This window comes from Gastrolobium bilobum, unplaced genomic scaffold (assembly GCF_033153095.1).
Source record: "Gastrolobium bilobum isolate Gb01-03AN ecotype WA unplaced genomic scaffold, APGP_CSIRO_Gbil_v1 utg21994, whole genome shotgun sequence".
Lineage (NCBI taxonomy): Eukaryota > Viridiplantae > Streptophyta > Magnoliopsida > Fabales > Fabaceae > Gastrolobium > Gastrolobium bilobum.
In genome coordinates this window covers 1-71,027 of record NW_026896998.1, presented here as the reverse complement: position 1 = coordinate 71,027, position 71,027 = coordinate 1, and the positions used below count along the sequence as shown (strand labels likewise).

Sequence of the window (71,027 nt, the reverse complement as noted above, 5' to 3'; positions counted from 1 at the left end):
TCGAATGCAATTGTCATCACCGATCTCATACAGCCAGAATTTCCAGAATAATCATTCGATGCTCTGTTTCCAGTGGGGCCAATGTCAAGGGCAGATGCAAGGTCAAGGGTGCGATTTGGGTTGGACGCTTCCTGCAAAAAATTTCATTGCAATAATTACAAGAACCTTGTTGAAAGGTAAATCCTAAATTCAAACAAAATATACTGCTTCAGCAATGACTACAGCTAACCTTTCCAGAATCAAGAGGAATGATGCGAAATCCAGAAGGCAGAAGGGGGGCGTCATCAGCAAAGGATGCATCAATTGGAGCAAATATAAGTTCAGCACAGGTGCCGACAGCATTCTCATCCATTCCACTGCAGAGCTATCAAAACAAATCGAATGAACTGTTAAGAAAGTAAACTACAAGCAAGGATATGATAGAAACCAAAATGGTTGCGATTGGCAAGAACAAAAAGCTGCCTCATTCTGGTAAAATACTGAGCTAAACTTTCTTAATACTAAGCTAAACTAGCAAGTTATTTGTTCTATTAAAAATTTCAAGAGAGTTGGGGATAAAATACGTTTTCCTCCTCACCATAGATCATAGAAAGAAGAAAGTGAGCACAGATCACCATTCACAATTTCATTTGCTTTCCAATATAGGAAATGTTGATAACATCACATCAACAGGATTAAGTTTAAGTAGCGCGTAAATCAGCGGTGTCAATACTAACACAAGTCAACATCAACTTCGAAACATTTCAAGCCTAGAGAGATACGAAAAGTGAAAGGAGTAGTACAACAAACAGCTTAAAGGTTTTGTTTCCATGTACCACATGAGCAAAACAAGCATATCAAGTACCATCTCTGAAGGGGAGAAGCATAGAGCCAGCAACATAAGGGAAAAAACTTACTTGCAAGAGAAAAACTTCTCTGGGCATTATTGTGTCTTCAGGAGAATGAGCAATTCCTTCCAATTTAATGACTTCCAGAAACTAGCATGTATAAGCAGAGTTAGAACCAGCACAATTATAAAATTTGTAATACTAGAATTGAATATTTAGCACCAATTTATTACCTCCTCATGCTCGATAGTGTGGGCTAGAGGAAGAATAACTTGACCCCCATAATTTCCAACCCGAGATCCTGAAAAGCTACAAGGACCAACTTTAATGGCAGCAGCTGAGTAAGCATCCATGTTGTTGTCCGCCCATTCTGATCGATGCTCCCGTAGGAACCTTAATAGAATGGCTGGAGGCACATTCTGTACAAAGAAATGACACATGGCCATAGAAAAATATAACGCCAATGTTAAAACATCAAATTAAAAATGTCTCCAGGCCATGCTTTTGTTAAGGAGAACAGCAGCACTGGAATAAGATAGAAATAATCATAACAATTAAATTAATTATTAAACAAATAAGGCAGGTTCAGCAATTGCAGATTAGAAAGATCGATGACTGATCAAACAAGTCCTCATATGTCCCCTAAACCCATTGGATAGGAGCAACTCTTTGTTAACTAGGCAATTGATAGTCAATATATTATGAATGATGATATTTGAATTACATGATTCTTTTTCAATTAAACATGACCTCAACTGCTCATACAAAAACAAGAATATTATACGAACACTACGAACTACATGTTTACAATATAATAGGAGCTTGACCTTTATCTTTGTCTAAAAAATCATTTATAGCAATAAATAGACATATTTCGTTATTAAGTATTTTACTTTATAATTTTAAGGAAATTCGGAAAAACTTGAAAGTATCCTTACCTGTAATAGCATGGAAGCTTTGGCACATAAGACTGCATTGCTGACAGATGGAAATCCATTGGCAAAGGAAAGATTAAGACCCATTAACTTGTCAGGTGATGAATTCACTAGAACTGTAACATCATCAGCACCATTGCCAATCATTGACCATCCCTCATCAGTAAACCCATTGACTGCCTCATTGAAACCCCTGCCAGGAAATAGATGTGAGATTCCAGATTTAGATGCAATGAAATTCAACAAAAATCATGCTCCAGTTTAATATATTAACCGGCTCAGTCTCTGGCCAAGTGCCCGAAGAGCTGCCGGTCGTCTACCCCACCCAGTGACATTAGACTGAGAAACTTCATGCGATATCTGCCTTAGCTGACGTAGGGCCTGCATGAAAAGGAGAAAGATGTAAAGAAGCCACAACCCTTGGTAAAACCCACAGTCTATATTTGTGCTACTCTCAAGATGAAAAATATCTTCCAATTGTATAAACTCAAATACTATAATACAAAAAATCATCAGTAATAATTACAAAAATCATACCACCATTGTTGTCTTCTGAGCCAGCACTGTTGATGATTCATACAGTGGACGCAATACTTCAGGAACACTCCATGGCTAACAATAATACAAAGAGTGCTGAAGTTATTTTTGTTAAATAAAAATATTAATGCAACAAAGTTAAATTCATATACCTCCAAATCCATATGATCAACAATGTGGATGATGGAACCACCTCCTTCACAAGGTCTTATCAAGTACCCGCTAGGCAGCGTCTCTGCTCTAACAAAGTGCTGCACAGGAGGCATGCTTGGACCATTTTGTGTATTTTTAAGAGACCGCTCACAGATCTGAAGCAGGGAAGCATTATAAGAATGATGTAGATGTACTTGCAGAGTAGGAGAACTCCACATCAACAACACCTTTATCCCATATTAGATGGGATCGGTGGTAGATGAACCAGAAAAAAAGGTATGGAAATATTGAGAAAAAAATGATAAAAATAAACTGTAAGTGTATATACATATATATATATATACATATATATATATATATGAAAAAGTGTTTGTCATTTTAAGAGAGAGATAGACACAAAATAATTTTTTTATTTAAAATTTAAATTAAAAAAAACCACCCACTTTCTCTCTCTCATGATTTCCATTTTTTGTGTCAATCTCTCTCCTAAAATGACATAACTTATGTCATTTAATGACAAATGACATAACTTATGTCATTTAAAATGACAAACACTAAACTCATATATATATAGGGAGGGTTATATTTACAAACTTTTTGTTTACAAACTACACTGTACTTCCGGAAGTACACTAGGTTACACTATTTACTTTGCAAAAATTTGTAAAAAAAGTTTGTAAACGGATCTTTCCATGTATATATATATATATATATATAAATATTATCCATACAAAAGTAGTACACAATTATAAGGAAAAATAAATTAAAATAAAATACAAATAAGGAGATATGGGGGGACAGAAAAGAATAAGAAGGTAAGAAATAAAAAATAAATAAATAGATAAATGAAATAAAAATAAAATAAAACAACATAAAAAGGAATATAGGGAAAAAAGAAAAAGAAAAACACATAAATAAATAAATAGGTAAGAGAAAAAAGATTGAAAGGAAAAATGGAATAAAAGAAAAGAAGGAAAAAAAAAAAGATGAAAAGGACAAAAAAGAGTCCGTCTACAACATAGGAATAAAAATGGGAACTATGTAATATAAAAGTAGGGCTAGGCATTGCACATAAAGAGAGGTATGTTGTTAACTACAATGCCTAGTCAAATAAAATCTTAAGAAAAGAGTTCTAGATAGTCATTTACCACTAGGCTTCCATCTTCTAGGACAGATGTGTAGCGCAACAACCAGAAGTCCCGAGCAGGTGCCAACGTGGTTGGTGCATATAGCTTATCACCAAAGAGTAAAGTACACAAATAAGAAACATAGTCTGTTAAGTTACAGAGAGTCATCATTCATACCAATTAATTAAGTTGCTTTACCTGCATATAAAGCAGCTCTATAGTTCCACCATTTGCAGTGGGCAGCACATTCAGAACATCAACAGCTCGGCAATCTCGGAACCACGAAGGCCGATCTTTGAGGATTTCTGCAACCTGGAAAGGGTACAGTTGATTATCCCATCTATAAACACAAGCAAGACAATTAGTGTAAATACAATAAATTAAGAGCACTAACCCTTGTAGGTTCTAGACCCACTAGGCCACAGGCTCTTGCGGCCACACCAGTGCAACCATGAGAAATAGCAACGATTCCAATGGAATCCGGACCAGGCTGCGCAAATCAGCAAGAATTAATGAAAAATAATAATTTAAAAAAATGTTTAGCAAGCACCCTGTAAATAGAAGACAAACCCTTATTAACAAAGAAAGCCATTAGCCATCACAAGTTGAGGTGTAAAGTTATTCAAAGATGAAGATTTTCCCGGTATTTAATCATTATGTTCATAGTACGTTCCAATGAAAGTATTGAAGAATAAAACAACCAATTGATCAACCAATATTAAGAGTTATTGGGTTACCTTCATTCCAGGCATTTGGACCCACTCAACAGCAGTCCCAGTAGCCTTTGAAAGAAACTCTGCTAAAGTCTCTTCTGCAATGGACAAAAGCCTGGGAAAAATGACACAAGATTCCATAAGGCCAAACATGCACAGCCAAGTTTTCACAGACAACAATGACAGAAAGGGACCCAACAATCACATCCCCACTAACCCTGCAGGACTTGCATCCCTTGGAGGATGCTGGGTTGTCAAACTGCGCTGACCACTAGTCACGGCTGACTCACAGCTTGTGTCTTTGGTTGCAAGCGTATTCTGCAGAGAATTCACCATTCTAACTCAATTCTAACGCGTTCAGTAATGAACAAAGGGAAGAACAATTGCACCCCTAAATTACTAAAAAAGCATTAAAAAAAGAAAACTTTTAAGATTGTAAATCAGGAAACTTTTAGAAAAGGACACAGTTGAATACAAAATTCCCAAATTAACCAAGTTGAAAGAGTAGAAACACATGAGCAAAATTCATACATTTTGGGTATGTTGACGAAAGTAGCCATTTTCGTACACCAATTGAGACACCTGCTTCTGCAACCTATCATTCTCCTCCATCAGCAACTTGTTCATGGCTGTCAGCTTCCTATTTACAGCTTGCAACCGCGAAGCCTCTTTTCTCTGCTTCTCTCTACATCTGAATTAGCAACAAACACAATCCACGGGCATCATCATTAAAAAAGCATAACACCAAAAACTAGAATGAACACTTTCTGTTGTATTAATCTAGCAGTTCCCCCATCAAGTACTCGTCCATGACCATGAGCAACAAACAATCAGTATAGGGTAAACAAGAATGCAGATAATTAAATCATAAAAGTATAGCAATTTGGTTGTGCAGCCAATTGTACCTTCTGTTCTGGAACCAAACTTTGATTTGCTTTGGCTCAATGTTTGAGAGTATTGGGCACTCGCGAATAAGCTGCTGGCGGCGAATGGAACTGGGTTTGGGGCAGTCATGATAAAGCCTCTCAAGGGCTTCAACCTGCTCAGGTGTGTAACGGACATACTTGCCATTATCCAATCCTGCTTTACCATCCTTGCAGGACATTGCCATATCTAACAACTACCTCAAAATTCAAACACCCCACCAACCAACCAACCAACCAAACGTTTGAACAACAACAACAACAAGTGACTTCTACCACAACTTCAATTGCTCTTTAACAGCAAGCAACCATTAGCAGATTCCTCTGCCTAGTGAGTCAGGAAGAGTTTGCAGCGAAAACTGTGAGGCAAATGAGAGAGCTGAAGTGGCACGCAGTTTATCTTTGTTTCCTCAGCAAGAGACAGCCACTAACACGAGAATACGATAAAAATCTTTCGAGATCAGAGCCTTTGAAGCAACCTCATGCTAACAACAGCAACGATCTGACTCCCACAAACAAACAACACCTCACCTACAACATGGGGAAAAAAAAAAACAATTTCCTAAAAAAAGGGTCAAAAAACAAAAAAAAAAAACTATAACCACCCGGAAAAGTTGTACACCCGAATCGATTCTATTATCAGAAATAGCATAACCCGAACCTTGCAGAGTTGTCCCTCAGGGACTCAGAGCGAGCCAAAACGACACCGCTTTAACGATCTTCATCCACTGGAAGGTACCACTTGTGCTAATCTATTTGAATTGTTGCTGATCTTTGGACCATACTTTTCAAGCTATCAAACAAACGCCATTGAGAGAGCAAAACAGAACAAAAATAGGCAGGGCAAAGATCAAAGAAGCATTTTTACTTATTTTTGTTTTTTTGCAGCTGATAGGGGAATCTCTGGCACTGTGAAATTGCTCTGAGAACTGTGATGGTGAATACTTCTCTCTCTCTCTTTTTTCTTTTTTTTTTTAATCTTTTGCTTTGGGAATCAAACAAAAAAAATAAAGGGGGAAAGAAAAGAGAGGAAACCCTAACACAGCTGGAAGAGAAAGAGAGGGCAGTGGAGCATCATGTTCAGGCTTTTGCTTTTTGGAGGTGTTGTTGCCTTGTTGGTTGGTTGGTTCCTCAATTTCTCAATTTCTATGTGTCGTCTTCTCATATTTGCTCTGTTGTGAGTGTTTTCATTGGTTCTTTCACTTTCGGTTCAAAATGGAGCACCCTCTTTTTCTTATTTATATATTATATTAATTTTTCAAATTGCACTGAACTACACATTGTATGGACCAAACTACCCCTTTTCCCGCGGTGTGGCTGCTCTTCTTTTCTTTTTCTTTTTTTCTTTTTTGAAAATTATTCCCTCGGTAATTCTACAAGTTCCCTGTGTATTAATCCAGAGTTCATAATACTTCAAAATTAAGATTTTAAATTTCTCATAAAAATAATACTAAAATGTATCAAACATATATTTTTACTCTTATTTATTCAATTTTTATGTGTGAACTAAATTACTATCATATTTTCTTGTTCGGCTGCTCTTCTCACACTTCAGCTTTTGAAAGCCCCCAAAGCCCATGGTCCCGCCGCTCCCCATATCATTATCTGCGTAATGTCATAATTACCCTTGCCCCCTCTCCTTCAATTACTTGCTTGCTTCTTTAATTAAGGGATTTTAAAAAAAATATTACTTCGTGCCAGTTCTTCTCAGATCTGTTTATTAATAAAAAGATAATGGTGTTATGTGTATTCCAGGTTGCAGTATCATCCGTACTATTTTCAATTAAAACTTTTGTTTAACAGCTTGTCAATTTTTTCAGAGATTTTATTGGTGCTAGATTATAATAACTTGTTTTGTGTTTTTGGTTTTGTTGTGACGATTCTAATTGTAATTTTCAATAATTACACAGATAAATTATTTAACAAATAAAAAAAATCATACCTTTTACTTACAGTTCATGCATTTTGTGTTTGGTTTCAAAAGTTTAGTTTCATATTAAGATACAAACAAATAAAAATAAAGAAAATGGATTAACAGAAAGCTACAAATTTTTACTTGATAGATTTTTAGGTATCACTAAAAGGCGTTTAATGCGTTCACAGTGTGTAGAGTAAGATAAGATCTAATCTTAAATTTTTTTTTATACAGTAATCTTAAAATATTTTACTTCTTGTATAAAGATGAAATGTGTCAATATTAATGTGTTTATATGTTCTAATAAAATTCATAATTAATTTTTTTTTAACTTCACTCATCTAAATTTATAATGTTTCAATACGAACGTATTTAAGCATGTTTTAACAAAATTCATGAGCGTATTTTTAACTTCATTCATCTATTTCTAACCGTAACATTTTACACTTAACATATATCTAAATAATAATAATTCCTGGCATATATTTCATGAGATGAATCATTTGAAATATATGAATCATAAAAATTATAACATCAAAATATTCAAATATTTGATGGTTTAAGTATGGTAGTGAATAATTGTTCATTTCTCTATTGAAGGTAAAAAAAATTCAAAGAAGTGTTATTTTATTCAATTTGGGAAGCAAACAAGGGCAATATTGTGAAGTAGAAAGCATAAACGGAAAAATGGAAGGATAGTGTAATCAGTGGTAATAATGGTAATGGCAGAAAGAATAAAAAGAAAGAAGTTGAAGGGTATTAATAGAAGATAATGGAAGGGTAGGATGTAATATTGCGATCAGAATCTTAAAATACACAAAAGCATGGGTAAGGAGGTTTTGTGTGGGAGTGGGTCACACAGGACACCATCATGACCTTTTTGCATGCGTCTTCATTTTTTTATATATTTATAAATATTATTATGTATCTGAGAAAAATAATTAAATTTGAATTAATAACAGCAGGAGAGAGAATATGATGATGGCATGGCAGTGCATACATGCTATAATACCAAATACCGTATCGGTGCATGACATGAGTCATGACTCTGACTGACACGACATGTGACATTGGACGGGATGGTAGGGGTCTACTACTCTACAGTGAGAAGCAATGGACCTTATCGTTGTATGTGTCGCTCCAAAAATATAAACATACCTCTTCTTCGCTTCTTCCATAAATGATATAATCTCGTCGTGGCCACGATTGATTTGTGTTTTCAAAATCAGTTTTTAATTTTTAAAAATAATAAAATAAAAAATCTTGTTTGAAAATCTGTTTTCATGCATCCTGTATTAAAAATCGTGTCTGTTTTTGAGTTTTGGAAATAGAAAAAGCAAAACAAGTTTTACATGTTTTTCAAAGTTGTTTTGTGGTTTTTAGTTTTGTACGGTGGCAATTTGATAAATAAAGGGATTCATTAGTGATATTTTTGTAATTAAATTGATTTTTTTTTATTTTTAATTATTTTGCGGTGACATTTTTATAAATTTGAGAATTCATTAATAACATTTTTATAAATAATTACATCTTTTTTATAACTTTTAAACTAACCATATTCAAACAAGTTTTATTGTTTTTTTACTCTCAAAATCAGTTTTCAAACTTCGTTCTTAAAACAGTTTTTAAAAATAAATAAACAAAAAACAGATTCAAACACATGATTCTCTATTTCTCTTCTTTCATAAATTGTACAATTCTATTATTATGCTAAATTTCATTTTCCCCTTTTGGACTTTTATATTTCGTACAATAATTTTAGAGTTTAATTTAAATATAATATTATTTATATTATATTTTTAAAGAAAATCACATTTTTTTAATGATCAAACCATACATAATCCGATAATAATATACAAAATTTATACTAATATTATATTAAAATTAATTCTATGAATTTGTATTAATAATTCCTTTAATAAAAAATTTAATTGTATAATATTTTTATTCCAAAAAATGTTATACCTAAAATCTTATTTAATAATCACAATTAATTTTTACAAAAATATGTACTGAGCGAATACAGTTTGCATTTGGTTTCAGTGGTCCAACAATGTTGATATTGGTGCTAGATGTTATTTTGGATAAGAAACATGGACAAAAATTTCAATGTACCAGAATTATCGAATTTGTCGTTTATTTTATTAAAAAGAGAAAAAAAAATTCTTTTTACCCATATTTTTATTTTTCTTTAAATAAAAATAATTAATAAAAGGAAACACCAAATTCAATGGTTTCGAAATTTTCTAGTAAACTTGACCAATGTTAAAGGTCAATTCACCATCTTATTATAGAATAAATTGTGATTTTACAATATTCTCGCCATACCTACATATTCAAACATTTTATTATAAGATCACCTCATCTCATATACTTATGCGTGTGATATGAGATGATCCTCATAAAGGGGACCTTTCGCCTCTTTGACATGGCACTCCAGAAGTTTTCCTTCTCTTTTCACTCCCTGGTCGGAACCCTGCCTACACTCATCTTTTCCGTTGCTTCACCATGCTCCTTGGTGAACTTTGGTACATTTAGGCATCCTCGTGGACTTCATTCCTTTCCTTAGGTTGCACATTAGGAATAACGCTTTAATGCTACTGTTGCACCTAGATTCAGTGCATCTTACTAATGAAAGCATTACACATCAGAGGAGAGAGAAAACATTTTGCAGAAGACAAACAACTTTGACTGATGTGTAATGTTCTCATTAGTAAGATGCACTGAATTTTAGGTGTAACAATAGCACCAAAGATTTATTCGCTCATCAGAGCTCTGGTAACGCCTTCTTAGTGGTCCTCGCGTTGGCTTAATAACACATTGTATTATATAGGAAGGAAATGCTCACGTGGGAAAAAAAAAAATATGACAGGTTCATGTGAGAAAATCACAATCATATAAAGGTAAATCGATGATTGTGATTTTGTAATTATCTATTTTAATATTTTTTTACTCTCTTCTTTTATTATCATGGATCCACCTTTATATAACCATGATTCTTCAGATAACTATATGATTTTTTTTTTAACCTAAAAGCATCCTGATGTAGAAAAGAAGCAGCATTGGGTAAAAGTGGTTCAAAGGATTCAAATATCTCTCCAAGAGATTCGATGGTGTGTCTAGAAGTTGAAGCCACGAAGCTTAATTAATGTGTATGGCAGCTGCATGATGAGTGGGTGTCCAATCTCTTGAGATATTTGGGCTCTAGTAAACTCCTTCTATCAAATATGAAGTTTAAAATTATGCTGAGTCTAACACCCTCTATTCCATTTTGCCTTCAATCTCATAATGTACGAAAACATTAAGGGTGTGCATGACAACTTTCTCGAAATCAATTTTTTTTTAATTTCTGTTCTCGAAACAGAAATGGATAGGAAACTCGTTTGGTAAAATCGGTTTATTTTTTTGTTCCCGGGATAAACCGGTTTAATTTTTGGGCTGGGAAATAGAAAAAAGAATCAAAAAAATTCTGTTTTTTTTGTTCCCGAGCACAAAATGAGAAAACACTTAACCCTTTCAATCACTTTTCGTATCGTACCACTAGTGTCGTCGTCACCACCACCACAACTACCGCCGCCGCCGCCACCACCACCACCGCCACCACCATCACCACTACCGCCATCAACCACCACCACCATCATCGCAACCACTACCGTCACCGCCACCATCGCCATAACACGCCACTGTCACCACCCTCATCGCCATCACTACCACCACCACGTCACCAATCACCACTACTATTTTCGCAGCCACTGCTGTCACCACCACCGTCGTCGTTGCCGCCTCCACTAACCACCACCACCATCGTCACAGCCCTTACCGTCACCACCACCACCATCGCCACCATTACACCACCCCCGCCACTACCATCACCACGTTATTGCCACCACTACCACCACTGTCACCTACCACCACCGCCACTGTCACCACCACCACCATGATGCCTTCACAACCACCACCACCATGTCACTGCTACCATTGTTGCCGCCACCAACCACCATACCCACTACCATTGTCGCAACCACTGTCGTCACCTCCACCACCACCATCCCCACCACTACCACCGCCTCCGCCACCATTACCACCTCCATCGTCGCATCCACTGCCGTCACAACCACCACCATTATCTTCACCACATCACTGCCACCACCTCTACCGTACCTCCGTCGCTGCCACTACCACAACCATACCATGTGGAAAGGAAAGTGATGATTTGGATTTTTTTTTATATTTAATAGGAATTATTTTTTATTATATTATTTGTTGTGTTATCAAACACAATTCTCATTCTCAGAATAAAAATAGAACATGTTATCAAACACATCTTTTTTCTCAAAAACTGTTCCATGACACAGAAATAGAAAAGAATTAGGGAATAGAATGATTGTAATGCACACCCTAAATGTTATATGAATTATTTACAAAAAAAAAAATGTTATATGAATTTATAAACTATATTAATAACATTATATAATTTAAAAATAAACTTAACAGCATAAATATTGTTTAAAATTATTATCTCAATATATAGTATATTTCTTGGTAAGAAAAATTAAATAAATGAAAAGCAATTATTGGAAGGCGTCGAGGGCGCTGACATTGTTCTCACGCCGGGGTTCATATCCGTCCATTTCGTCACATATTTTGACCAAATGAATGAAGGATCTGTGCTACATACTGTTGCAATCATACGTCATCTATTCTACTTTTCATTTTATTCTTTATTAAATTAACCATTGGTCTATGCCCACTACGGCTAAAGAAAATTGGACAGGAAAAGCCAACCTAATAAAAAAATATAACTTTTGTTTTAAAAAAATTGACGGAGAAAGTCAAACTTCAATACGAGATGTTTAATTTTTGTTTTGTCAAATATTTTTTAATTAATAATATAACTTGTTTATTTTGTCTTTCCTTAAAATTATTAATTTTAAGTAGCTTTTTTTTAAAAAAAATTGATTCAAAGCAACACTAACAAGAATCATATAGTAATATACACATTTGGGGGAAAAAATTAATAAGTTTTTATATAATTGATTATGTAGATTATGGTATTTGTACCATTTCTTTTTACTTTCCCAATTATAAAACTAAATATAAACCATCAATGTTAAAGTAACTATTATAATTTAAGTGACATTTTGAATTATGTCAATATTCTTTTCATTTATTTGTTATTTAAAAGATCATCAACCAAGAAAATTAAGTGAAATATTTAATTTATAAATAAAAAAATATAAAAGTTATACTTATAACCTCTTTTCCCATACAATCTCTTATAACTATTTTTATGGTTATTAGATCAAAATCAAATTAACGGTTATCACTTAATGTTATTTTATAACCGTTGATTTGATTTTGATCCAACAACCATAAAAGTGATTATAAGAGAAAATAAATTGTAAATATAACCTCTCTCTAAAAATAATTATTGCTATCTAATTAAAATGAGAAATAAAAATGTAACTAATTAACTCTTTGAATGATAGTTCAATACGTATAAAATAAAGGTTATGAGAAAATAGTTATGCTATAGTTTACTAATTAATATAAATAAGAGATAATGAAATTTATGAAATACTAAGTTAGATTATTTAAGGACCTTAATTTTTATGAGTAAATACAACAAAAATATAAAATATTAAATTATGAGGTCTAAAGTTTTGGGGCCTCCGCTAAGGACTTTATGAATTCTACCCTTGAGTAATTGGCACAGTTCATGCCTCATGCGATATACATGTGATTGGCCTAACAATGCTTTAGTAGTTTACATAAATCTAATTAGGTTGAGTTCAATCAAACAACAAACCAAACAGCTAAACACAGCCCTATCTAGGGGTAGCCAGCCACACCCATCGCATCTTTAATCAAAAGGTGATGACAACTATACGGTAGAGAATGAAAAATTTGCAAATTCCATCCACGGGTGAGAAGAAAACCATTATCTGGGTCCTATTGTAATTTGCTTTTGCTCTCTTCCCAGTTTTCTCTTGGTATCTGGACGAAATGAAGTACCAAAAGTTCCTATTTTCTTTCCTCTCATCTTCTCTCAAACCGAACTGAAGCTTAATGTCCAAAAGAAAAAGGTTAAATGAACAAAAAAATAGAGCTTCTGTATTGGGCTTTCCTGGATCCTGATTCCTGAATGCATAATTTGATTGTTGATTCCAACTTGCAAATCACTATACTACAAAGATACTTACCGTGGGTCACACTTATGCTTTGCCCCTTCATCAGGGTAAAAAATGAGAGAAAAGGAAAGAAAGTGAAGGAAAAAGGGAGAGATATCAGAAAGAAATGTGATGACTTTATTCAAAATGATCATGTACAGCATGTGTGTGTGTGTGTACAGACTTCAGGGCACAGCTAACCACGATCCAACACGCTTAATTTCATTAACCAACGCCAAAACTAATTCTGCTGTCCTTTCAATCCCACAAATATAGAGGTGAAGGATTCAACTGAGTTTGGACCTCTATATGAAACTGAGAAACAGAGATAGTCTTTGTAAGGACATGGGCAACTTGGTCATGAGATGGAATATAATAATGAACGGCAATCTGCTTAGCCACAACTTATTCTCTACCAATTGAGATCAAGCTCAAAGTTCTTGGTCCGATAGGGTTAGCAGCAAATAGTACAGCAGGTTGTCACAGTACACAATAGAAGGAGAAGAAACAAAAGCTGCAATTCCCCTTAGCAGAGATTTGATCTAGTCAATTCAGTAACAACCGCAGCTAGGCTTCGGTATCTACTTCATGGGAGTTCAAAAGACCGAGTAAATTTTAGTATTCTTATAGTATATACTCCAGTCCACTACCTAAATTAATATACATAGACTCAATTTACATTAAAAATGAAGATGTGTGGTAAAGTTGAGTGATGTGTTCCTAATTTAAATTGGTGAAGTACGCAATACAAAAAATACTGAAAATCTATATCCCAAAACACATGGTTGGAACCAAGAAATACACAGACGTGAGAAGCCTATGGTTGACCTCCTATCATCAATATCAGATCCCTAATTAGCATCACAAATCCCATATAGGAAGATTTGCCCAGGCGAAGTCCTTGGGGCAATATGCCGCAAAGATACCTCATGATTCGCCTAACACCCTATTTGACTGCGAGAACAGGAAAGAAAGGCCACCCATTGGCAACACTTCAAAGACACAGCTGTTGTGGACAGTGGTCCATGGACTCAACTCCGTGTGAAGTAGGATATCAGTTGCGGACCGTAAACAGGATGAAGGTGGCTGGTAAGGTTAGTTTAGCTGTAAGTGCTGCATTTTGGACGTATCTAAAATGATATGATTTAGTTGTTTAATAAGTGTTTTGTGGTTCTATTCTCTGGAGGTCACCAATGCTTTGGAGATGTTGCTGTGCAGTGCCCACGACAGAGAGGTAACAGACAAGAAGAACTGGACAGGCAAAATCTTTTAAGAGAGTAAGAATGAGTCCATAACAGGCAATGGACTAAAATGTAAATAATCATAAGGTCTGAACTTTCAACTGACAATGTCATGATGATCCAAATAAGATTAAAATCACTTCTTACTCCATCCAAACAAAAAGAACATTTCATAGTCTAAGGTAGCCAATCAATTGCCATAAATTGAATTTACAACAACAGAGAAAGCCAATAAAGATTGAACAACAAGGAAACTGCAAATTCCAGACGCTAAGGAAACCAAAACCAACACGAGGAGTAATCACAAACAGAGTGTGTGCGTGTCTCTATAATAAATCCCAAACCACAAAGATCATGAGGCAATCAACATGCTAAAAAGGGTTAAACAAAAAATAAAAACATAGTTAATTAATTTTCATCTGAAATTCAACACCAGCACAATCACATATTGAAATTATGGAAAGCAAAACAAAATAAATTCCATTTAATAATCCGAAGCTCTATTATTGCAGAAATTGAAATTGAAATTGAAATTGAAATTAAAATTAAAATCTCCTGGGAGGGGCAGAGCGACCAAATGTAAACTGCTGCTGGACAGGGACAGGGTCGACCTGGACGATTCCTGGGATATCGGACATTCCGAGGGCGGCGAGCATGTCGAGTGTCTCCTTGTCGACCTCGACATGGTCGGTCTTGATGGCTGATTCATCGGGGACGAAGTCCATGCGGCGCTCACGCTCCTCCTCTTGGAGCTTGAGGGAGATGCCACGCACTGGTCCCTTCTGGATCCTTTTCATCAAGTGGGTAGAGAAACCTGCGATCTTGTTGCGAAGCCTCTTCGAGGGTATGAGAGCAACCTCCTCGAGGATCTTCTTGTTGGTGTGGAAGTCCAGCGTCATACGAGAGTAGTACCTCTCTATCACTTGCCTTGACGACTTCTTCACCGTCTTCGTGCGAACCCTTCCCATTCTTCCAACTCCAACTGCTACTGTGAGACGAGGAAAGGAGAAAAGGAGATACAAGCAAGCAAGCAAACTCTCACCTTGAGGGAAGGGAAGAAGCGGCTAGGGTTTTCTTGTACCTCTCCAAATGGGCTTATATAAATAAATAAATACTTTATTTTTTACAAAACACTATGAATACTTTTTTTTTATTTTTAATTCTTAATTAGTGGGATTTGTTTTTTTAATTTTGATAGATAATTCTTAAAAAAAGGTATAACTATACCAAGTCACACCTTTTCTAGCCATGAATGAGGTAAAGATCATGCCTACATTAAACATGAGTGAACCTCTTATTTAAGCGTGTTCTTGCAGAGGAGTTCGTGCTTTTTTTAGGCATAAGTAAGTGGTCACATTTTGGAGGGTGATTGAGTGCAATGTTATTTGGTTATTTTTAAAAAGAATAGAATTCAAAAAGAATTCAAGTATCGTTCTCTATAAAAATGGAAAATTTAATTTCTTTCGGTTATTTTTTCTTATTTTTTTAAATGTGAATGTAATGGCTTTTTCAAGGAAAATTATATTTTCTAAAATGCAAACTAAAGTAAGAATAGTAAGAACAAGTTTAAATGAGTTTATAATCAAGATTAAAAATCTAGAATTTTGATTTCAATGACTTTCTCTTATAAAATGCATGCGTGCGTTTTAACTGCTGTAGCATCTAACTTGATGGAATCTAACTTTTTGTAGAACTTAACTAAACTTTCTCAAATTCAGTTCTAAAATGATTCAAATTAATCTCTTAATCTTAAATTAGTTCATTGATGACTTATAATCAAATTCTTTCCGAGATTATTCCTAACCTTAAAATCTTGAATTAATGAAATGCATAAACTCAATTTTCCAATATAAGTTCATGCAAGAATCTTTAAGCCCATTTCCATGAACTCAAACCAAATAATTTTCACTAATCAAACATCAAGAACATGCATTGCAATTTGAATCAGTTAATGGGTACTTGTCATTTTCATCAGAATTCTAAATAAAGGATTTAGCAATGCATGTTGAAGATTAAAGCTAAAATGAAATCTGAAATGACAGTAAACATGATATTCATTCACAAAGAAATGAAATAGTAAAAAGTTGAAGGTACAGACCAATATGGTTCTTCACAAATTCAGATTGTAAAATTACGAGAAACTAAAGTATGATGCTACGGATCCAAAAGGCTTGCATGCAGAAATCTCCTCTTGAATCCCTTCAAGAATGAGGTCCTGCACTCATGTATCTCCAAGAAAAACTCAAAGAAAACTAAAGCGCTCCAAGTATGAAAACCAGAATTACAACGAAAAACTAAGTTCTTTTTTTCAACGAAAATCTTCTCCCCTTTTAAAGTATGAGTTCCACTCCTTTTATTACAAAACAGAGACTTGTACTTAAGCCAAAGCTTCAAATTTTTGCTATCCATCAGATCAAAAGAGGCATCCAATGGTCCTCACTTTGCCATCTCATCTCATCTTTCTTCTTTTATCAGCCATGTGTCCTTTTCTGCATTACAATGTGAAAAATATTAGTGAAAAGTCAAAATTCTTTTTTTTTTTACTTCTTTTTACCATCTTAGGCTTACTCCTTTAAGTTTGGCCCACTTTTATGTGCATTCTGACACCATTCAGCTCATAAAACATAAGAAACTTACCACTAAATTATGTAGAAATTAAGACTAACAAGCAATATATTCGTAAATTAGTTTAAAATAATTATGTTTTCGTAATTTTTATTAAAATAATGATATTTTTTTCCCTACAAACTAATGTTTGGATATTTGCTTTTAAAAAATAAATCAAAAAAATAAAAATAAAACCCTGCTATTTTTTTAAACTAAAATTTATAGCTTCTAAAAAAGATGAAAGTTAAAAAAAATTCAAAAATCAAATTTACCAAAACCCCAATTATCTCACATCCCATGTTGTGATTGCCGCTGCCACTAGTGTTGCACCGACACAAGATAAGGAATACGACATGATATTCTGACACGTTAATTCTAAAAAATGTTAGATTTTAACATGTTAACACATATTTTGATATTAAATAATATTTTTAATTTATCTAATGTATATTATATTTAATGTTCAATCATTTAATAAAAATAAAGCCAAACTTATAATACTTATCAATTTTACAAAAAAATATAAAATATCTCAAATATTTATATTAAACTCAATAAAATTGATAATGTAATCTAACGAATCTAATAGTTTTAACTAAAAACTCCAGGACCACTCTGCATATATCAATCGAAGCTTGTTGTGAAAGATAAATATATAAAAAAAGCTTACATAAATGTAATATTATAGGCTTTTCAAAGAGTCCCATTCATGTTCTGCTAGCCAAGGATGACCAAGAGAATAGAAGCTCTATGGATTTTTACACTAGAATACTGAATTATAGTACTTAGAATTTCTGTAATGCTTGGCTCAAAGCACTGCTCTTCTTGTTGTTTATAGCACTATGTGGAAACACTAGAATAGAGAATAGAGTCTCTTCTTGTTGGCTCAAAGCACTGCTCTATGTGGCAGGAAAAACCTAGTGATTTAGTCAAGCTTGCCAATCAAATGAGACTTGGAAAGCGTGTTTGCCCTTCAGAGAGGACAAGGACACCTTCAGAGATTGCTCACGAAGAAAGAGAGCATTCAGGAACGTTCGGTAGAGAAAAAAAATTTATGTGGGAATCGTAATTTCTAAAAATATGATGGGAAAGTAAGTTTTCTAAAAATGTTATCAAAAAATTATTTGATAGATAAAAATATTTCCGAGAATTAGATTATTCTTATGTTTGATTGATTATAAAATATTAATAAGAATATTAACGGAAGTTACAAAATTAACCTTCGTTTTTTTTAATATTCAACCTCCTTTTTTGTCTTCATCGTTCACTTATCAAGTCTCTCTTTCTCTGATTTTCAATATCGTTTTTTTATGTTTCATCGTCCATTTGCCCTCAGCTCTCTTTCCAATCGTAGTCAGCGGTCATCTCTTTGCACGGTGGTTGTGAGTTTCAACTCGCTCTCTCTCTCTCCCGGTCGGTCAACACACAGACGAAACGTAAAGCAAATGTGGACTCACTGTCGTACTGGAAATCAGATTGGAGGTGTAATCTGCCACCATTCGTTGGTAAGCGATGTGAACATTTTCATGGTCAACTAAAACTTGTTATTTGCTTTGAGTTTTTCCATGTTTCTTATTTTGTTTTCGTTTTACCTTTGTTGTGGCCAAGAGTCCATTATCCTTCTGAGTAATCAGTGAATAGTAATTTATGAATACTAATTCAATTAATAATTCCTTTATAATTAGTAATTAATATAATTATTAATGAGTTGTAATTTAATTAGTAATAATTAAATTTAATATATAGTGATTATTAATTAATTATTAAGTCAGAACCCAATGTTGCACGCTATAATTTATGTTTTGTTGTTATATATATTTTTTTAAAAGAGCGGGTAATATTGGTAGAGATCTTTACCTCGATTAGGTCCTCCTCGCACTCTTCTTTTCTTCCTCTTGATTTATTCTCTTAATATGTTCCTATAAGAATAGCTGAGGGAACAAACAAAATAGTGTATATTGCTAAAAAAATTCCCTTCTTGTTCTTTATGCAAAGTCAGAATCCAATGGAAAACACTACCAAGCAGTGGTGGCGTAGCCACATCCAAGCCAGCAGGTGACTTGGCACCTGTTTGTTTTTTTATATTTATTTATTATATAATTAATTAAGGTAAAAATTATAATTTAGCATCTTCTAAGTATAAATGAAGAAGGATATACTTATCACCAAAAAAATTTACAACTTTTACAACAAATCATCTAAATGCAAACAAATAATAAGGAACATGTATAGTATGGTTATTTTTGTGTTTTGTCTTTTTATTTTTATTTTTTATCATGTATATATTTTGTTTCTACTTTATTTTAATCAGTTATATTATTTATTCTTACTCCTATTATTTTAAAAAAGAAAGACTTCTAAACTTAATCACAAAAATGATTAGTTGACCTATTGGGTGTTTATAACATGAGTGAAATTCATGCCCCCTTTATTTTATTAACAATTTTTTTTTTGTGGTGTTAGTTATTGATTTTATTTCTTTTGAAAAAATTGAGTGTTATTTTACGTTTACCTTTTAAAAAAAATATATATTTTAATATAGAGCTACAGTTGCTATTAATAATGGAATTGAATTGTTTATTGATGTTATTTGTATTTTTTTTATTTTGGTAATCGATGTTATTTGTATTTTATTTCACAATAAAAATGTGAATTTTGATTATTAATTAGTAGAAACTGTTAAAGAGAAAAATCAATAAAGATATATGTATATATATGGAGTATGAAAATTTCTTATACATATTCATTAACAACTTCTTCTTTTTTTGTATTTTTAAATTTTTTAAAATATCTAAACACTAATTAAATGATTTATGTGGATTCAATATCATTTAAATGATTTTAGACATTTGTACGATTATTCCATGTTTCCTTTTAATTGTGAAGTTTGTTGTCCCTCTATGTTAATGTTCTTCACAGGTCACGACTAGGGGTATAAATGGGCCAAGTTAAGCCAAACTTTGGCTTTGATAGCCTAAGTCTATGTAAAATATTTGAAACCTATACTGACCTATTAGCCTATTAAATACTTGATTTATGGCCTGCCATATTATAAAAAACTAAAAAAACCGAATAGGACTTGTAAGACCTACCAAGTTGCAAACTAAAGTTTGTAGGCCCAAATCAAATTAAAATATAAATTAAAAATTTTATTCACAAAGACCACATGAAATCAATTTTCATTAACATCACATGAAATAAGCTTTCATTAACATCACATGAAATAATGTTATCAAAGATCACATGAAAATGTGTATAAAAATCATATGAAAATTTCATATATATATATATATATATAATTTGTACTTTCTTTACTAATTTTATTTTATATTATATTCTAAATTTTAAATAAATAACTATTATTTGTTAAAATAACATCGATCTTAATACTTTGAAAGTAAAAAATTTTCCTAATAGATTTGTGTAATTATGAAAGTTTTTCAATAATTTGATATGTCAAATTTTTTGGTCTAGCTAGTATTAAATCCTGGTTCCGCCACTGCTACCAAGCGAAGCCGAGGAGCCCCAAAGACAAGCCGGTGGCGCCCAAAGACGAGCAACCGGCTCCACCGACCCGTCCGAAATTAAAGATACCTGATCTTTGGGCACCTCCAAACCAAAATCTGCCCCAGAAATCTCCGAACCAAAATCGGCCCCAGACAAAGAAGCAGAGCTGCCGTCACTGGTTCAGCCACTGTTGTGTCTCTCCGTTGCCGCAGTGGAAATGGAGGAACGAATGGATGAGCTCTATGAAAGAGTATTGGCTATGGAGAAGAAGAACCCGTAAGTGGGGTTTCCCAATGAGTTTTTTTTTTGTCCTGTTGACTTGGGACTATAATCTTCTTTCATTTTTTTTTTTTTCTTTTTCGATTTCCGTTGACTCTTTGGGAAATAATTTTAGAATTCTTTGTGGTTGAGTTCTTGGTTTTGTAAGTCTTTGTTTACATTAATCTTGCAGTAATTTTGACTTGTATTCTTCCGGTTAGTTAATGCTTGTGGTTCCGGTTTAATTGATTGGGACTTGTAATTCTTTTAATGCCTATAATTGATGTAGTAATGACAATTATTCACATTCTCAATATATGCAATTTGCCAAGTGGTTTCCACTGTGATGATGACCTTGCTCCTTTTCATCTTTATATTTGTGTAATTTGTAACTTAGGTTAAAGATATTTGGACCTAGCTGAAGATGCTTTTTTTTTTAATACAAGAAGATGCTTCTTTAGCTGCTGCTGTTGAGGTATGACCTAGCCTAGCATTTTTTCTTTAAAAAAAAAAAAAAAAATGACCCAGCGGAAGATTTTTCACTTGTACATTTGCCTGAAAAAATTTAGCAGCATTTGCCTTTGAGCTTTTTAGTTGCTACTGCGAGGTTTTTGTAGTTTGGGCCATTGCTCGCTACATTAACCTCAAGTACTTTTAACATTATAGGTCCATAAATTTCAATCACAATTTCAGCCCACATAAGAAATTTTTCATCGATGAAGTTTACGATAACTATATGGTATGTGGTACCGTGTGAAATGTGGTGTACCACATAGTTTGACACTCTGGTAAGTTTCGATAATATAGTATTTGAAATTTCATTATATATGAAAAAATTGATGAATGTTTTACCAAATTGATATAATAAAAATTAAAAATTGATACCGAATAAATTTCACTGGAGTAGATAAAAAAATTTCAATTTAAAAAAAAAAAAGACCTGCCTGCACGCCGGCATCCTTTTAAGTCAAAAGTCATTTATCACAAAATTCCAAAATTCAATCAATGTTTTATTAACACAATATATATGGAAAAAGCTTATTGATATTATATGATTAAAGAATGTTATATGCAGCTAACCTTTTCTTGAATTGAAAGGATTGCCCTGTCTTACCTTGGGTGATAATTTACTCTAGAAATTAAAAAAAAAAATAGTACAGAGATAAATTTATTCGCATTTTATAAAGTAATATTTTGCATTACAAATTTCAAAAAATGATATATAATTAAAAAGTTAGTATGAGTATACATTGTGGGGGTAGCTAATCAGATTCCCCTTTAAAAATATTGAAACACGACTACGTTTAAAACTAACGAGTTATGTAACCAAAATTGTTTGTTCATATTTATTTAGGGTTTTATTAATCTCATGTTAAAGGAGATAAATTATCTCATGTCATAGAGATAAACTTGTGGGCTCCACCACCTGAAAAATAAAAAAATAAAAAGGTGGCACAGTTATCGAATGGTGTGTAGGAGAGAAATTTACCACATGTAGCATAATACTAGTTTTTCCCATTTATTTAACTGTTAAATCTACTCACGCAATGGCTGTTAAATTAGAAAAAAAAGCATGCATACTGATCTGGATAAAATATAGGCCCATTAGAGGATTACATGATCCAATCCAAGATCGAATTTGAAAAAAATCCAAACTATCTGGATGATTATGAAACAAATTTTAGGATTTTCAACAAATGGAAAACTGATCTGATCCAAGATCGGATTTGAAAAAAATCCAAACTGAATGGATGATTACATGATCAAACCGATCTAATCCAGACCGCGAATACCCCTAAAGTTAATCCCTCATTTGTTCCACCACACTCCAAGGGAGGATGATTCTTTGATATGGTATGTTAAAAATGAACTGTTATGTGATGCATGTATATGTATGAATATTTGTGAGTCACACAAGATGGCTTTCCTTGTATGGGGCACGCCTTTCTTGTACGTTGCATGAGACGGCTTTCCTCATGGCTCGTACAGCATAAGACAACTTTCATTGTGCAGGGTATGTTTATTGTGTGTAGTATAAGACGACTTTACTTATGCTTGGTATGTTGCAAGGAGGCTTTTCCTTGCTAATGCGTACTTGTTATGTTCTCTGGCCAATATGATTCATTATTGCACACTTGCATGATAACATATTTTGATGCATATATTATTTTATATTGTGATTATACCTAAAGTGAACTTAGGGGGTGGAGAAGCCCTCCAATGACCCCTAGTTTACTGAGATGATTATTTCACCCCGCGTTATGAGGATTACATTTCAAGTGCAAATACTGATGGTATCAGAGCATCATGTGGCAGGAGGCCAGGATGGAGTCTATTTGTATGGCATAAGACTATAGATGCTTGTTGATGTATATATATATATATATATATATATATATATATATATATATATATTGAACATGATGACATGTATTTTGAGCTAGAGCATAGAGAGTGTCTATGCATATGTGGCATAAACTCTTGTACATTTGTTAGAAGAACATATATAGGGTTTATATGTTGTAAATATTTGAATGTCATGGTGCATTGTTGTAATCATGTAAATAATTAGGTTGGACTAGTTTGTAGTTTAATTGAGTATGGAAATTTTATAACTGTAAATTAGGCACCTTTTTCATCGATGAAGTTTACGATCACTATATGCTATGTGGCACCGTTTGAAATGTGGTGTACGACACACTTTGACACTCTCATAAGTTCCGATAATATAATATTTGAAATTTCATTACATATGAAAAAATTGATGAATGTTTTACCAAATTGATATAATAAAAATTAAAAATTGATACTGAATAAATCTCACTGAAGTATATAAGAAATTTTCAATTAAAAAAAAAGGACCTACCTGCATGCCTGCATTCAAAAGTCATTTATCACAAAATTCCAAAATTCAATCAATGTTTTATTAACACAATATATATGGAAACAGCTTATTGATATTATATGATTAAAGAATGTTATATGCACTCTTGCGTAAAATTGGCAAGTGCACCGATCGTACCAAGTAATAAAATGATGAGTAGAGATCGTCTTCACGAGGATTGAGGCACCGAAATTATTTTAACTATTCTTTTCTTGTTGGATGAATAAAAGTGTTTTTGAGAATGTTTGTGATTGTAAAAATTGAGAACTATTCAAATGATCAAACCAAATGGATGATTATATGATCAAACCGAAGGGATTGGATCGGATGATTTTTGTTTATAAAATCGATCCAATCCAGACCGCGAACATCCCTAATAACAAGGGACTCCACCACTACTTGTGGGCCCCACATTTTGTGTTTCTATGACAAAATGTATCCACTTAGTTATAAATCCATATAATAAATACTAAAAGTTTAAATTAAGCTGCTTGTTAAATTTAAATTAAAAATGAATTGAATTGTGGAGCTTTGAATATCAAAAGTTAAACTCAAAATCGAAAAAAAAAAAAAAGAAGAAGCGAAAAAGGGGAATTAGGGTTTCGAAATGAAATACTAACGAAATGAAAAAGTTAAATCGGAGTAATTGAATTGTCATTACTTATTACAATGGCCGCTTCGCGTGGTCTATTCGCTTAGCGTTTGGTTTGGGAGGGAAACGTCTAAAACCCCAAAAATTCAGAATCTGAATCTATCACACCTCATCCTTCAATCCCACATTCCCACCCACCACCAGGTACTCTCTCTCTCTCTCTCTCTGTGTGTGTGTGTGTGTGTGTGTGTGTAGTGTATTCTGTTGGAAGATCAGAAAAGCATGCACCCTGAGGAAGGATTCATAATCATTCGGTTGCTGAGAAACTCCTTACAGAACGGAAACTTTTTTCTCTTTTTTAATTTGTTTAGGTTGTCGATTTTAGTTTTAATGCGATGTCGAATTGTGGATGCTTCTAAATGACTACATAAAAAGCTCGACCTAGCTTACAAGCACGATCTTCGTCTTCGAGTTTTAGTTGGGACATGTTCAATAGAATTCTTTGTAAATTTCCAGTTCTTCTCTAATTTACTACTGTTTCCGGGACAACTTATATTGAGTAACTTATCTAGAGGTCTTAAAGTTGCGGATTGCCTATTTATATACGAATTTAATCGTTTTTTTTATTTTTTATTTTTAAATTTGTTTGTTGATGAATTACTTGTATTATGTGCTGATTGCCTAGTTATTTGTTTATTTTGGTGCGTATTTTTTTTATTTTATTTAAATCTCTTTCTCCTAGGTTTAGGTTGCCGGAGAAAATGAAACAGAATTAAATTAGTAGTTGAATTTCCTAGGTTGTTCTATAATGTTCCAATATTCTGCCGCATGAACTATTTTGTAATTGTAGGGCGGTTTAGCTCCATATTAAATCGACTCCTTGCTCAATACTGACTACTGAGGATTGGACTCTTAGCTTCTTTCAGCAAATTTGGTTTTGATGCATATGTTTCGTTGACTTTGTTTGTTGATATTTTTTCTATTCCCTGAAATAGAGAAAACAATATGAGCACCACAGTGCAAAGAACTCCAAGATCTGGTAGGCAGTCATTATTTTTCCAGGATATAGCTTCACCTGTTTCTGCCCGGAGAGGAAAGTTTTCTAGTCCAGGCCAGGCAGCTGCAGTATCTAATCTATGGCGCGAGAACTTCGGTGGTTCAGACCTTCCTCCACCTCCTGTTTACACCTTGGAAGACAGATCAGACTTTTCTCCTGAATCAGGCATACCTGATTACCAAATATCCCCTGAGACTAAGTCAGACACTAGAACTCCAATCCAAACTTCAAATAGGGAATTTTCAACTCCGCTGAAAAGCAGATCTGATGCCAGCACATCTTATGCTTTAAGAGGGGTACAGCAAAACCAGCAGGGCTCACCAGGTTTGAGTTGGTGGTCACCTGCAACTGTTAAGAGTGGGGGTGAACAAGATGAGAAGGGAAGGGGTTCGCCAGTTGAGGGTGTGGTTCAGCCTGGGGCTTTGATGACTCTTCCTCCACCACTGGAAGTGGCAAGGCCTGAGATTCAAAGAAATTCCTTGCCAGCAGGGAATCTCAATGAGGAAGAATGGGTAACTGTTTATGGGTAATTTCTTAACTCTGCTTAAGCATTTACTTTTCGTCTATTGCCGAGGAATGAACTTAATGTATTCTACTATAAATCTACTTATAAGCATTTGTCCTTCAAATTCAGCACATTTAACTGCAGTCAAATAGATAAAGAGGTGAGAATAAAATACCCCATAGAGTTTTACTTCCTTACTCCTAAATAATAAAAAGAAGTTGCTTCAAACACTTCAAGTAAAAGTAATGTTCCCTAAAGCACACAAAAAGTCTTATTCCAAATGGAAAAGACTGCTTGGCAATGTAAGAAGTAAGAAAAAATGTGCAGTTATTTTTGAGTAAGAATGACACATCATGCACAATCCCACATATTGGTAGGGAATAAAGTGTCTACTATGCGAATCTGTAACATTTCATTAGTATTAATTTTTATTATTGACCACTGTCCCAACAAAGGACTTGATTTTAGGAGAGGCTTGGGGCATACTATTGTCATAGTTCTGAGGATTGTTAGTGATAAAATGAAAAATCCAGTGATAGTCAAGAGGGAGAGTTACTGGCAAAATTTGGAGGTATAATCAGTCTGAAATAGGGTAAAAACTCTTGCATCTTGGAATTTTTTTTTTCTGGATATCTTTTGGAGAGAGCTATTGATAATTCTCTTGATGCCTGCAAATTGATTGCTATATGTGTATGTTATAGGCATATAGGAGTGAAGGCCATAAGGCACCAGAACAAGATGTGGATAGTATGGTGGCTAAAGGGATAGTTCTCTATGGGAGTTCCCACGTGGGAGGAAGGAGTGAGGAAAGTGTGAATTTGTTAGAGAAAATGACTAACTTAATTAGAATTTTACTGATTATTGAGTTTCCATGAGTTATTTTTGAAGATATGTGAATTTAGTTTTTTTAGTTATGCCATCTTTCATGTTTGGATATTGTTGTCATCTTGAATGGTTTGAATAAATTATTATTTTAAGCTCTATGACACGTCTTGCTACAAAATACAAATGCACCATTAACAACTACAGAGTTATTTATTAATAGAAGCATTTTTCTTGCCTGTCTAACAATCAATGTTCAGTTAAGGGGAGTATGATGTGTATTTTAGGAGTTTCTGAGGTGCAGCTTTTCTGTTTCAATGTCTACTTTATGCTTGAGATGCGAAATCAATAAACTAAAAAGATAGACTTTCTATTTTATGTATTGAAAAGAAGTTTTTGTATATTTCATATTGAATAAATTACATGAGTGAGTATTTATACAAGAAAGAATCGCTAAGAATGACTAAGCGATGACTAATCAATCCTATCACAATCCTAATCACAATTAATTCTAATCAATCACAATTAATTCTAATCAATCATAATCAATCCTAATCAATCATAATCAATCCTAATCAATCCTAATTAATAGGAAATAAAAACGGAAACATGTTTGAATTCTAATTTTCCACACTCCCCCTCAAGTTGGGAGGTAAATATTGATCATTCCCAACTTGCCAATCAAGTCTTCGAATGCTGGACGGTGTAGGCCCTTGGTAAGGACATCTGCCGTTTGCTCTTTGGTTGGAACATATATCAAACGCACACTTCCATCATCTAATTTTTCTTTGATGAAGTGACGATCAACTTCCACGTGCTTTGTTCGATCATGATGTACAGGATTTTGAGCAATGCTAACAGCTGCCTTGTTGTCACAATATAGTTTTATTGGTAGGGAATATGAAATCTTCAACTCTTGAAGAAGTCTTCTCAACCAGATTCCTTCACAAACTCCATGAGCTAAAGCTCGAAATTCTGCTTCAGCACTACTTCTTGCAACCACTGTTTGCTTTTTGCTTCTCCAAGTAACAAGATTTCCCCACACATAGGTGCAATAGCCTGAGGTAGATCTCCTGTCTACTGATGAGCCTGCCCAATCTGCATCAGTGTAGATTTCAATTGTCCTTTTATACCCCTTTTTAAAGAATAATCCTCTTCCTGGAGTATTCTTGAGGTATCTAAGCACCCTATAGACTGCACTAAGATGCTTCTCCTTGGGTGAGTGCATGAATTGACTAATCATACTCACCGCAAAGGCAATGTCAGGACGCGTATGAGATAAGTAGATTAGTTTACCAACCAATCGCTGATATTGTTCTTTATCCACCTCATTCCCATCTTCAATACCTAACTTGGTATTAGGTTCCACAGGTGTCTCAGCAGGTTTACACCCTAACATTCCTGTTTCCAACAAAAGATCTAGAACATATTTCTTTTGTGTTAGAGTGATGCCTGTTTTGCTCCTAGCAACTTCCATACCAAGGAAATATTTGAGAGTGCCAAGGTCTTTGAGTTCAAATTGAGCTGCTAGAAATTTCTTCAAGGTGTTCAATTCCTCAATATCATCACCTGTAAGAATTATATCATCTACATATACAATAAGAATAGCAATTTTACCATCCTTAGAGTGTTTGTGGAAGAGAGTATGATCAGTCTGTGCTTGAATGAAGCCTCTTCTTTTGACTGCTTGTGTGAATTTGTCGAACCATTCTCTGGGAGACTGTTTCAATCCATATAGAGACTTTTTTAGTTTACACACTGATCCATTTCCCTTTTCAAAACCAGGTGGAGGATCCATATAGACTTCTTCATGTAAGTCACCATTTAGGAATGCATTCTTCACATCTAACTGTTGCAGAGGCCAATCTAGATTGGCAGCAAGAGATAAGAGAACTCGGATGGTATTGACTTTAGCAACCGGAGCAAAAGTCTCATGATAATCTATCCCGTGAGTCTGAGTGAAACCCTTTGCAACCAATCTTGCCTTGTATCTGTTGATGCTATTATCTGCATTGAATTTTATTGTAAACACCCATTTGCATCCTACTGCCTTTTTTTCTTTGGGTAGGGTCACTATCTCCCAAGTTCCATTTCTTTCTAAAGCATTCATTTCTTCAAAGACAGCATCCCTCCATTTTTGATCATTGAGAGCCTCATGTATATTTCTCGGTATCTTTGTACTATCCAACATAGTATTGAAAGCACGAAACCCTGGGGACAACTTTCCATATGAAATATGATTAGAAATAGGATGAGTAGTACAAGATCGAGTACCTTTTCTGAGAGCAATGGGCAAGTGTAGATCATTTTCACCATGACACTCAAGTATTGGGGTGCTGGAACTAGAACATGGTTCAGAATCCTGGCAGTGTAGAGGCTCTGGGTTATTCACACTTTGAGGAGGCTTTCGCCTGCTATAAGCTTGTCCCCATTTTGAGGAGGCTTCTGATGGTGAGGATTCTGTAGCTCCCCCTGTTTCCAAAAGTAGAGGTAATACTGTGGCATTAATAGGTTCCCATGACTGATCTTCATCTACTCCTATAGACTCCCCCTGAAGAGAAGTCGAGGGGAAGAAAGGGTCATTCTCAGAAAAAGTGACATCCATAGAGACAAAGACCTTACGAAGAGAGGGTGAATAACACTTATAGCCACGTTGAGTAGGAGAATAACCAATAAAGACACACTGGAGAGACTTAGGATCAAGCTTAGACCGTTGATGGGAGGGAATATGGACAAATACAACACAACCAAATAACTTGAGAGGTAAGGAGGAGACACCTCGGAAGGAAGGGAAGATACGAACAAGACTAGAAAGAGGAGACTGAAATTTCAGAATGCGAGATGGCATTCGATTTATCAGATACGAGGCAGTGAGAACTGCCTCTCCCCAAAGATATTTAGGAACACTCGTGGTAAACATAAGAGCACGAGCAACTTCAAGGAGATGTCGGTTTTTTCTTTCCGCAACTCCGTTTTGTTGGGGTGTGTCAGGACACGAGCTTTGGTGAAGGATGCCATGTTGGGAAAGGTATTCTCCAAGAATAGAGTTAAAATACTCTTTGCCATTATCTGTACGAAGAATTTGTATAGCAACTTGGAATTGGGTTTGAACCATGGCATGAAATTTTTTAAACACGGATGCAGCATCGGACTTATCCTTTAGAAGATACACCCAACAAACTCGAGAATGGTCATCAATGAAGGTAATGAACCATCGAGTACCTGAAATATTTTTAACACGGGCTGGACCCCATATGTCGCTATGAATTAAGGAAAATGGGGAAGAGTCATGGTGAACTTTAGAAGGATAATGAGCACGAGTATGCTTGGCAAGTTGACAAATATCACAAGAAAACAAACTTGGACTTTTATTAATAAATAAGTTTGGCAACAACTTCTGAAGATAAATAAAATTTGGATGGCCTAGCCTACGATGCCACAGCATAACATCATTACATGAATCAAAAGGAAACATAGAGTTTTTTTCTACGAAAACAGCTTCATGAGTCACATCCTCCTCAAAGTAGTAAAGTCCACCATCCTCTCTAGCACTGCCAATCATCCTCTCCGAGTCCTGTTCCTGAAAAACACAACCATGTGGAAAGAATTTAGCAAAGCAATGCAACTCAGAGGTGAGCTTGCTAATGGAAATGAGATTACAAGTCAGAGAAGGAACATAAAGAACTGATGTCAAAGTAATCAGCTCAGAAAGTTTAATGGTTCCGTGTCCTGCAATCTGGGAAAAACTGCCATCGGCGATCTTGACCCGAGAAGGTTCAGAATATGGAGTGTATGAACAAAACAAGCCAAGATTACCTGTCATATGATCAGAGGCTCCAGAATCAAGGATCCAATGATTTTGACTATCAACATGGAAAGCTGTACCTTGCTGGACCACATGACTAGTGGCCTTAGGAGGTTGAGTCAAAAGTCTCTGAAGTTGTTCAAACTGAGTCTTGCTAAGAAAGACACCATCAGAGTCAGAGGATGCATGAGGCTCATCAACCTTGTCATCAGTAGAGACCTGATATGCACGACCTTTATTTTGTCCTTTGGGCTTCCAATTTGCAGGTTTCCCGTGGATTTCCCAACATTTCTCACGGGTATGACCAATTTTATTGCAGTGGGTGCACAATGGACGACCATCCCGTTTTGATTCTCCGGAGGAACGGTCAATGGTACGGTTGGCAGCTAATGCAGACATATCATCAGACTTATCAAGCGACTCCTTTTCTCCCAGCATAACTCTCCGTCTACTGGCTTCTCGACGAACTTCAGCAAAGGCGTCAGCAAGTGAAGGTAACGGTCGCTGCCCCAATATTCGACCACGAACCTCATCAAGATCTCGGTTGAGTCCGGCAAGGAAATCATACAGTCTTTCCTTCTCCAAGTGTTTTTTAAATTGGGTATTAGCTTCCAATCCCTTAAGATCAGATGCATAATAAAGATCCAATTCCTGCCATAAATTCGTTAGTGCAGTAAAATATTCAGTAACAGTCATACCCCTTTGACGAAAGTCTCTCAACTTATTTCTCAGTTCAAAAACTTGAGAGGTATTCTCCAGATCAGAGTAATTTTGTTGAACAGCATCCCAAATTTCCTTGGCAGTATCAAAGAACAGATAGGTTTGGCCAATCTGTGGTTCCATGGAATTAGTCAGCCAAGCCATGACCAAGGAATTATTAATCTCCCAACCATCTTACCCTTTGCCCGGATGACCAACTTAACCGATTGAAACCATTGCAGAAAATTCTTACCGTTCAACCGGTGATTGGTGATCTGCAAACCTAAGTTGTCTCCAGAGGACTGAGAATTTGGGGCAGATGAGGAGGCGGAAGAGTGTTTTGAGGAAGCCATGAATAAAAAGAGAAGGGTTGACCGTTGATGAAAAATCAAGTTTTGTAAACTTTTGATCCGACCTCTGGAACAGGAAGGGGAGAAGCCGGGGAGAAGGTCTGTGCAAGTCGCGACGGAAAAAGACGTCTGGAAGGCGGCGCGTGGAGCTCACGCGCCAGAGACTAGACGCGCGTGTGACGGCGCGTGGCGGCGCGTGCAGCGGCTGACGGCGATGGGTCCAGCGGCGGTCGACTCGTCGGATCCTTCTGAGTCGAATGGTCACCTCACTTTCTTGATCGGAGGTCAGTAAACTAGGTTTCTGTGTTGGACAGATTCAAGGAGGTGTTTAGGAGGTGTTTGACGGTGATGGAAGTGTTTGGATGGTTATTTCAGATTTGAATTAGGGTAGGAACGAACCCGCTCTGATACCATATTGAAAAGAAGTTTTTGTATATTTCATATTGAATAAATTACATGAGTGAGTATTTATACAAGAAAGAATCGCTAAGAATGACTAAGCGATGACTAATCAATCCTATCACAATCCTAATCACAATTAATTCTAATCAATCACAATTAATTCTAATCAATCATAATCAATCCTAATCAATCCTAATTAATAGGAAATAAAAACGGAAACATGTTTGAATTCTAATTTTCCACATTATGTATACCAATATACATGCTTCTAACAATGCTCTTTCTATGCATGTGCAGATTTTCTCCAGGTGACACTAATTTGGTTTTAAGAGAGTTTGAAAAATGTGGTGAAATTTTGAAGCATGTTCCTGGTCCTAGAGATGCTAACTGGATGCACATTTTGTATCAGGTTTGCAATCTTTCCCTTGCTTGAACATCATGAAAGTTGTCTTTATAAAGCAATAGTTGTATGCTTATCCAAGAATATCCATACATACTGCCTAAACATTGTTATCATTGTCCTTTTATCAGTATGCCAGAAAATGTTTCCGATGTTTTTTTTTTTTTTTTTTTAAACCTTGCTACTCTCAAAAAGTGATTTTTTAGTTCCTGTTTGTCAACCAACTTGGTTCAGCCTGTACATCACTTAATTTTTTTGCTGATGTAGAATCGATCTGATGCACAAAAAGCTCTTCACAAGAATGGAATGCAAATTAATGGGGTCCTAATTGTTGGCGTGAAACCCTTGGATCCCATGCAACGCCAAGCTTTGGATGAAAGGCTTAACAATACGGGATTCATGCCCCTACCTCTGACCTCTGCTAGAATCTCAGAAGCGAGCACATCGAAAGCTCCTTCTCGACCTTATTATCTGCAGAATGGCAACTCAATTGCAAGGCAGACTGGAGGTACCATTGCTTCCCCAACAAAATCATTGGTGTCCAAGATCATGGATTTGATGTTTGGAGTCTAGCTGAGCTATTCCAGTGAATCAAACTATATCTTTATGTTTTATTGTAAGCAACGAATTTACTGTTTCAGCTACCCATATACTCTGAAGAGTTGCAGCATGTCTTGTTCATTTTGAGTTGGAATGTTTACTCTTTGGATCACAGTTGACAGAATTAATAGCATCTTAACATGTCAATCTTATGGATGACTATTGATCATATGTTTTGAGAAATGAAAGCATAATATATAATATTGGTTGATAAATTTTTATGTAAATTTGACTATTGCCCAGGCACTTGAGATTTTGTACAGAACACGATCATGTCGTTTGATTCCTCTAGTTGATTTCACCTAATGGGAAAATGTTTTGGTTTTTATTGTTGTTACGGTACTTGAGATTTTGATGCTCCTCTCATGGTAAAAAATCTTTTCTGACACTTAAAATTACAGAGGCTGAGCTGTAATTTGAGTATGGAAATCATTAACTGGTTACTTAGTATACGAATGGCAGAACTAAGATGATGACAGAAACATTATATGATCTTTGGTTACATGGATGTTGCAAAATTTTTTGACTGGTTACTTCTGTCAACGGAATTTGGAAAGTGTTGTTCAATTACCATTAAATGTTGTTTTTCCATGACTCGACCTTGTGACATGTATAATGGATCCTAAAGCCTAAAATTTGTTTCTGATTAGAGATGATGTCTGCAACTTTATGAATGGTACACTAGAGGGTCAACGGTTCTCCAGTTAACTCCAGCCATCGTGGGAAGCTTTAGTTCTATTCGCCTTGATCATAGAGCAGTGAGCAGTGTCTACATTCGGAGAAAAATGCAAAACACCCGAAATACGAATAGAAAAACTTTTAAAGCATCAATTCGAAAGCGTTGGATTAGTTGGCCCCGAGAAAAAGAATAGAAAAGAAGCCACTTGACTATGTCATTAAATCTTGTACTGCGTTTGGTTGGTCAAGATTTTCTTATGGTGAAGACGGTCTGCATTAGGTTGGGGAAGTTTTCGTATTTTATTTTCCTCCTCCTTTGCTTCTACGTATCACTTGCTTTTTTTTTTTGAGTAGCCGTGAATGGATAAAATTTGGTATTTAAATAATAATGATAATTTTTACATGATTATTAGTTTATGAAATCCCAAAACAATGTTATTTTAGGGTTTAATTAAAAAAAATAAACGAATTTTGAAAATTTTAATTTCTTTTGTATAATAAAATTTTCTAAGATACTCAAACATATTTTTTTCTCAAATTTTAAAATGATATCATTTTAAAATTTTAGGAAATAACTTTATATCCTCGGAAAATGTTAATTCCTTCGTTTATACATGTTAATATATCGAGATATTCAAACAATGAATTGGTAATTGTTTGTGCGTTCTTTTCATTTTGATTTTACATGCAAAACCACCCAATTTGGACAAACGAGCAATGAGCAATTTGTATGAATATCTAGAGAAAAGTTATATGAAATAAAAAAGTTACATGGTAAAAGTTACAATCGACAAAAATTTTACATACATATTTTGTTCTTTCTTTCCATATATACATATACTCTCAGCATGAAATCAACATCAAAATCATTATTCCATGCATTATTTCTCACTTATTTTTCAACTAATGACAATATCACACTCTAGAGATGAATATCTTGGTCTGCGAGTTGAGGATGATAAGGGGTAGTTGAACTGGATTAGGGTTGGCAAAACGGGCCAACCTGGCTCGACCCGACCCAACCCGCATTCAGCACGAAAAAAACGGGTCGGGTCGGGTTGGCTCGAAAAAAAAAAGAGCCAAAAAACTCAACCCGCTCGACCCGAGCCGGGTTAGGATTGGCTCGTTAAAACGCTCACGGGTTACTCAAAACATAATATATAAAAAAGAAAAAAAAAGTCAGCCACAAGAAGAACCAAAACTTTACAAGGTTCTCTCGTTTTTTCACTGTGTTTTGATGCGATCGAGGCTCTCGGACACGGTTTTCATTCTAGGTCGCAATTCCGAATCAAGTTCAGTGCAATTAAGAGCAACATGAAAAGCAGCAATAACTTGTTTTTTAGCATAAACCTCAGGCAGAAGTGCAGGGTCTATAATCTCAGACAAGGGTTGTTCCTCCTTGAATGCTTTCCTCACAAAACTTAACACCTTATCATCATCATTTTATGTTCCAAAATCAGGCACCCTACCCGTCAAAAGTTCTAAAAGCACAACACCAAAAGAATAAACATCACATTTCTGAGTTAACTTGCCACCACCCATGCGCACCTCAGGTGCTAAGTAGCAGTTAGAGAAAGCTTCAACCTTTAAACCCTTTGCAGAGGTTACATTAGATTGGTTCGACCTGTGCCGTTTTGGTGCCAATGTGGTAGACCTTGAGGTACCCAAACAAAGATGAGTTAGTCCAAAACCTGACACATAAGGACTGAAATTATCATCAAGGAAGATCTTTGTTGATTTTAGGTTGCCATGGATATATTTGCGACCACTGAACTCGTGTATGTACATCTACACTGTTTTTTTTATTGTATTTTATTAAAAAAAAAAAGTAACCTGCGAGCTGGCTCGTTTGAGCCCGAGTTGGCTCGGGTCGGGCTAAATCGAGCTGACAACTCATTTTTGCCAACCCAACCCGGCTCGTTTTGTGCGGGTTACTCATTTTTGCCACCCCTAAACTGGATGGTGTGAGGTGGCATCGTTGTGTGAGTTGCACATTGATTTGAGCACAATATATGGGAAGAAGAGACACAAAATAGGTACAACATGACAACAACACTAAGAACCTAGTTGGGATATTTATTTATTTTTTAAACTAAAAGTTACTTTCAAGTTAAAGTTTTTTTTTTGAAAAAAAGTAAAAACTAATTGATAATTGTGTAAAATTGTTCTTCAAATTTTATAGAGAGATAAAATAATTTGTTATTAAGGCAAATTATAACCGTACATGATAAAATTCATAAATAAAAGTTTAGATTGATGGTATAAATAAAAAATAAATGTAAAAATTCAAAAAAAGATTACGTATATTTTTAAAAAAGTTTCTCTTACGAGTTTTTAGTTCTTAACTTTTTTCTTCATCATAAAAAAAAACTCTTTTAAGTGGCAGAGTCAGGCTCCAATTGGAGCCTGGACAAAAAAATTATATGTGTATTTATTTTTCTTAATTTTAGTTAGTTTATATCATAATATATTTAAATTATATTAAATATAAAACACCTAAGCATATAGCATCAAAAAAGTTATAATTTTATTAAAAAAAATTCAATTGTTTTTATATAAGTGAAAATGGAAGACATAACTTAATACAACTTACCCAAATCTCTCACCAAATATATTTTAATCTTTTGATAGAGTCAAATTACAAATTTTACCTCGGGCTAAATTACAATTTTAGACTACGTCAAATTATAATTAATTATATAATTATACATGATAAGTATAATTTGTTAAAATTTAGCCCGGGCCGAGGCCACCCCCAGATAGCATGTGGCTCCGCCACGGGCTCCTTTTATAATAAGAACTTTTGTAAAATTATATTTGGATAAGCTTATGTTTATAAGGAGAAGAGAAATTAAAAATAAAAACTTCCAAATAGGCAGTGAACCGCGCTTTCTTTTGTGCGCATAACTTGTTGTGCATATTTTGAGGCAAAAAAAATTTAAATATTGCTTTTTTAATAAAAAATTATGAAAACGTAGTCATTTTGAAATTATTTATGCAAGTATAGCACCCAAAGACGCCTACATGAGGCGTGAGCTGGAAGAGAGAGACATGTCCATGTGGGGCATGGTCGAGGAGAGAAACACGTACGCATGGGGCGTGTTTCACTATATATTGACATGTGGCACAAAAAGTCCAATAGTTTATCCGAAAAACTTTGGAAGTCCATAACTTTTGACTCATGTGTCCGAATTAGGTAATTTTTTGATTCCACACAGTTTTTCGAGATCTACGCAATGACACATCCTTTGACATATTTTGTCTCTCACAAAAAAAATTTGAATTTACAACAATGATACTATAAAAACGTTTAAACCCATATTAATAAAGAAAAAACCACTGTCATGATTATAAACATTCCGAGAAAAGATTCTTATGATTATGGTACCATTGTTGCAAATTGAAATTATATTTATAGGAGACAAAACTTCAAATTCCACATAACTTTTCGAAACGAATGTGTTGGCAAGTCTGTCAAAAATATTTTCCAAAAAATGCTTCTTTCTGCTCCATTTTGCATATTTTTTAAATTTTATAGTATATTACACACACACATGTTAATTAATTAATCTATTTCTAATGCTTCTAAATGCATCTCCATTTTTCTCCGCAATATGTATCCATCAATTAGGAGAAAACTACCCGAACGAAGGAGTATCACTTATAGTTAAATAATTAATCTTTTTTGAATTTTTTTTTTGCATTGGACTGACAATGCTAGATATCTAGAATATAATTAGTCACTTAAGTAGAACCCTCAATTTTACAATAAGCAATATTTTAGCTATTGGCCGCATCAAAAACTATCTTATTAATTCCTCAAATAAAATGTCATAAAGATCTGTTGCTATTTTGATTTATGGTATGTAGTTGATGATATTCCTTTCGCGGGTAACGGTAAATGACGCCATGTGCATATATCCAAAAGCACATAAAAGATAAGAATAAAAAGAACACGACCATTTTTTCCCCTTTCTTTTTTCCCTTTTTTATCTAATTTTTTTTTCTCTAACGTGATAGAGAAAAATAAAAATTATGAAGAGAAAAAATAAAAGCAGCTAAGAATTTCAATTTGCAACAATGATACCATAATCACAAGGATCTTTACTATGAATGTTTCTAATCACGACATGGTTTTCTCTTTATTAATATGAGTTTAAACGTTCTTATAGTATCATTGTTCTAAATTTAATTCTTTTTCTTGAGAGACAAGATATGTCAAATGAAGTGTCATTGCGTAGATTTTAAAAAATTATGTGAAATAAATAATTTTTTTTTACTTAATTCGAACACTCGAGCCAAAAGTTATGAACTTTCAAAGTTTTACGGATAAACTGTTGACTTTTTATGCCACATGTCAATATCCGGTGAAACACGCTCCATGTGGATGTGTCTCTTTCCTCAGTAACGTCCCACATGGACATGTCTCTCTTCTCCAGCTCACGCCCATGTGGACGTGTTTGGGTGCTAAATACTTGAGTAAATAGTTCTGAAACGACTACATTTTCGTAATTTATTATTAAAAAAAGTAATATTTAAATTAATTTGCCCATATTTTTGATACATTTCTTGTTGCAATATTTTTGTAAATAGTTGCCTAATCTCTCTATTTTTGTATTTTTTTATTTAAATTACATTTTTTTAATTTTTCTTCGCATTCAATCAGTCCAAAACTAAGCATATATAAGCAAAAAAAACACATAGTTGGTGTTTGGCATAAGGGTATCACAAGGATTACTGATAAACCTTTTTTTGGTAAACATCGATTCCCATGTTTGGTAGAAGTATCAAAAATCAATTCCTGGGTATCCAAGCTTTACCGGTAAAGCATTTTACAAAGAAAAATTACTGTTTGGATTACCAAAAATTAGGTGATTTTCATGATTACTGAGGGAAGGAAAAACATATAACATATTTTTGAGACAATAATACCCCCAACACACATCAAATTAGTAAGTCTGGTGTCATTGAAAAGTTAAGGTTAGTTTTGTAAAATCAACATATATTATCAGTAATATATATATATTTTTTTGATAACATTATCAGTAATATTTTACTCACAACCAAACATATACTCAGTAAAATTATTAAATATTCCCGGTAATATTTACGTTTACCAAACAACTTTTTTATATCATTCCCGATAAATTGGATTTCTTTGTATATTACTGGATATTATGATTCCCGGACACAAAAAAAATTTATCTCGTAGCAAACACATCCTAGTAGCTAGCATTCATGGTAAATATGCTGGTTCGAATGCTGGTAGAGTAAAAAAAAAAAAAAAAAAAAAACACATAGGAAAACAAAAGGCACTTATCTAAACAGAACTAAGCATTCCTTTGTTGTTGTGTTCATGGTCATTTAAAAAAAAAAGTAAAAAAAGTTGTCTTCAGCGCCCTCTAATCTTCTTCATCAATGGCTGCACTAACCAACACATATCTGAGAAAACAACTGTAACGTGTCTTTTCTCACAACAGTGAACACTCCATGACTCCCCATTGCCTTCTTCGTTATCCTCCTTCCTCATTCTCATTCTCATTCTCATCGCTAAACCCCAAATTCACAAGGCTTCCCAAAACCTCTTATTCCCGTTCCATTTCGTCGCGAATTCAAACCCCAGAACCCGACAATGATGACAAGGAAAAAAACAGGGACAACTACCTCAATTTCCTCAAACTGTCGGTAACCCTCACCGTTATCTCCGCTTCTCTCCCACAACCCACCGCTCTGGCAGCCGCCGTCACCGACAAGGGGAAGAAACGTGCACCCAGAAAATCATCCACGAAAAAGAGCGAAGCCTTATCGCCGGAGGAGCTGAAATCATGGAATCAGGGGCTTCCCGTGGTATCTGATCGCCTTCCCTACAGTGAAATCGTGGAACTGAAGAGAGCTGGGAAGCTTAAGCACATAATTAAGCCTAGTTCTGTGCATTTGAGGCAAAGGGCTGAGGCAGTTTTCGTGGTTTTGGATGATTCTAGAGTGTTGAGGACAGTGTTGCCATCATCTGAGAGTGATAGCAAGTTTTGGGGTTCATGGGATGAGTTGAAGGTTGATTCTTTGTGTGTGAATACCTACACACCGCCCCTTAAGAAGCCTGAGTTGCCTGTTCCTATGTTGTCGAGGATTTTGATGCCCCCTATGATGGTGAAATTTTGGAGTTCGTTTGCAGATAGGAAACCAAAGAAGGAATCAAAGAAGGCTGCGGAGTTTAGGGAATATAGGATGGAGTTGCAGAGACAGAAGAAAGAGGAAATGAAGAGGTTGAGGGAAGAGAGGGAAATGATGAGGAGGAGTATGAAGATTCAGCAGAAAGAGGAGGAGAGGAGAAGAAAGAAAGAGATAAGGAAGAGGAAGTATCAGGAATCATTGGTTGATGCAAGGGATAGATACATGAGAATGGCTGATGTTTGGTCTGATTTGGCAACCAATCCAAATGTTGCTAATGCGCTTGGGTTGGTTTTCTTCTACATTTTTTATAGGACTGTGGTTCTTAGTTATAGGAAGCAGAAGAAGGATTATGATGACAGGCTCAAGATTGAGAAAGCAGAGGCTGATGAGAGGAGGAAGATGAGGGAGTTAGAGAAGGAGATGAATGGGGCTGAAGGTGATGACGATGATGATGAGAGTGAGCAAGGGAAAGGGGAGGAGGATAATGCTTATTTGAAAATGGCTAAGCAGTTTATGAAATCAGGGGCACGTGTTCGAAGAGCGCAGAACAAAAGGCTTCCTCAGTATCTGGAGAGAGGTGTGGATGTGAAGTTTACTGATGTTGCTGGGCTGGGTAAAATACGGCTTGAACTTGAGGAGATTGTGAAGTTCTTTACTCATGGAGAGATGTACAGAAGGAGGGGAGTGAAAATACCAGGTCTCATTTACCTAAACTCTGATAAGCATTTAACAGAATAATTTGAACTACCTTAGTCCTTAGGGAAACCTTTTTTGTTTAAATTTGAAGGAGAATTTTCCACAACCACAACTATCTCTAGCACATTGGCAATATTGTGCTTGCAGAAAAATTTGGTTTTCTTCTTGTATGTAGTTGCTAAGTATTTCAATTATCTAATAAAAAGAAAGAAAGGAAGACATTCAATTTTACTGTGCTTTACATTTGACTTGCTGAAGGTTGAATTGGTCACTTAATCAGGTGGCATTCTTCTTTGTGGCCCCCCTGGAGTGGGAAAGACATTGCTGGCAAAAGCAGTGGCTGGTGAGGCAGGGGTTAATTTCTTCTCTATTTCTGCTTCACAGTTTGTGGAAATTTACGTTGGTGTTGGGGCTTCTCGTGTCCGAGCACTCTACCAAGAAGCCAAGGAAAATGTATGTAAGACTGATATTTTTAGCTTTTCCATTGAGCTTTCACATTTTTTCTTATTTGTTTAAAGTCAAATTAGAAGAGTTTGATTCAGGCCAACATAGTTTCCAATAGTAGTTTTCTTTTGTCAGTTATCATCTAAACTTGACAAATTCTGTTATTCCTTATTTTATTTGCTTCAAGCTGATAGGAGTTCTTTCTTTTGTAGCATACTACATTTTCTTGTCTTCACATGAAATTTACCCACTTCTCTGGCTTCACTGGTTGCATCTAATTGGCAACCATTTTCATATTATATTTTTCAGGCTCCATCTGTTGTCTTCATTGATGAGCTGGATGCTGTAGGAAGGGAGCGTGGCTTGATTAAAGGTTCGGGTGGACAGGAACGTGATGCTACTCTTAATCAGGTTAAGCATGGCAGTGTGAACTTTCTAACTGTTTTTTTTTTTTAAAAGTAAAATTGTGTATATATTGATTGATGTTTCCTATTGACTGAATGCTCCAGCTCCTGGTGTGCTTAGATGGATTTGAAGGAAGGGGTGAGGTGATCACCATTGCATCCACAAACCGACCAGACATTCTGGATACAGCACTTGTGAGACCTGGTCGGTTTGATCGGAAAATATTTATCCCCAAGCCTGGCCTCATTGGTCGCATAGAAATTCTAAAGGTAGGTGCTGCTCTACCAAATTTCACCTACATTTTAGCATTCAGGATTCACTTTTTTTTTTTTTTTAATTTATAAAATATATGTTCATTGCAATACTTTTTATGTCCATCCCCTGTCCCCTAAGACTTAGTAGTTGTGAGTTTGTGACTAATGGCACCTTACTTGGTTTATCTATTCCAAATTTTCTTTTTCCTGGTGATATTGTGATAGGTCCATGCTCGTAGAAAGCCAATGGCTGAAGATATAGACTATATGGCCGTTGCTAGTATGACTGATGGAATGGTTGGTGCAGAGCTGGCCAACATAGTTGAGGTTGCTGCGATCAATATGATGCGGGACTCAAGGACTGAGGTAATGCCTCTAATATACAGTAAGTTTGTCTTTGCCGGATATTTATTGTTCAGGTATACCCTTTTAGGCAATTGATATCTGCTTTGCTGCATCCTGTATGGCATGTCACATCCAATCTCCTTAAAAATTTATAAAATCAAACGTGTAAATAAAAGGTGTGTTTATCTGACTATAAGGGCATGTTTTATTGAATGAATTATTCATTTTACTTTGTAACACTTAAAGGATGACAGTGGATGCCTGAAGTTTCTATGCCTTCACAATTAGAAGCCTCTTAATGTGGGTTAGAATAGTTGCATTCATGTACACAGAAAGGAGAAAGAGGTCAAAGGAGGAAACAATAAGAAAGGGATTAACTAGTTGTGGTATTCATTTCTGCTTTTCATTGTTGCAGATTACTACTGATGACTTATTACAAGCTGCTCAAATGGAAGAAAGAGGAATGCTAGATAGAAAGGAGAGAAGCGGAGAGGTTTGGAAACAAGTAGCTATAAATGAAGCTGCAATGGCTGTTGTGGCTGTGAACTTTCCTGATCTAAAAAATATTGAGTTCGTAAGGCCATTACACTTTATCCTTTTTTTTTTTGGTTGGGCATACTCTCTCACTTCTGAAGAGAGGAATTCTGTTAAAATTGTATTGTATAATTTGTATATGACCCTAAAAAATCCTATTCTCTTGATTAGTTCTCACAAATGTTATCATATGCAAATCTGATCTGCATGTAATTTTTTACAACTGATTATTCCTGTACATATTAAATGCCAAAAATTTCCCAAAGATTATTTTATTACAAAAAAAACTAAGCTTGAAGTCAATTTGAAAGAGACCAAGTCGAGGGGAAAATGAGGGAACTGACCAAGAATCTACTTGTACTACCTTTTCCTAAAATATAGTTTCCCTTCCTGCCTTGTTCATTCCTATTTTTGTTAATATGATGATTGTGCCATGCCATTTGTGAGTCATATAATTTGGTACACACGGATGATATCTGAAGCTGGCCATATGACGGCATAAATACAATGTAAAAAATTTGTATAGACTATAGACCAAAATATAAATTGACTCTGTTCTTATATTGAACGGAATGTTGCTGCAACTGGGAGCATGACATGCAAAACTCAAGGTTGTAGTCTTGTTTATCAGGCTATCTTTTTGCATCCACAATGCTCTGGACATTAGCATTCATGCAATTCAGGAAGTTGACCTTGAGAGTTTGGCATTTTATTCTATATGTTTTTGAAATTCAGTTGTCATTGGATTTATTCAAATTAAAATGGAATTTTCTCTTTACGTTCTTCTATTAATTTTCATCATCTGATTGTTATTAACAAGGATTGTGATGTTTTAGCTTTTTGTTGCTTTGATGTAGGTCACAATTGCTCCTAGAGCTGGTAGGGATCTGGGTTATGTTCGGGTGAAGATGGATTCAGTCAAATTTAACGAAGGAATGCTCACGTATGGATTCTTTATTTAAACCTTTACTCCCATTTTTTAATAAATATATGTAGCTATTGGTGAATGCCCTCCAAATGAAATGCTTGTCTTTTTATTACTAACATCAATATCAATCAATGATATGTTTGCAAGGACTCTATGATGCCAGCATAATTCATTTGCTTTCAAATTGTTACTGCATGATGGAATTGCATTATAAAACTGTGAATAGTACCTCCCATATTGTTTTTCTCATAGCTTGTAGCTCCTAATCATGCAGTCGACAATCCCTCCTCGATCATATTACTGTTCTACTAGCTCCCCGTGCAGCTGATGAAATTTGGTTTGGGAGTGGTCAGGTAAGAGAATTTTACTTGCTTACTACAAATTTCCTCACTCTAGTTTTTATTTGTGAAGCTTAATGTAAATAAAGTTGCAAAACATACAAATAGCACAGTGAACAATTTCTAACATTATGCATATTTTAAGGTATTTATCAACTAACCTTGACGAATGGCAAGAATATGATCTTTCTAGGAAAATATATTCAGTAATACTGTAAAGAACCTTGGGATACACCACCCCAAAAGCTAGCTCAAGGGGTGGGAGTGCCCAAGGCCTTATAAAGGCCATATTAGTTGCCCATCTAATCAATGTGGGACTATATATCTCAACACGCCCCCTCACGCAAGAGCCCTTTGGGCTAGAAGCGTGGAATTGCACAGGCCCAGTTTTTGGTTTACCTTTTTGTGCTTTTTTTTTTTAATTCCACTTTTTAAAGCGGGAGGCGGTGAGGGCTCAAGCTCTGATACCATGTAAAGAACCTTGGGATACACCACCCCAAAAGCTAGCTCAAAGGGTGGGAGTGCCCAAGGCCTTATAAAGGCCATATTAGTTGCCCATCCAATCAATGTGGGACTATATATCTCAACACGCCCCCTCACGCAAGAGCCTTTTTAGGCTAGAAGCGTGGAAATTGCACAGGCCCATTTTTTGTTTACCTTTTTGTGCTTTTTTTTTTTATTTTAATTCCACTTTTTAAAGCGGGGGACGGTGAGGCTCTGATACCATGTTAAGAACCTTGACTCGGTACATCCTTTATACTACCCTTACCTTGATGATTATTTTCTTTCATTTCCCTCTTTTTTCCATTTTTGGTAAAGGAATATCTGCTTCCGTTGTGCCAAAAATCCACTCTCTTTCTAGAGACATTTTGTATTTCTGAGTGTGATTACTAGCACGTCTGGAAAATCTATTAGAGAGAAAAGGAAAGTTCAACATAAACAATATACGGACTTTTATTTTTCTATTTTCAGACTTCAAATTATGGGCTTGCCAGAGAAGTGGCTTTTTCTAAGTTCTTTATCCAATGCTACAATTTATTTCACTATTTTTTTTTATTGTAATTACATTTTTTTATATTGATAGAGTATAATATAAACCATTGAAGAGGCCCTCACCTAGCAGCTTAAGCTTTTGGATTTAATTGGTTCCTTACATGATATCAGAGCCAAGTTTCCCGGATTCGATCCTCACTGCCCCCCATTTTCTCTTGTGGAATTTCTTAGTACAGGTAAGTTGGGCCTGATGTATTATCCACCTTTTAAGCCCAATAGGCTCTAGTGTGAGGGGACATGTTAGAGTATAATATAAACTATTAAAGAGGCCCTTACCTAATAATTTAAGCTTTTAGATTGAATTGGTTCTTTACATATATCAATACCATTCATTGTGTACACAATTTTTCTGTGTCAAATATTTAGATTATGGGAACTTATTGTTTGTTTATATCTGATTGTGGGTATAGGTTTGTTTAGACTGGTTATGTAGAAATATTTTAACTTGATTTGCAATATTTCAGTTGAGTACGATATGGGCTGAAACTGCAGACAATGCTAGGTCTGCTGCAAGGACATTTGTTCTAGGTGGGCTTTCCGAGAAGTATCATGGAATATCCAATTTCTGGGTGGCAGACAGAATTAATGTACGGGTTCTGTCTCAAGTTTTGCTTTCTCATGCTTCTTATTTGCAGCTTTGGCCTCAGTTACAATTGCAACTATAATGTTTAAACCATAATTCCTGGCAATTTGTCTTGAAAAAAACAAGTTTAAAAATGTAATCCAAAAGGAACAATGTATCATCCTATACCATGGAGAAACAGAATAACGCACATGCCTTTACTTTGGCAATGACAACATTTGGCCAACTTACGATTTCATGGTATTTCATTGTCAGGAAATTGATTTGGAAGCATTGCGGATTGTCAACGTGTGTTATGAACGTGCAAAAGAGGTATGTTAATAGTGGAAAGAAGGACTAAAGAACACCGTGTCCCTTGATTGAATAAAAAAGACACAACTTTGTTTTGCTTTTTTTGCAAGGCTCTTTACTGAATAAAAAGTCACAACTTTGTTTTGCATATCAGATCCTGCAGCAAAACAGAACGCTGATGGATGCTGTGGTGACTGAACTTGTTGAGAATAAAAGCTTAACCAAACAAGAATTCTTTCATCTAGTAGAGTTGCATGGCTCCCTAAAACCAATGCCGCCTAGCTTACATGACATTCGGGTTGCCAAGCGTAGAGAATTCCAAGAATTGATTAATAATGGGAAGGAGACAGCTTTAAGGAGCCACGCCTAACAATTAGGGGCAAATACCCCTCCAATTTTGGGAAATGTCAACTATATGCATATTATTGATGTATTATATTCTTTACTATACTTACACCTCTATGGAGTATGTACATATTCTTTTTTGGGTTTTCAGGGAGTTAGCATTTGCTGGAGTATGTACAATCTGATCTTTTCTTTTTCGGGGCCATTCCTGAGCTTTTGTTCAAGTACCTCTAATTTCTATGGACTTCTGATTACGCTTTTATTTTCATAATAATGAACTAGATACACAAGTAATTACCTAACCACGTGATTTGGTGTGGTTTTTCGCCATTGAAATTTATTAATTCAAATGGGTTGGGACATATCTGGATGCCAATTTTTTTTTTTTAATTAGTTCACGCTCCATTAAGTTTGAAATTCACCATATGTTAGTGAAAATTATTCCCTCTATTTGCTTGGGTCACTATTTTACCTTTGATGCAAACCCGAACTACAACTTAGTTGAGCTTGACTTATAATTGAAGTTGAGATATGTTATTTTACTTACATTTTTTTTAAGTTTATTTTATTTAGTATTTTTTAACACCATTAGATTATGAATCTTAATTAACCTTTATTATTATGTTGAAGAGTTGTATATAAAGTAAGCATGAAAAAAAGAAGGGAAAAATAACCTATTGACAAATTAGGCTTAGCACTTGTGTTTAATATGTAGAAGGCCTTATTTCATTACGCTACTTTCAGAATTGCAGTTGGCTACAAACTAGGTAGTTATTATTATTATTTTTTATTTTTAAATGGTATGTTATTCCATTTCTAAAAACAGTTTTTTAGTTTTTAAAACAAAAAGGCAAAAAACTTATTTGAAAAAGAATTATTCTGTGAAATGATTCCTAAAACAATAACTGTTTTTTGGTTTTTAAAACTAAGAAAGTAGAAAAATTTAGATATGTTCTAAAAAATTGTTTTTTGATTTTATTGTTTTTGCAGTGATAATCTTATAATTAAAAAGATTTATTAATTCATAAATAAATCAAATTTATTTTCAGTTTTAAATTATTTTACGATGGCAATCTTGTAATTATAATTTATGAAAGTTCATTAATGACATTCTTGTAAATAAATATAGCTCCTTTATAACTTTAAATCCAACCATATTTAAACAAGGTTTATTATTCTCCTACTCTCAAAAGTAGTTTTCAAAATTTATATTCAAATCAGTTTTTAAAAATAAAAAACAAAATCATATTCAAACAAACCCTATGTTTTATTTTTATTTTTATTTTGGTAGAATAAAAAGAATGTTGATTTTAATTTAAAAAACAGAGTACCTTACAGCTCAACTCAGTCCCATGAAGTCACGTTAGCTACACTCCCGGGGTGATTCCAAAATGAGCAACATGAATTTTCTTGTTCTTTGAGTCATAACGTATAACCGCCATCACTGCCCACACGTTATCACTATAACTACCCACTAAACCTCGCCATGTCCTACCACTTACGCCCCTTATTTTGTTCCACTCACTAGCTCATGTGCTTTATATATATATATATATGTACGTGTCATTTATATTTATATGTACTCTTCTCTACAATTGGCTTTGTGTTACAACCATTTTATGCTTCTAAATATTGTTGCGTGAAAAAGAACACCAACATGGCATCATCCCTTTTAGGCCTAGTCCTATGTACTTGTCTGATCATTTTCTTTGCTGCCACGAATACTTCTGTTGAAGCTGCCATGCAATTCAAAGTTGGTGGTCACTTAGGTTGGCATGAACCTGGTCCCAACAATACTGAATTTTATATCCAATGGGCTGAAATGAACAGATTTCAAATTGGAGATTCTCTGGGTAAGTTTGTTGAATCAGTTCACAATCACATGCCTTGTTATTTACTACTCTTAAAGAAACTTTTTTTTTTTCTATTAACTCTTGAAAGATGAATTGAATGATCTTTAACTGGCTGATTTGCTTTTGTTGCAGTTTACATAATGTACTCTTTGTTTCAATGAGTGTGCAACTTTCCTTAGTCACTTTTTTTGTGTTACATTTTAATATATGATTTTTCCCAAAAAAAAAAAAAGGGGAGATAAAATGAACTCTATGCCAATTGAACTAGTTTTGAATATACTTAAGCATGAATTTTATGCCTAAGTTTGTGTTGGAGATTCAGTTCTGCAACTTGGATTCTTAATAGCCCAAGGCAGAATCTTTAGAAGCAACCAGTTCTACCCTATTGGATGGGAAAAAGCTGTGTTAATTATTGTTCTTGTTTATGCAGTTTTTGAGTACCAGAATGATTCAGTTCTTACAGTGGAGAAAATGGATTACTTTAATTGTGACTCAAGTGACCCCATCACTGCCTTTGACAATGGGAAGAGCACTCTTAATCTTGACAGGCCTGGGGCCTTCTACTTCATCAGTGGAACTGATGATCACTGCAACAACGGGCAAAAATTACTTGTGGAGGTGATGCACCCACATCCAATTCCAAAATTTCCACCTTCCATTTCCCTTCCACCTGAAGGTTTCTCCCCAGTGGCTTCTTCACCTTCTTATACCATAGAGGTTTCAGCCTCAATGGTGCTTAGTCCAATTTTTATGTGTCCTTTGGCCTCGCTTGCAAGTGTGATGATGCTGTTAGCACCCTGAACATCTTGTTATGGTCACAATGGACAACTAGTTGTTTTTCCTTAGTTGATTGCTTCTAGAATCTGATTTGTTTAGGTATTTATCATTTTAACTATTTTTTTTCGCTGTCAGTCTGTTTCAATTATGGTTTTTGTATTGTATTTATGGTCATGTCTTGACTTTCTCTCATGTAACTTTTGCTTTTGGGTTGAATCATTGTATTAGTTTACTGCGTTTTCCACTCTAAACAATTCAACATTCAAAGTGCATTATTCAAGCTCTAGAATCTACCAAGAAATCGTTTAGCAAATGAATTTGATGACTAGGAAAGGAAAAAACTAGAGCCCTACACATATCATTTTATTAGTTTATGGAGCGTTCCTTTTCACCTCCTTTGCGTATAATTTATGAGTAGAGATAGCCCTATATGATATACTTGATATCAAATATAATATGGGAAAGATTATAGTTACTACCTTTTTTTCTTACTACTTGTTACTACCAAATCTTAACCGTTGATTTTTGTCAATCTTACGGTTATAATTTATTTGGTCACGTTTATTAATTAATTATTAATTCTAATAAATTATAACCGTTAGATTGACAGAAATCAACGGTTAAGATTTGGTAGTAACAAGTAGTAAGAAAAAAAAGGCAGTAACTATAATCTCTCCGTATAATATTATGTAATGAGTAAGCAAGGGAAAAAGACAGAGAAGTAGATGCAAGAGGCCTATTTTCTGATGCAAAATCTCTTCATAGAGGATAATGGTATTAAGATTTACTTCAGCTCCCTGGATTTGCTAAGGGGTGTATTAATCAATGCCAAGCATGTCGAAAAGGAGTTCATCGTAATTGAATTGACTAATCATATGTACATAGAGAAGACGAAGTAAAATATGCGAGAACTATGTATAGATAAACAATCAATGGTTCTGTGTCACATACATAGAACCATCTCAAGGCTTGTAAGGTCAAAGGATTCACATGGGGTGCAACTCTCTTTCCATAAACACATAAATTCTCTCACCCACAAAATGGTTAAAAGAGAATATGTTACTTACTATCTTGTGAGGTAGATACTTCTATGTCATCTTAATATAAATCGTCTTAATTTCAAATTTTGATCCAACACTGCTACTATACAAGAATTTTTTTTATTATTTTGTATTCTAAATTTATTTATTTATATTTCTATAAATGTGGAATCATATAATCTTCCCAGGATGTTTCCGACACTACAGATAAGAGTAGGTCAAAGTATTCGATTTCTTTTTTTTTTTCTTTTTCTTTTTTTTTCAGGTCCACTTTCCAGGAATATTCAGCACAAGGTTAATTTTACGAGAAGCAGATGTTAATGTGTATTTATCCAGATTTACCTCGTGTGTGTATAATATTATTTCCCTCATTTCTGTGTTGGAATCTGTTCTGTCTGATTCTGGCTTGTGAAATAGTTTAATAAAATATTTGGAAACATACATCATTTACATTTTCCTAGATGTGGAAGTAATGCACATTTTCCCTACACATAAGTACATAATATTTCCATTTTGGGAGCCAAATGAATCAGTATGAATGATAACCCTGTAAATAAGAGCTCTCAAAATCTGAATTTACACTTTTCCTTTCCAAGTCTGCAGCTCCATCCCCACTTTCCTTTCTTGTCTTTCTCCACTTGGATTTCCTCAGCCAGTGCTCAACCAGCATCACACCAAGACCAATGAAGATTGTCCCCAGAGAGCCACCACCTAGTGCTAGTAGCACCACAGATAGCCATTGCATCCCTTTACTATGTGGCAAGATCACCCATGTGGCTGCAACATAGCCAGTTGCCATAAATGCCACAGCTATCCACATGACTTTGTGAGCAATCGTCAATAGTCTCGTTTGTGGCTTTCTCCTAAAGGGAATGATACTAACAAGAACAATGACTATAGATAGTGAGGTGAACAATGCTATGTTGTTGCTTATTGCAAAGACCTTGAAAGCTGTTGTTTTTCCCACCATTGACTTCCCTCCCATTCGTCCTTCTTGGTACACACCACCAGGGGGACTAATGCCAGCTGCAAAAGTGACAGTTGCAATCAAAACTGCAACTAGTACAATGGTGTTCCTTGCATTTAGTAATGCTTCTTTGTGCATCTCATGGTACATATTTCTCTCAGTATAGTAAAGTTGATTTAAATTTTCAGTTTTTCTTTTTTTCTGATGCTTGTGTTTCCCTAAAGTGGTTGGGGAGAAGTAATATGGTTTATAGGTTCCATTCTCAAATCTCTCACTTACTTGAGGCTGAGGTGATCTAGACTCCATGCTTTTGCTAACTTCTGGTGGGCTTGTGCAATCATAAGAAACCATTTCACTTGGCACTTCCATTTCGTTAGCTATATACCTTTGTGACAGAGAAAGCTTCGATGCTATAGGTGACAGAGAATTGGCCTTGTCTACTTCCAGTGACCAAGACGAAGGTTGGAAGTTTCTTTTACCACCAGCTCTGATAAAAGTGGCTTGTAATTGCCTATTCTCTGCACTATCCTTAGCCTGGTCAAGGATGTCAAGTGCTGTTTTCCCTTCACTGTTCCGAGTGTTAATATCCAGCTTTGTCTTGATGATCAAGAACTCTGCTATCTGCAATGATCATAAAACTATAAGAAGAACTACAGACATATGGGTTCACATTCAAAATCAATAGGCTATAAATTATGATTGGCTAGGATATACATTATTTGTTAGAACTTATTGTTGTATATTAATTGACTTAAATTCAATTTAAGGATTAAACTCCGATCAGAACTCATATTCAAAATGTAACTTATTGTTGTATATTCCTGGTTTCAACATGGTAATTAAACATATTCAGAACTCATACTAATTCCTCACCTTATTGCGCCCGCCTGTAACTGCAAGATGTAAGACACTGTTGCCATATCGATCATGACAGTGCAATAGATTGGTACCATTGCAGACTTCCACCAAGAATACCAAAGCATCATAGCATCCGTATCTCACAGCTAAATGAAGTACTGTCTCTTCTTCTCTTGTGAGATAATGAAATGATGTGGCACAGCTTGACACAAAATCGTAAAGGATTGAGACTTTCCCATTCATTACTGCCAGGTGCAATGGTGTATAACCATTGTTGTTGTATTGTAAAGCAAGGTTTGGATCACGTCTTTGTAGGATCCATACAATCTCCCTGTGTCCTTTACTACTAGCATTGTGCAATAGTGAATTCCCATTATCTTCGATCACTTGAGTAAGCTCTGGCCGCTTATTCAACAACTCTCTAACAACATCTGCACGGAAAATCAGTAGTTTAGGGAATTGCTTAACTCAACTACTCAAAATTTTCAATCCATCCCTTTTTTATTGTTAGGTGATTAATGTTACTTGCTTAGAAAGAGTCTCATTAGTTGGACTTGAAATCAAGGCAAAGGTGAATTCTATAAATAAAAGTTCAACAAGCATGCAAACTTGTAACGAACCAATTTAATCCAATAGGTTAAGCTGTTGGGTGAGACGACTTAATTATGCTAAGAAACTTCATAATATTTAATTATTAACTCATGACACTTAGTCACGTCGACTCCCATATCATATAAAGAATTAATTCAACCCAAAAACTTAAATTTGGATGATGTTATATTAACGGTTTTTATATTTCTCAAATAAAACTTAATGGAGAAAACTCTTATGCTTATGCTCACCTGTGTGCCCTCTTGATACAGCAATTTGGATACAAGTTTGATCAAACCCTGCTGCCTCTGGCTCCACCATCTCAGATAGATTCAGCAAGAGATTCACCAAGTCAAGATGACCAAGGCTGCAAGCCAAAAAGAAAGCGCTTTTACAAGTTGGATTAAGCTTACAAGCAGCTGTAGGGTTGACTCCTAGCATCAACATTAAGACCTTGACATTCTCTTGTCGACAAGCCTCATGAATTGGAGTCTCCATGTTTTTATTCTCAGCAGAAATCATGTCAGGGCACAATCCGACAATCTCAGACACCATTTCAGTGCAACCATACATGGAAGCAAGGTGTAATGGAGTGTTGAAGGAATCAGCTGTTCTCTGATTGAGGATTCCTTCATTCTCTTTAACTAGGCTTGAAAATGTGGTAATGTCATTTTTCCTAATTGCATCTAAAAACTTTGGATCCATATTCCTGGTTTTAAAGCTTCTTAAGGTAGTGAGAAACTAAATAGATTTAGGCTATGTGAACCCTTTATAAGAAGGTTAGCAATAGTACTTAACTTGCAAGAAATGTTCGGAAAATTATCATAGGGACGAAGAACTTATAGACTATAGACTCTTGAGCGTGTTTCCTGGCTTTTGGATAAAAATTATCAGGCACTAACGCCTCAACAACATCAAGGAAAATTCCTGTGAGAACTATCCTCGAAAGTCCAAATTGTTTCCACATAACCATTGTTACCAAGAAGCTTCTTGGTATGACCTCAAATGTGAAAAGTAGAAATTTTCTTTCCTTCTGTATTCTAGAAGGAGATTTCCTTATTCTAATAATACTGGGAAATCAAAGAAATCGCTAGAGCCTTAAGAGGTTTTTTTATGTTAATTTTGTTTCACGTCTGGATGTGAATATAACTGTATATTGCGATATACATATTAATATATTGGGGGAATAAATAAAGGGTAAGTTTTCCATTTATAAAAAAGTTCCTCATTTCTGCTGTCACTGTTGATTGGAAAAACTTGCAGCAAATATATTATAGTAAGATACGGAGCCAGATCCTGAAATTAACAAAAATAAATAAATATGAAACCGAATTCTAGTGGAAGTAAGTGTTGCTGCACATTCTCTGATGTGCAGCAACCGGAGAGCTATTAAAGCCCTTATAAAAAATACCAGTTGCGACTGGTAAAACAAACTGCTGTTCATAAATTTGAGATATGTGCATCCCACTAAACACTAGCGCAGAAAATGACTATTAGGGCCTGTTTGGTATGACGTATAAGGCCTGATAGTATAAGCTTATACTATACATTATGACGTTTTCAGTTGTTTGGTGTGACCATCGTATAGTATAAGGTTATACATCAGGAGTTCTTAATACATCAAAATGATGTATAAGTTAATCAGGGAGAGGGATGTGGGATTAGCCCTGATAACAAAACGATGGATTAGGTAAATCCTTCCCATCTCCCTTTTACCCCTCGTCTTCTTCGAACCTTTTACATCTCCTTGTTCGAAAACAAACAAGTTTCTCAATCGTCGATCACTTTCTCACCTTGCTCCCTCTCTTTCTCGCCCAACCTATGTTGCTTTATTCGCTTCTCTGTCTTGTGCCTAGCTGAATGAAGCTTTCAGTGCTTGAGCTTACCTGACTCGATTCAACAAATTTCGAAGCTAGGTCGTCGGTATTATACCCGATTCGCTTCCTCTCGGTTCCAGGGAAAGCCTCTTGTTCAAATCCTTGGCAAGCCCATGATCCAGGTCTTTCCTTCTTCCTCTCTTCAAAATTTAAGTTTTTTTTTTTTTTTTTTTCTAAATTATGTGTGGTAATTTCAACCTTATTTTTTTTTTAAATGCACTTTGGTGGTGATTTTTCCTTTTTCATGTTAGACTGAGTTTGGAGTTATTTTTTTTTAAAGTTGAAACGGTGATTTTTTGTGAATTCTCTTGAACATTTTTAATTTAGCATTCATACCAGATGTGGGGAAGTGAATAAAAAGGGGTTAAAGGTCAATTTTAAATTTTGAGAATGTTTTGAGATACATTATGTACCAATAATAATAATAACAAATGTTGCATAAACATTTATGCAAACAAAGTCGCATTCTGGATCTTCAAAGGATAGACTTGGTGATAGCTTTTCCATGTGAATTGAAGGTGAAGATTACTTTTAAAAAAAATTGTGACTCTTTTGTTTTTATCTTTAGTAAAAGTTGTACCCTTCTGTTTTACTTGTTCATCTAATTTGTTTATAAAGTTCACAATAATGAAACGGCGTTGATTCAATCAGCTTTCCATTAAGATGTAGAAAATTTCAAATGTATTTGGCTTAGAATGTGTGGTTTCATAATTAAAAATAAGGAACTGTGTGTTGTTTTGATGGGTAATGGGTTAAGTTTATAGCATTTTTGTGTAAGTTTAGACAAATTTGAAAAAAGAATGATGAAGACAAAGAATTTCAATCAGCTTCCTTTGTAGGCTGGTTAGTTTCATTATAGTGTATGGAATGATGAAGACAAAGAATTTCAATCAGCTTCCTTTAAGTATATGGGATCTGAAATTACCAATTATTTAAACGTTAATTCTAGTGATAATGTAATAAATATACCAATAGATTTGAACCTACTCTACCCTAGAGAAGTCAATTTTTTGCCAATGCCCATTAAGCAGCAAACTGATATGGCCTAAAGATAAGCACTAGGAGGAAGAAAAGTGGGCTGCATTCAAATGTCAATAATTATTGTCTATTGTATATATATATATGAAATGTACATCTGATTGGCCAAAATTACCAAGTTGTGGCACTTGTTTATCCATGATTGTTAGAATTTATGTAACCCGAATGTAACCAGGGTAGAGAATAACATCATTGACACATTTGTAGTCCTTATTGAGGTTTTAAAATCTAGTAGATTTTTTTACTGTATCTCCTTATCATATTCATTGGGAAAATATAAGATTTATGGTAATAGGCTGCTTCCATCATCATATAAGTATAAGTTATTCATGTGAATTTGTCAGGCTTCAAATTTACCTCACAATGGTATCTTGTTTATTTACTCTGCTTCCTTTTTATGCAGGAGAAGTAGCAAGAAAAAGATAAAACTTATCTTTTTTTTGTGATTTGAATGATATGGATCCTAATGAAAGGTTTGATCCAAATCGATGGCAAAATGACCCAAATGGATGGCTTAATGATATAACTGAGCTCCTTAATATCATGTCAATGTGGTTGATGAAGGAACAAGCCTTTTTGGAGATAGTGATTGTATGTATTGTGTCTTACCTACGCATGTTTTGTGCGGCTCAAAGACGACGTGAGAGATTATTACTAAGGCAACGAGAAATACCAAGGATAAGGGAAGAATCAAGGGTAGCATTCATTAGGAGGCTAATAAATGATGATGTTGCTTGTGTAGAACAACTCCGAATGAATACTTACACATTTCGAGTATTATGTTCTCTTGTACGTGTTGAGGGTAAGCTAAAGGAAGATGGGTTAGTATCAATAGAAGAACAAGTAGCTATGTTTTTACATATATTAGCTCACCATGCTAAGAATCGTGTCATCAAGTTTAAATTCCAACGGTCAGGGGAAACTGTTAGTAGATACTTCAATTTAGTTTTAAAGTCTGTGTTGAGGTTGCAAGAAAATTTATTGAAGGTACCGGATCCAGTTCCTGAGAATTGCACTGATGATAGGTGGAAATGGTTTAAGGTATGTATTATATTCTTTTTCAATTTTGGATTGTTTGTACTTATTTCATGTGAATTAAATTGTTAAAGGTTTTATAGGGTTGTCTTGGAGCTTTAGATGGAACTTATATTACTGTTAATGTTCCTGAGGCTGACAAGCCAAGATATAGAAGTCGAAAAGGTGAAATTGCCACGAATGTGTTAGGAGTGTGCTCACGAGACATGAAATTTGTATATGTGTTGCCGGGTTGGGAGGGTTCAGCTTCAGATGCTAGGGTATTACGTGATGCAATTAATAGGAGAAATGGCCTTAAGGTTCCAACAGGTAAGAACGTGAAATTACATTCAATTTAGTCATTTTATTACAATATATGGCATATCGAACCTTACTTATTCTATTAAATTGAAAATTATATAATGAACCTTACTTGTTTTATTAAATAGGATACTACTATTTGGTTGATGCTGGATATACTAATGGGGACGGGTTTCTTGCCCCTTACAGGGGGACAAGGTACCATCTAAGTGAGTGGAGACATGGATATGTCCCGGCAACTCCTCAAGAAGTTTTCAATAAGCGACATGCTCAAGCTAGAAATGTCATAGAAAAGACATTTGGGTTGTTGAAGATGCGTTGGGCAATTCTTAGAAGTCCAAGTTTTTATCCTGTTAAGACTCACAACCGAATTATTATTGCTTGTTGCTTACTGCACAATTTGATCAGGAGGGAAATGGATACAGATCCTTTAGAGATAGAGCTAGGTAGCATGTCTATTGACGAGGAGGTGGATGAAGAGCTACATGATAACATAGACACCATTGATACAAGTGAAACGTGGAGTGCTTGGAGAGATGCATTGGCTAATGAAATGTATAATGATTGGGTTGCTCATTGAGCCTATATGTGGTCTTTTATTTTATCTTTTGTATTTAAAAAATTGTACCTTCAAGTTGTGCACTTTTATATTGGAAACTTCATGTCACTACTTTATGCGACTACCACATGAATGAAATGATATGGTTTATGGTGTCATTATGTGAAACTTAACTAGATTTTAATCAGCATGATGAGGTATTTGTCCTACTTTCAAGCTGATATGTATTCAATGTTGTTGGTTGTACATCGTTGTTGATCTTCATCAGCTATTGCCTAATAAGGTATCAAAGATTCAAAGTCAATCTCGTTTGGTACAAATATTTTAATAATGAGTGTTGTTATGTCTTTCATGATTGAAACCAGAGCATTATTGCACTCATGAGGTTGTTGTCTGCATTACTCTCTTGTATATTGGGAGATAGGAAGCTAGGCCTTAAACGTTTCATATACTAATCGATAAACTTTTTATAAAAAAATATCATATGACATATTTAAAAGAATTATATAAATTTTTTTATTAAAGGGTAGTTTTGTCAAAAATATTTATTTTTTATCTAGTATTATACAGTGCATTACCAAACACTGGATAGTATTATCTTATACAATACATTATCTTATACAGTACCATGCCAAACGTTGGATAGTATTAAAATTTAATCAGGTCTTATACAATCATGCCTTATACTATCAGGTCTTATACTATCAGGCATTATCTTATACTATGTACCAAACATGCCCTTATAGGCAAAATTATTCATGATATTTGTAAACAAAAATATTTGAAGTGATCCTGTCCAATGTTGTATATTTATTACTGTATATAGAGAGAATGGGGGCTTCTTATATCAGGAAAAATAATATAAAACTGTGGGAGCATGTTAGGAGTAAAATTGGATTGTTTAATCACCTATATTTATCTATATTTTACTTCCTATTGGGCTGTGAAAGAATTAATAAAACAGGTGAAAGGCCCAAAAGGTAGAGAAATCAGCCCATGAAGGTAAAAGTAAAAAAAGATGAGATTTAGATAAATCTACTTACTGTTTTTACAACTAAATTGCAGGAATTAAGAGCATGTGAACAATTGGCCGAGTTGAAAGAGATCTAAACCGTAGGATGCTGATTAATCTCAAGGACAACAATGCATTTTGGGGAGCTCTTTAGTTTTTAGTTAAATAAGAGTCTGAGTCATTAGGACCTTTCAGAGAGAACTTTCGTTGTTTTTTAGTTTTCAGACTTTACTTTTAGATTCTTGAACTTTTCTTAAGCTTTCTTCTGTTCTTCTGAGTTCTAGTAACAAGAGCAAGCGTGAAACTTCTTTCTTGGAGGGATCCAAGACTCAGCTACATGCAAGCTCTGATTTTCTATTTTCCTAGTCTAAATTTTCCATTTTATGAATACTGGATTTTTGGAATACTGGTTTTTCTTTCTAAGTCGATAATGCATGTCAATTTTAATTTCAGAATTTATTTTCCATTTGCTATTAATATGAATTTCTAAGTTTCTTGTTCTGGGTATGTCAAAATGATTGGATGAATTTTTGGTGTGCATTGTTACTGTTTGTTTTATTTCATTCGTTTGATACTTTCTTTTTTTAACTCAAGAACACCATGGGAATGAGACTTGAGTTTTTCAACAAAAAGAAATTGGGAAATGGATTTTTGTTAAGTGTTAAATGAACCTTTTTGGATTAGGGATAATCAAAGGTGATTTCTGATATAAATTTGTGTAAAGATTCAAGAAACTTTGGGAAAAGTCCTTCTTGAACCTTATTGTTGATTCTGAAATGTTTCAACTAAACTTGTCGTAGCAACTCAAAAACTGAAATAAAGCTGCTGTAGCACTGTACGAATTTGCAATAATGCAAATAACTTTTGTCATCCATGATTTGAGAAAAACCCAGAAGTCTTTTAATATTGATAATCATTTCCTTACTTTTTAGATCAGATTTTAATACTTGATAAAGACTAAAAATTTCTTGTTCTAAAACCAATTAAGTTCCAATTTCAGAATCTTTAACTCAGAAAAATACAAAGAAAATATTTCAACCTGTTCCTGAGAACGATACCTCTTTCTTTTGAAAATTACTACCTAACAGAGCACATGACACTTCCAAGCCTAAATTACAGGTCCTTTGGGAAGCAAGAACTCTACACCACTGTCAAGCTTCCTCGCTGCTGATATGGTATCAAGACCGAAAAAACCAAGCTTGACCGTCTCCACCGACAGCCCCTCTTCATTGTGACCCACGAAGCCTTCATTCACACTAAGACTTGGATGTGTCATCAGTCCTAAGAACCACTTGGTTCCTCACCGGCAGCTGCACCCATACTGCTGAGCAAGGAAGTCAGGTTTTATTTTATATTTCTTTTCTTTTCTTTTCTTTTTTCAAAAAAAAAAAATTATATAGCTTGATTGTGCTTTGGACTTCACTTGTAATGAAAATATTGTAAACCATCTCTGGGTCTCCACTGACAGTCTCACTCATACTCTTCTTTTTATTGCTATGAATTTCCTCCTGTTGGCTGATATGCATATTGAGTCTTAGTGCTTATGGTAGTTCTTCTCTGTTTGTTTGGCTGACCACCATTTGATAATCCCTGGTTGAATTCAAGAAAATGGATAGTTTATGGTTGAAATGACCAAAATAGTTTCATAATTTTACTGGGTATTGGTTGGTTGTGTCGTGGTTGTATAATTTTGGATGGGTATGTAGTCTGAAGTGTGTATAATTTATGGCTTAGCTAGCTGAATATTGTAATTATTATCTTAGTTGTGGACTGTTACTTGAATTTGTGATTTATTTTTGCTATTCTCTATTGCCAACTAAAACACAACTGAGTGTGCTCTACCATTTCACTTTTTCCTATCACTTTGACACTTACCTGCTACACTCTTTGGGTTCTTTTTCCTTATTCACATATAATCTTCATTTCACTAATTCTCTGGTTATCTCTTTAAGTTGCAGCTATGGCTCCAAAGACAGGTAGACATGTGAAACACATCAGACACAAACACTTAGGAGCACCATATTAATGGTCTCCCAGGTTTTATCTTTTCTACATCTGTCTATAGTTGTTTATCCTCCCCAACATGTATATTATTGTCTCAAATGTTGTGTTCTCTAATGTTAAAAATGATTACTGCCATTTGTTGTGACTTGTGAGGACACAACTGCCTTTTAAGTTTGGGGTGGGGTATACAAGTTGAATTAATTGGTTTGCTGAGTTTGAAAAAAAAAATTGAATTTTTTTGAACTTGAACAGTAACAATTCTTTGATTTATCTATACATGTGACAACCATTAGCATGAACTCAACTGTGTTGATCTTACATATCTTATTAACTCTATGTCTATTTCATTCTGAGTTAGTTAATTAGCCATGCATCATCTATGTTACACTTCATGAGAGCAGTCCTAACATGACTCAGCTTAGTTCATGTTAATTCACTGAATAAAAACCTTGGTGAGGATTTGGACCCAAACACATATACTTTCTTGTTGAGTGGTCACTCTACATTGGGGTCCTTAACCTACATTACACCTAGGCGACTAGTGTGTTTATTTCCACATGATAAGGGCACATGTTTCAAATTGTTTAGCCTAGAGCCAAAAAGCTTTACCTTTTTCATTAATTTTAATCCCTTGATCCCTTATTTGAGCCTGAACCTTTTCTTTTCTGTTTACATAACCATGATATCAAGAGCCAATTTCCCCAATCCATCCTTATAGGCAAGCCTTAGTCTTTGGTTAATTCTCACTAAGCTGAAATGCAAGAAAATAAGTAAGGAAAAGGGAAGCTAGATTGAAGAGAGTGGTTATAAAAAGAAGAAAAATATAGAAGGTGATCAAGAAGAGATTAGAAGAAAAGAAAAAAAAAGAGGATATAAAAAGGGGAAAAAGAAAATATAAAGAAAAATAGAAAATCCCCTGAGTAAAAAAAAAAATTTAGAAAAAAAAGGAAAAGGAAAGTGAATGTGAGAAGTTGAGGCTAGAAATAAAAAAAAAATGGGGAAGGAAGTCAAAAAAAGAGAGAGAGCAAGCGGCTTCCCTTTTAACTTACCAAGACCATATTTTCCAAGCTAGTTGTGGATTAATTATTAAGGTTAGCCTAAATTAGCCAAGTGTCTAGAAAAACAAATATCCAAACCTAGCCCCATTACAAGCCTAAAAGTCCCTTCGATGGAAATGCCACATTAGACATCAAGTTTCTAGGCAATATTGTATGTTAGGAACAACAATGTAGAGTTGATGATGAGTGATTATCCTTAAAAAAAAAGAGGGATGAATAATAAAATTGCCTTGTGAGGAATTCAGTGCATGACATTGACTGATATCAGTTATGTCTAGTGACTGCTTGATATGCATTGTGACATAGTGTGTTGTTTGTTTAATTAAAAATTTAGTTTGGACTAGACTGCTGGTTGGTATTTATACTAAAAGACAATTTAGTTGATTGATGTTATGGTTGACATGTACTGCGATAAATGGAGAATTGGACTGCAAAAACCATTTTATTGCTTGAATGATGAGCTGAATGCTGAAAGAAAGACAATAGCTAACAATGTGCTTATTGAGTTAATATTTTCTTGATTGCTTGAGGACAAGCAAATGCTAAGTTTGGGGTATTTTGTTAGCTGTGAATTTTTCTTAATTTAACAACTTGTTTCTTATGGTAAATGGGCTGTTTAAAGTGTTATTTTGCAAGAGAAGTGGGCCAAATTACAAAGAAAAAGCCCATAGTGGAATATGGCTAATTGGCTGGCAGCTTTTGTAATTTTTGCTTACTATTTTGGCTTTATGTTGTAGGCGAAAGTCACATGGCAGATTAGTGAGAGTTGAAGAGATGTGGACCGTTGGATCAAAGAAAAAAAGAATGGATGGATGACAAATGCTTTGGTGCTTTTAGTTTTAAGTAGGAGCATCCCCAAATGTTTCTTATTTTTGCATTTATATAAAACACCTCAACTATACTAGCAGTCCCATCAATTTGGGATACTTCCTCGTCTCATATTACTCATATAAGATAATAGTAGTCTCCGGGAACATAATCCGCGCGGAGATAGCCATACACTCCGGGCACATAAGCCGCACAAAGATATCCATACTATCAAGTCGTATAACATGCACCCAGTGCAGAGAGGAATTCACATTTATAACATATTCGTATATAACGGCAAAACGGGTACCCATATACTCCAGATCACACATGGACCCAGACCATTTGGTGTCTGTATCACATCCGTATATAACGGCAATTATATTTGGTATATTCACATGGGGATGCCCCCGATATCATAGTAGTAGTAGTATTATACTCATATCACATACGTATAGTCCCTTAATTCTTCCTTGATTATTCTTTTCACAGGTCGTTTACTCTTTTATTTTGACTAATCACCTGACATGGTTCATATCATAATCTCTATTCCATGAATTCAAAATTTTTCTCAAGGTTCTGTACACCTCTCACATCTCTTAGTATAATGTATCATATTTCCACTTATAATTCTCATCACACAGGGGTTTTCTAAACCCAACTGTCCTTGCACTAATAATTGTTCATCAGCCCTTACACTGATAATTATACATCAGTTCTTGCACTGAATTTACACGTCAGTCCTTGCACTGACAATTACCTCAGCTCATTAGCTAATCTTATCATTTTTACATATTAGTTCTTTCGCTAACTACATAGTTCCACACTCTATGCACCTTAGTTCATACACTAATCATACCATCTCACCTTGTTGTTGTACAGCAATAACTCACAAAATCCTGTCACCGTTCTAATCCATTGTCTGTTACGGCTCACATAAACCTATACTCAATATTGTAGAGCAACCCATCAATTTTTCTGCTCACTTCCACCCTTGGTGGTTGTAGAATATTCATTACATTGAAAATACCTTCACTCCGTCTATCAATCCACATCAAATACTAAATGATTTCACAAGCACACTACTATTAGTAGTATATATATACATATCACTAGATCATAATTTCTTTACAATTCTTATTACTATCTTACATATGATTATGCAATTCAACCATCCTATCCATTTTATCATTGACAAGTCTTTCAATTTGAATCGACATTCACTAACTACAATAGTGCCTTCATGGTACATTTATCTTATGCTATCCATGGTGATTCTGTTAACTTCTTCCCTATACAATAATACATAATTAATTCATCTCACCTATGTTTAATCAGCACTACCTCCTTATGGATTTAAATCCCATAATTCAATATATCTCAAATTAACACTTCACTAGCATAATAATTTCAAGTGGTCCAATCCCTTAGGATAAGACATCATATCTTCCATTTGTTTCTCTACATTAACCATCTCAATTCATTCAAGTGTACACCATCTATCAGGGACTTATAACTTCTAATCAAACATAACATATTCTAACTCGTACCTAAACATACCTGTTCATATCTTCTAATGATTCGTCAGGTTCTAAGTTACTCACCAAGTTCACCTGTACATAATTGTTTTACTATACTACACTTACACATAAAAATCTTACCAACACTATCTTCATACTACCAACCCTTCTCAATTATATATTTATTATCCACAATACTACAAATTTCTTCTATGCTAATACTGTACGCACCATAGGTTTGTTTAAAATCTTTACTTATGATACAACTCTTTATATTTCAACAAAAGGTCAAACAAAACATTTAAGTCTGTTTTCCTTAAGTCCTCTAATATTTATATTTTTACTTACCGCCATCTCTTGTCCATGGAGCAGTCAACACTGCAACCACAACATCAGACTAAGGACTTACATTCGGTGCTCCAAGGTTGCCACGCAGGCTTCTTACAATGACCACACATGTAATACAAAGGAATGGGTTGATCAGACCCATACTAAGGAATCACATATGCAGTAATCGATAACAATCTACATACAACTTTGCAGCACATAACAGAGCTATACATTATCAGAGTTCCCTAACAAAACTACTCTGATACCATAAAATGTAACAGCCCGTTGTACACCGGTATTGTTAACATTAATTATGATATTAAGCGCAATTACAATCACAGCAATTTATTTATAAAAATGCGAGTAAACTTTTTTCTGTTTATTACGCGAACCTTTAAAACAATAAAAGCGTAATAATTAAAAGTTGTGACCGTAACTGTAAAATCTTGCAGAATACTTATTTAAACTACTTTTATAACTTATTTTACTTACTACAAGTCACTAAGGGGTTCCCATAAACCCACTTAGCTAATTTCTCACTTTTACGTTTTCTACCTATCCGAACATGGTTCGGTCTCTAATTTCCTGCGGATAAACCACATTCTAGAAATCTCCCATATTTTATTATGTTATTCTACACTCAATTATCTCTCTAAGAAGCTATCACACGTTATATTTGGAGCTCATTTTCTCCGGATATCGCCGTTTGAAGTTGGACAAGCAAAACTGCCAACCAACCCCAAAACAGCTCTAAACATCCTTCACTCCACGAATTACTGCAGAAAATCCACTCAGCCAATTTCTCTCAAATTTTTATACAAAAAACTAGACACCTCAAGCTTCAATTTTATGTATCATACACTTAATTTTACTAAGAAAAGAAGCAGGAATTAATTTCCCAAAACCGGTCCAGAACTGCCACAAGTGCAGTGAGCAAATGAGCAGTCTGCACTCTCTGCCCTCTTCAGGCTGGAGTTCAACCTAGAATTCTCTAAAATTTTACTACAAGATAGAGGACATATCCACCTTCAAAATGGCATATGGAACGTCCCTATCAGACCTCTATGGAGGGAGATATGCTCTCCCAAAGTTTGCCTAAATTCTGCCAATTCTACAGAAAATTCGCCAGAGTTTTCTTTGTTTTTACAAAAATCCCCAAATTGCAAATGTATTCTAAGACCTCAAATGTACCTAATATTAAATGGGTGGAACACACAAGGACAAACAATTCCTTGGGGCACTTACAACTCAACTCAGTTTATAGTTATTACACAATTCATACCATACTGCTCACTTGATTAATACTTAATACGTTTCAATCATCAAAGTCCATTTACATGCATTTTCTAAGTATTCACATAATCATAATCATAAAATAGGCCTAAAGCCCTTCCATCATATTACATCAAGTATTCATGTACAATTACAACATATTACAACTTACAATTTCATAACTATAAATTACAACTTGAAACATGAACTTTAAATGACATATACAACTAGACTTAGGCAAAATGACATGAACAAATATGACTATGAGTCTCCTCCTACATACATATGGAATGTTCATGCCCTAAGTCTAGCCTAGACCCAATGGCCATCAAAATGAAAAATAGAAAAATGTCCTCCAACACCCATCCTACGGGCTTCTTGCTCGTCGCTCCTGTGCCACTGCTACTTCCTGAAATAAAGCCCCCAAGACGGGGTGAGATATACGAATATATCTCAGTAACCCAGAGGTTCTGGAGAAAACTCTACCCAATGGCTCACTTCGATGCATATAAATAATACACAATAACATCTTGAAAAACGGAATATAGCAAGGGATTTAGAGAAACTGGGGGAATATAGGGATACAAAATACGACGAAGCTGGAATGGTAGCTACCAATACCACGCAACATCCTACCTAATGGCTCGTCATATAAGCCTACGAATCTCATCCAAGGCGTGTTCCAAGAACATCCAACCAAGGTACCCCTCCCATCCACATACACCCAAGACTTCCTAGTGTGCTCCTATCTGGATCACACACCACGACCCTAGGTCAACTGGAACTCCCTCTCGGAGACCTATCCAGTGGAAGTCTGATGTGCCTCTGGCAAGTGTGGTTTTTCCATGTTAAAATTGATAAGAATTGGGTCATAAGAGAGCAATTTAAATACATATTTGCTATTTATATTGATTCTTTCTATGTCAATAATATTCACCTTTTGGTTGTGTTTTTACAGGAAAAAGAGGAGTAAAAATTACAAATTATAAAAAGCCTGTTGACACAACTCCACACGCATGGATGTATCACAGTACAAATGCCAGAGAATTGGCGCTAGTTGGCGCCAGAATGGCGCAAACTAGCGCCACCATGCCACCTTGCGCCAAACTTGAAGAAAAGTGGCGCCACCAAAGTGAAGCAAACCAGCGCCCAAATTGCAAGGATATGGCGCCACTAGGCGCCCACTAAGTAAGGAGAATTGGCGCTAGTTGGCGCCCAAAATGTGAAGGATGGTGCCAACTGGCGCCAGGTTACGTGAATCAGGTCCAACTTTTCATTTTGAGACAGAAGCGCGGCGCGAAGTAGCGCCACACCGGCGCCAACTGGCGCCGGTTTGCGGGAAATTATACCGTGTTGTTCTAGGGGTATTTTTTGAAGAAGGAAAAAAGGATTATAAATAGGATCCATATGACAGAATTAGGATTTCAGACCTATTTCTTCAAAAGGAGACCTACGGCAGAGCTAAGGAGGATTCTTCTACAGTTCTTCTTCTTCTCTTTTCTTCTTAATTTTATGCTTTTGAATATTGGATTATTTTTAGCCATGATTATGCTTGGCTAGTTTTCTTTTATTGTAGTTAGGGTCACAAACCCTATGTGAACCCTTGTTACGCGGATTGATTTATAATTGCTCGTTTATATAATTATCTTTATCTCTGCCTTGTTCGTATTTGATATTTTCTTTATTAGAATTAATCACTCTAATAGTTGATAATAGTCTGAGGGTTAGAACCCTAGATAGGGATATTGGGGTTTTCATCCTTAAAGGGGGTAGGATAACAGTTCGTATGCATGCTAGGAATAGATGTGCATTGAATTGCGGATGCCTAAATTATAAAGTTCATCGCTTAATTTTCATGAGGGGTCGCTAAGGGATTAGGATTCCAATTGGGGATTAAAGGGTTAAATTGCCAAGGGATTGGGATTTAACTAATTATTTTAGATAATAATTTATCCTAGTAATTTTATAAATTAATGTTGTAAATCAATCTAAAGTAAGAAGTGGGGATCATAAGGTGAGTGCGCTCTAGCTACAATACTTTTCTCATTTTTACAAATCAATTCTCGTTTTTTATTGTTTCATTTCTCTTAAATAAAAATATATAAAACAAGTCTTTACTTTTATTTCTTATTGTTACTAAAAAAATCATTTCGCCAATTTTTCCAACAAAAAACCCGAGTTTTCCAACTTAAGGGGACTGGTTATTGTAGTACTTGGTTTACAATCCCTGTGGAGACGATACTTTACTTACACATTATATTACTTGTGCGATCGGTATACTTGCCGAAGAGCATCAAGTTTTTGGCGTCGTTGCCGGGGATTGCTAATTCCAATATTACCAATAACCGTTGATCTTTGAGATTGAATTTTTACTTTTTATTTTGTTTTGTTCTATCTTGTTTTGTGTTTGCAGGTGCTACTAATTATTTTGTTTTCTGAGTTTATGCGAGGTAGACTTGCTCCTACAGATTTTGTGATTGATTCTGAAATTGCAAGAACTGAGAGGAGACTGAGGAAAGTCGCCAAGCAGATAATTTGGGAAGAATTCAAGAAAGTACCTGTACAACCAATACAAGAAATGGCGGGTAACAACAATGCAAACAACCCACCTCCAAGATTGTTGGACACCATTCTGACTCCGGTGTTCAATAGGCCAAACTCAAGTATAATCAGGCCGACGGTGGAGGCAAACAATTTTGAGCTGAAGCCATCTCTGATTACTTTGGTGGAAATGGTTCAGTTTTCTGGTGCTGAGGAGGAAGATCCTCATGAGTTCACAGATCGATTTCTGATGATCTGTGACACTACCAAGCACAATGGAGTGTCTGCCGATGCTATCAGGCTTCGATTATTCCCTTTTGCTGTTAAGGGAAAAGCTCTCAGATGGATAGAAAGGCAGCCAGCTAATAGTATCATGACATGGGAAGACTTGTCCACAAAGTTCTTTGTCGAGTTCTTTTATATGGAGAAGTACAACCAGCTGGTAAATGAGATCACAAACTTCCGCCAGTTTGAAGGAGAATCGCTGTGCGCAACCTGGAAAAGATTCCAGGAACTTATCCGGAAGTGTCTGCACTATGAGGGAGATGATGACAGAAAGGTAGCAATTTTCTTTAATGGCATCTCTCCTGACACAAGATTGGTGATAAATAGTGCAGCTGGGGGTTCTATTCGGCAGAGTACATCTGAGCAAGCCATTGACTTGATCAATAAACTTGCAAGAAATGAGAATGAGAGCTTCCCAGTTTAGGCAAGGAAAGGAGTAATAAAGCTGGAAAGCAATGATGCTATGCTTGCTGAACAAAAGCTGTTGTCCAAAAAGTTTGACAACTTGAATGAAAAGTTTGAGAAAATGCAAGTGTCCAAGGTTCAATCAACTTCTGTGATGTGTGAATATTGTAAGGAAGCTCATGAGTCTAATGAGTGTCCCACTCTAATGGGTGATAATCCACAGCAGTTGCAAGTGAATGGGGCTTGGTATGAGCAGAAGCCCCAACAAAATTTTCAAAGAAATCAGAATTCTCCTGGCAGAAATAATTTTCAGAGGAGAGGTCAAGGAGGTGGTCTTGATTATAGTTCAAACAACTTTCTGCAACCTCATCCTATTCCAGAGAAGGAACTTTCTGATTTGGAGAAGTTAATTGGACAAATGGCTCAGCATTCTAATGCTTTCATGGAGGAGACTCGAGCCAATACCAAAAATACAAATGCTTTCATGGAAGAGACTAGGGCTAATACCATAAACATGAGTGCTTCGATCAGAAATCTGGAGAATCAAATTGGCCAGCTGGCCAAGCAAGTTGCTGATAGAACTCCAGGTAATCCAAGGGAGGATTGTATGTTTGTCACCACTAGAAGTGGTAAAGTGGTAGAAGCTCCAGAAAAGCCAAGCATAAATATGGAAGCTGAAAAAAAGCTGGATACTGCAGGTGAGCCAGAAAAAGAAAAAGAAATTGAAAAACCTGTTGAAGTGGAAAGGCAGTTGCAAAGAAGAAGTTTGAACTGAAACCAGAATATGTGAGGGCAATGGCACCTTATCCAAAAAGGTTTAAGAAAGATGCTCAAAAACAGCATTATGAAAGATTTCTGGATATATTCAAGAAATTGCATATCAACATTCCCTTTGCTGAAGCTCTGGCTTGCATGCCCAATTATGCCAAGTTCATGAAGGACTTGTTATCAAAAAAGCATAAGCTGCAGGAATGCCAAACTGTAACACTCACTGAGGAGTGTAGTGCTATCATACAGAAGAAGTTTCCACCCAAGCTGAGTGATCCAAGGAGCTTCAATATTCAAATTGAAATTGGCAACACCAAAATTGGCAGGGCATTATGTGATCTTGGGGCTAGCATTAATTTGATGCCCCTTTCTGTTTGTAAATCCTTAGGGATCACCGACTTGAAGCCCACTTTGGCATCTCTTCAACTTGCTGATAAGTCTATAAGAAAGCCTAGTGGAATAGTGGAAGATGTTCTTGTCAAGGTGGACAAGTTCAACTTTCCTGCCGATTTTGTGGTGCTGGACATGGAAGGGGGAGCCGAGATGCCTCTTTTGTTGGGTAGACCTTTCTTAGCTACATCTCGTGCACTGATTGATGTTGAGAGCGGGAAGCTTGAGCTAAGAATGAATGATGAAACCATTACTATTCATGTCTTTGATTCTTTAAAACAGTCTTCTCATAAAGACGATTGTTTTAGTCTTGAAGTCTTAAAGGAAGAAAAAATGTAGCGGTTGAGGTTCTTGAAAAAGCAGAGGATTACAAAGAAGATGATACCTCAAAAGTGGAATTGAAGGAGTTTCCTCAAACTCTGAAAGATGATGACAAACCTGGCAGGAAACCCAAAAGGAGGCGACATCCTATACGGAAGAAGGTACTGAGAAAGGAAGTGGTGAAACTCTTTGATACGAGTTGGAAGAGACATCGGGAGCTGAAATTTGACAAGAGACACCGAGACTCGTTCTCTCAGAAAAACCAAAGCTTCAAAGAGTTCCTCACATGGATTCATGGTTTGGAACAAATCTGGGAATGGTGGTCTCATACACCAAGGCATCTAGCACCACCAGATCCTCCATTTGCTGAATCATCCCACGCTGCTGAGGGGGATGACATGGAGAGTTAATCATATCTCCTTGCTGACGGAGATTTTGTATATTAGTTTATTTTTCAGTTTCGTATTTTTTTTTGTTGGTTTATTTCTCTCTAATGTTTTAATGTGCGCATTATAGTTTCTCTATATGCCACTATTTGTTCTATTGTGCAGGTTTTTCTTCTTTCTCGTGGTTTAATTATTGCTGAGGACAGCAATTCTCTAAATCTGGGAATGGTAGGCAGGCTTGCACCTGAGAACTACAATTCTTCTATCAGGGGAGATACTCTAACTCTTTTAATTTTCTTTTATTTTGTGTGATATATATATAAAAAAAATTGAACATGTTTTCTGAGCAAGTCCCAGGTTTAGATATGCTTTCCCTAGTTAACTTGCCTGATTCATCCTAGGAAACATGTTTTGTATGAACTTCTGGCATGATATTGTATGGGCATTAGTAGATTTCATGATTGCTCGTTTGTCTGAATTTTGTGTTTGAATGATTAATGATGCCTGATGTTTCTTTTGGAAGTCTAGCTTGACATCATAGCTGGTGAGGTTTTGTGCTTAAACACTTAATTTATTCTGAGAGACCTCATTGTGATAGCATTCTAGAACTTGCTCTATTTCTCTGAGATGCATGCATTGGTTGATATGATAAAGGCATTTTGTTCTTGTTAGCTATTGGCCAAAAATAACCCACCTGTATGAATTTTTCCATTGCTAACCCCTTTGAGCCTGAGCCTTTTTGTTCATAATTCCTGATTGATGGCTTAGCCTATATCCATGTGACTTACCTTAATTGAGATTGAATTACTGATGTGTTGAAAAATTAAACAAAAAAATTGAGGTAAGCTCCACAAAGGTCAAGTAATTAGGGGAGGTAAAATTTCATCTGAGCCCTTAAAACAAAAGGGAGAAAAAGAAAAAAGAAAAGAAAAGAAAAAG

At 35.2% G+C, this 71,027-nt stretch overlaps 7 protein-coding genes across 7 annotated transcripts in view; 4 read left to right on the top strand and 3 right to left on the bottom strand.

The window, feature by feature from the left end:
* The window catches only part of LOC133303264 (homeobox-leucine zipper protein ATHB-15), an 8,411-nt gene extending 2,029 nt beyond the window's left edge, over positions 1-6,382 (bottom strand). The window contains exons 1-16 of the mRNA XM_061503143.1: positions 5,877-6,382; positions 5,198-5,746; positions 4,824-4,983; positions 4,510-4,610; positions 4,317-4,407; positions 3,974-4,069; positions 3,778-3,891; positions 3,601-3,684; positions 2,452-2,607; positions 2,300-2,374; positions 2,037-2,143; positions 1,766-1,955; positions 1,061-1,246; positions 897-977; positions 230-364; positions 1-131 (exon numbers count right to left, since the gene is read on the bottom strand). The exon at positions 1-131 is cut by the window's left edge and continues 195 nt beyond it. Coding sequence (XP_061359127.1) covers positions 1-131; positions 230-364; positions 897-977; positions 1,061-1,246; positions 1,766-1,955; positions 2,037-2,143; positions 2,300-2,374; positions 2,452-2,607; positions 3,601-3,684; positions 3,778-3,891; positions 3,974-4,069; positions 4,317-4,407; positions 4,510-4,610; positions 4,824-4,983; positions 5,198-5,403 — 1,913 coding nt within the window. The 5' untranslated portion in view covers positions 5,404-5,746; positions 5,877-6,382. The remainder of the gene's footprint in view (positions 132-229; positions 365-896; positions 978-1,060; positions 1,247-1,765; positions 1,956-2,036; positions 2,144-2,299; positions 2,375-2,451; positions 2,608-3,600; positions 3,685-3,777; positions 3,892-3,973; positions 4,070-4,316; positions 4,408-4,509; positions 4,611-4,823; positions 4,984-5,197; positions 5,747-5,876) is intronic.
* An 8,535-nt stretch (positions 6,383-14,917) lies between these two features.
* Positions 14,918-15,742, bottom strand: LOC133303276 (small ribosomal subunit protein eS17w-like). The gene has a single exon (XM_061503162.1). It carries the CDS (start codon positions 15,507-15,509, stop codon positions 15,087-15,089), a length of 423 nt encoding a protein of 140 aa, XP_061359146.1. The 5' UTR covers positions 15,510-15,742; the 3' UTR covers positions 14,918-15,086.
* An 8,717-nt stretch (positions 15,743-24,459) lies between these two features.
* On the top strand, positions 24,460-33,269 carry LOC133303277 (nuclear pore complex protein NUP35). The gene is made up of 4 exons (XM_061503163.1): positions 24,460-24,593; positions 25,385-25,972; positions 32,327-32,438; positions 32,697-33,269. The coding sequence occupies exons 2-4, from the start codon at positions 25,395-25,397 to the stop codon at positions 33,000-33,002; spliced, it is 996 nt and encodes a 331-aa protein (XP_061359147.1). The 5' UTR covers positions 24,460-24,593; positions 25,385-25,394; the 3' UTR covers positions 33,003-33,269.
* Positions 33,270-39,099: 5,830 nt separating this feature from the next.
* Positions 39,100-46,355, top strand: LOC133303273 (probable inactive ATP-dependent zinc metalloprotease FTSHI 2, chloroplastic). The gene is made up of 11 exons (XM_061503159.1): positions 39,100-40,575; positions 40,855-41,027; positions 41,328-41,429; positions 41,528-41,692; positions 41,903-42,043; positions 42,438-42,596; positions 43,414-43,499; positions 43,759-43,837; positions 45,340-45,462; positions 45,714-45,770; positions 45,904-46,355. The coding sequence occupies exons 1-11, from the start codon at positions 39,198-39,200 to the stop codon at positions 46,117-46,119; spliced, it is 2,679 nt and encodes an 892-aa protein (XP_061359143.1). The 5' UTR covers positions 39,100-39,197; the 3' UTR covers positions 46,120-46,355.
* Positions 46,356-47,751: 1,396 nt separating this feature from the next.
* LOC133303268 (early nodulin-like protein 7) lies at positions 47,752-48,748 on the top strand. Its single transcript, XM_061503146.1, has 2 exons — positions 47,752-47,947; positions 48,378-48,748. Exons 1-2 carry the CDS (start codon positions 47,752-47,754, stop codon positions 48,746-48,748), a joined length of 567 nt encoding a protein of 188 aa, XP_061359130.1.
* A 1,545-nt stretch (positions 48,749-50,293) lies between these two features.
* On the bottom strand, positions 50,294-52,885 carry LOC133303267 (ankyrin repeat-containing protein At5g02620-like). Its single transcript, XM_061503145.1, has 3 exons — positions 52,432-52,885; positions 51,605-52,020; positions 50,294-51,352 (listed from the first exon to the last, which is right to left on the bottom strand). Exons 1-3 carry the CDS (start codon positions 52,883-52,885, stop codon positions 50,294-50,296), a joined length of 1,929 nt encoding a protein of 642 aa, XP_061359129.1.
* Positions 52,886-55,944: 3,059 nt separating this feature from the next.
* On the top strand, positions 55,945-57,010 carry LOC133303266 (protein ALP1-like). The gene is made up of 3 exons (XM_061503144.1): positions 55,945-56,136; positions 56,214-56,439; positions 56,559-57,010. The coding sequence occupies exons 1-3, from the start codon at positions 55,945-55,947 to the stop codon at positions 57,008-57,010; spliced, it is 870 nt and encodes a 289-aa protein (XP_061359128.1).
* Positions 57,011-71,027: the final 14,017 nt, after the last annotated feature.

Excerpts from the sequence above, each read along its gene's own strand:
- LOC133303268 (XM_061503146.1), top strand. The coding sequence starts at position 47,752 with ATGGCATCATCCCTTTTAGGCCTAGTCCTATGTACTTGTCTGATCATT. Across the intron at positions 47,948-48,377 it reads TCAAATTGGAGATTCTCTGG|TTTTTGAGTACCAGAATGAT; the intron begins GTAAGTTTGTTG and ends TTGTTTATGCAG.
- LOC133303277 (XM_061503163.1), top strand. The coding sequence starts at position 25,395 with ATGAGCACCACAGTGCAAAGAACTCCAAGATCTGGTAGGCAGTCATTA. Across the intron at positions 25,973-32,326 it reads GAATGGGTAACTGTTTATGG|ATTTTCTCCAGGTGACACTA; the intron begins GTAATTTCTTAA and ends ATGCATGTGCAG. Across the intron at positions 32,439-32,696 it reads GGATGCACATTTTGTATCAG|AATCGATCTGATGCACAAAA; the intron begins GTTTGCAATCTT and ends TTGCTGATGTAG.
- LOC133303267 (XM_061503145.1), bottom strand. The coding sequence starts at position 52,885 with ATGGATCCAAAGTTTTTAGATGCAATTAGGAAAAATGACATTACCACA. Across the intron at positions 52,021-52,431 it reads TGTATCAAGAGGGCACACAG|ATGTTGTTAGAGAGTTGTTG; the intron begins GTGAGCATAAGC and ends TTTTCCGTGCAG. Across the intron at positions 51,353-51,604 it reads TTACAGGCGGGCGCAATAAG|ATAGCAGAGTTCTTGATCAT; the intron begins GTGAGGAATTAG and ends TGATCATTGCAG.
- LOC133303273 (XM_061503159.1), top strand. The coding sequence starts at position 39,198 with ATGACTCCCCATTGCCTTCTTCGTTATCCTCCTTCCTCATTCTCATTC. Across the intron at positions 41,693-41,902 it reads GTCGCATAGAAATTCTAAAG|GTCCATGCTCGTAGAAAGCC; the intron begins GTAGGTGCTGCT and ends ATATTGTGATAG. Across the intron at positions 45,463-45,713 it reads GGGTGGCAGACAGAATTAAT|GAAATTGATTTGGAAGCATT; the intron begins GTACGGGTTCTG and ends TTTCATTGTCAG.
- LOC133303276 (XM_061503162.1), bottom strand. The coding sequence starts at position 15,509 with ATGGGAAGGGTTCGCACGAAGACGGTGAAGAAGTCGTCAAGGCAAGTG.
- LOC133303266 (XM_061503144.1), top strand. The coding sequence starts at position 55,945 with ATGTTTTTACATATATTAGCTCACCATGCTAAGAATCGTGTCATCAAG. Across the intron at positions 56,137-56,213 it reads ATAGGTGGAAATGGTTTAAG|GGTTGTCTTGGAGCTTTAGA; the intron begins GTATGTATTATA and ends AAGGTTTTATAG. Across the intron at positions 56,440-56,558 it reads TGGCCTTAAGGTTCCAACAG|GATACTACTATTTGGTTGAT; the intron begins GTAAGAACGTGA and ends TTTATTAAATAG.